The sequence below is a fragment of the Drosophila bipectinata genome, chromosome 3R (genome assembly GCF_030179905.1).
Source record: "Drosophila bipectinata strain 14024-0381.07 chromosome 3R, DbipHiC1v2, whole genome shotgun sequence".
NCBI lineage: Eukaryota > Metazoa > Arthropoda > Insecta > Diptera > Drosophilidae > Drosophila > Drosophila bipectinata.
Window position 1 is genome coordinate 24,486,994 of NC_091739.1, and position 66,087 is coordinate 24,553,080.

A 66,087-nucleotide genomic window follows, 5' to 3' on the forward strand; every position below is an offset into this window, starting at 1 on the left:
CGCGTTGATGTTCCTAACACTTCAATTTGGCCCAGAGCCCTGAGCTTCAAGCCGAGATTTATTGTAAATAAGCATGATTATCATAGCATCACGTATACGCCATGTTGAACGCGGTGGCAGAAAACCAACGGCAAGGCCAGTATTTCAACCCTAATTATCAACCTCAGAAAAAGGCTATGAACTTGGCCATGTCTTTTGTTCATATTTGTTTAAGGACTATCATCAGAATGTGGTCTTCTATACAAAGTGCAATAGGGTTTTCTTCGCGGAACTTCACTTGGTAATAGTGAAAAAAGATCTTAGTTTTTTGCTCTGCTTAGAATTGAAACACATATATGCACGTATGATTTTGCAGCAGCCGTAGGTAAGTCCCTTACAAGGGCCATCACGTCTCGGGCTTGGCTTGAATCCGAGACTTTTGTCCCTTGCCTCATGTAATCTAAATGTGTTTTGCTAACCCATCAGATTCACTGGCAGTGGCAGCAGAAGTGACAACCCTGCAGTATGTCCTTGGCATCCTGCGCCCTATTTCTGAGCGGCCACCCTCTCCCCTGCCCTTCCGCAGTCCCTTAAATGATGGCTTTAGACGCATTACTGTGGTGCCTAAAAGGCTAAAATGTTTTTGACTTTGAGAGGCAACGTCTACAGCCACCAAATCGCCTAATGAAAGCGACTCTGCAAATGAAATAATTTTGCGGGTTGTTTTTTTCTATTTGGGGCCGTTGTGTGTGTTGGTGGTGTACCATTTTAATTGAGCCAGCTTCTTTAATTAAACATTGAAATTTCAAAATTATAAAGTCAAACATTTAAAACGTTGGCGTAGGAAAAAGTAGCGGAAAGGTGTCTGTCTGAGGCCTTGGGTTTCTGTTAAATTGGCTTCCACGTTCCTGCAAATAGATTAAAGAGAGTTTTAGAAATTTGAGACTTTGAGGAAAGTAACAAGCAAGGAATTAAAAATACGGCAGCTATAAAAGGCCTATAAATGAAGGCCAATGAAAACTAAATCTACTTTGTCTTCACTTTAAAATTTTCTTTAGTTCCAACTTCCGTTTATATGTATGTATCCTAGCCACAAATAAATAATTTTATAGGCTGGGCCACATTTATTTCACTGGGATTTTGTTTGGAGGCCTTGGAATATGAGGAATTCTGTGAATGTTGCGCGAAGGCCCATCATACGCAAATTACGCGCATTATAAGGCTCATCGGCCACCAAATGACCTAGACAAGACCCCAAACTGCTCGTTAGATGACCTGCCCCACGAGGACCGCAGCCCCTTGACCCACTCCACCGCCACAGTGAACTTTGAGGACGAGAATATGGAACGGAAAACTAAAACGAGCTTCCCTCAAACTTGACCCAGTCCGTGGCCGAGTTTTAAAGTCCAGTCCAGGCAGAGTTACCTGTTGCCAGATGAGAACTTTAAGACATTTGCATTTCGCTCCACTCGGCTTTGGTTTTTCTTACTTTTTAGGTTTCCTTTTCCCTCTCATCTCGGCAAACGACATTCATAATTTTTATTTACTCTCCTTTTTTCATTTTCGTTTCGCCTTCGGTCCTTCCCTTTGCATTTTTATACCTCCGACGACACTGCGCGTACCACATTTCGTATACTTAATGAGATTTTTCGCAGACATATTTGCCATTTGCTACGACGACAACGACGCCGCTGTTGGCCAGCGTGTAAAAGTTGAAACCGCAAAATATCCTTGGGGGGGGACGAGTGGAAAAAAAGGCGTGGTCGAGCCCCAAAGACGGAATCTCATTCTCAGTCTCAGTCGCCGACTCAGTCGCCGTCTCAGCGCGGTTCAATTTGAAAGTTTCCCTTCAGTTAAACCCAACAGCAACAAAAACTAATTACAATCTCAAGTTGTTTTTTCAACACTCATCCACCCCCCTGTACACCCAACTTAAATGGTTTCGCTGAGAAAGTGGGGTGCTGCGGAGGGGCTTGAAAAAATCATATTAAAAAGTGCAGCAGAGCAGAGTCGGGACGCAAGTTTAATTTTAGTTTTTGCAACTATTTTTCGTTCCCAGCTCGTTTCTTATTCTTATTTTCATTCTTACTGCCAACGTCGTTTTGTCTTTATTTTGTACTTGGCACTTTGTGCGCGAATTTATTATTGTTGTTGGCAATTCTCTCAGCTCAGGGCTCAGAGCTCAGGGCTCCTTGCAAATTGCACCTCTGTGATTATGGCTACTTGGCTTCGTATTCAGGAGCTTTGTTACTCCATTTAGCTATTTAAGTGATTCGGGGGAGATGAAGTTTTTGCTTTTTGGGTCACTTGGCTGCGTCTAATGACAGCCCTTCTCCCTGGGAAATGCACTTGACAACACCTTGACATTGTTCATTAGTGCTGTGCTCGCTTGTTGTGCACGTTCCCAAGACTGTGTCGGCCAACTCGCAATTGGCTGAGGAAAGGACAGCACCGGGCGGTAACAGTCAGGAGCTGGCTTTGGGCAAAACTCTGGACAGATGCTACGAAAAGCTGGGCGGAACATTCTTCAAAATTTGCAGCTAATCTCTACCAGCGGGCTGGCAAATATTTCCCGCTGGGCCGGCCGAATTGAAAGCTCCCCTGCTGGTGGCCTCTAACACTGGGATTTAAACCTTACACTAAAAGAATAGTTTTTAGTTAGTTTGTCTTAACTATTACGAATTCCTATAAAAGAAATATATAAAATCTGGTTACATTTTACTATATAAGTCTTTACTTTTGTCATTTGTTTAATGAACCATTTCTTTCCGTGCAATTCGCATTCAAATTGTGTGGCGTCATTATTCAAAATGTCAATGTCACTTCATTTTTCTCGTGTTCTAGCTTTTCTTTTTTCGGTGACACTGCAGACTCGCTTTTTGTTGGGTAAGGTCTCAACTCACTGCACTGACAGCTGATGATTGTCGAAGGATAATGGAGGGGATGGCCCAATGCCTAGGCGTTTGTCATGCTTAGCTCCTACTGCTGCTGCTACCGCCTCTGCTTTTGAGGCCTTCTGACAGCTTTTTGGTTTAAACTTTTATCGAAAACTTTCCACAATGGGTCACTTGGCAAGTGGGGCGTGTGGGCGTCGGTTTTAAATTGTAGTCCTTAAATCATAAGTCCAATATTAGCTTGGCCAAACATTTTAGTCACTTCTGTCCCTTTTTGTATTTACTTGCTATTTGCCAAGAGGTCCGCAATGGCCATCAATTTATTTAACAAATGACAAACGTTTTGCAAATCAAACAACAATAACTAATAGACAGTTTGTTTGCCGTTCGCTCGTTGGTTCTTTGTTATTTCAGTTATTTAGTACAAATGGCCTTTCGGGCGCTTATCTTCGAGTCCAGGCCCAAACAAAAGCGGTGTGTGTGGGATTGGGGTTTATCTGTTGGACAGCAGACGGCCGCAGTAATGCACCATCAAAAATATGCGATATAGATACAAGTATATAATATGTATGCATTATAGCTAATAACCGATTTGCGTGCCCAGCGCACATAACCAAAGCCGGAGGTCACCATGGGCGTTGTTATCGTCAGGGCTTTGTGCCTGTGTGGGCCGCAATGCAAAGTATGATTATCGTTTATTAAATTTTTAGGCTTCAAAGTTATTTCTGTGAACCTTGCAGTGAAAGCTTATATGAAACGAAAATAGTGCATCTATGTATTATAATATTGTAAGTATACGGATAGTATTATAATTTTGGTCAAAAGAAAGAAAATACTTTGGTCAAAAGAAAGAAAAATGAAGAAAATATCTTTGACCCTACTTTTAAGAGCGCCTAGCCGTGAAATAGTAATGAAGAGTAAAAAGTTACCGTTTTTTTGCGTATGATAAAAATTTAGAACATGCTTTAATTTGAGAACTATTTATCAAAATAAAAAAAAAAAATAAAAAATTAAACATAGTGCCCTCCTCCTCGATTCTCATAGGTTGCACTTAATCTGGCCCGAAAAATGGGAAAAATAATTATTCATTTTTTGTAAATTTGCATAAATCTAAGCTGCAACGAGGCGTATACGTAATATACGTTTCAAATATCACGATTACTCCTCTATGGGAGGAACTCTGTTACCAAAGAAGAAGAAGAACATTTCAAAAATTGTTATGTAAAATGATAATAAATAAACTTAAATTAAGAGATTGCTTATAATATTTAATGTATTAATCAACAATAATCCACAACATGGAATAAATTATATAATAGCAGAGACAACAACCAAATCAAGCTTCTGAAACTGATCATGGCGTATAGCTCGGACAAAAACCGATCTCCCTCAGCTGTTCCTAGCATTAAAAAGCCGGGAACACTTGCAGCTACAGAAGGTAGACCACTCCACTTACTATTTTGATCTTTTAGACGGCCCGCTTAGACAACTTTAAAGTTGGCTACGTTGCTTCGGCGCAGTCGCAGTCGCTGTCGACGTTAACTTCGGCAGCAATACCAGATGCTATTTTTGAATTGGACGATCTGTCAGCGCCGCCGAGCTGAGCTGAGCTCAGGTGGGCCAAGTCGATCAGTTGAATTCACGTCGTCGGCGAGTTGAGAAGCAAAACGCGGAAACGGTTGAGCGAACTAGCCGAGAACCTGAGCTGAGTTTCAAGATACTTTTGTTTTTGCGCGGGTTTTTTCCGGCGACCATTGACCATAAATCAGAGCAAATAAGATCGTTGCGGTTGTGAATGAGCCAAGCTTAAGTCCGCTGAGATTGCAGTGCAGCAGCTTTCAAATTCATCTCAGTGTGGTAATTTCAGTGCTTCACTTTGTTGGCTAATTGTGCAAGTTATAAAAAAATAAAAATACCAAACAACAACAAGTACGCTTCATATTTCGCATGCGCGACGTTTTAAAGTATCTGTGAGGTGTGTGTGCTAGTGTACTATCTGTGTCCGCTCAATCTTTGCTCAATCGCAGTCTTTGGGCATTGCCAAAACTGGTTAACTTAAAGCAAACGTGTTCTTTACGCTTTTTGTTGACTTTGCCAGCGCAAAGCCAAAAGTTAGTCAGCATATTACAGAAGAAAAACACAGCGGCAGGTAATAACAATCTGTGGCAACAGTTCCTGCACTCAGTTGTTTACAACTAAATCCACTCAACCGCACTATCTGCAACGCCAGCCACTTTCAAGAACTTCAAGGAACACAGGTAATAACCGCAGGCCACTGGCCTCTTCATTATAATTGTAAAGGGCCGAAATGATGCGGCGATTTCGCAATGGGAATTCAATGAATTCAAGGATGCCACTAGCCGCAAAAAGATAATGCAGGCCACTTAATTCCCAACCAAAACGAAAAAAGCAATAACGTATAAAGCAGCTTCGTCAACGACCTGCTCCAATTCGATTTATGCAGCCCAAGGTCAACAGCAACGGCTTTAAAATGCAAACTCAGCCGAAGCTGAATCTCCAAACGTCTCTGATGTTGTCGCGTCTTTTGTTTTGCGTTTCTTGAACTTTTCTGCCCAGCACGACTTTTGTTGAATTTTTTTTTCTTAAAGCGCACAGGTGAACAAAGGTGAACAGAAAGTCTTACGGCTGTAAGTCGTTGCCTTAAGAGAGTCAAGCTAAAGTAATTCTTTGGATATTATTTGCATTTACTATGAAAATAATAAAAACAATTAAATGCTAATGTAATATATGAAGATTAAAAAGTATTAAGCTAAATTATTCAGCCTGAGAACCTAATATGCCAACGCCTATAGTACTATTAATAAAAAAAAAAACCGCAAAACATGCGCCTTACTTATTTTTATTGATTAAATTATAACATGTTATTACTAAAGAATTTTGTTCTTTATTGCTTTATAACTGTCCTCTTGAGGCGGCCCATAGCTTTGGCTCTTTCGCAGTCGCTGGTAATTATTTAATTTGCTGCCTCTAACCGGGTACTTAACCTTTCCAAAATTTACCCACAAACCGCAACAATGAGAGTTGCCACAACAACAATAGCAAATGCAATAACAAAGCGAGCAAAAACAACAATCACCGAGGTGGCCGCATTACTTGGCACAATTAAAACCGCAAAACTCAACTCGTTAGTTAACTTTGACCTGCTCAACAAAAAAAAAAAAAAAAGCGTAAAAAGGTTTCCATACACACATAAAGTTTAGCATTTCCATTTAATGGGCCATAGCAAAAATTATGCCTAGGTCCTAAAAAAGAAGTCATCAACTTCTGTGTAATTTCTGGATTACTGTGTGACTAATTAAAAATTAGGCAATTAATGTTGGTCAAGGCGTATGTTTGGGAGGCGTGGTCAAACACCACTGCCCCTCTCTGTTTGGTTTAATTATTTCACATGAATTGCATAAAACTCAGAGGCAAGAGACTCTGAGACTCACTTAAAAAGGCCTTAACATTATTGCCAATTTTTCTCCGGTCATGAGGTAATTTCTGCATCAATAGGTATTACCCAAAGATCATAAAGTCAATAAAAAATATATGAATGTGTATGTAAATCTGTGCAAAAGTTCTTAAAGATCTTGCAAGTCACAGTGAGTGATACGAATTCGCATTTGGGCTTTATTAAAAAGTAAACTTTGCTCATAACAGCTCAATGGCCCACAATGACTCCTCATTGGCGGTATTCGAGCATGAGTAATAGCATTCCAATTCATCAATGGCAATGCTATCAGCGGGAAATTAAATGAAAGTTTTTCCTTGTTTTTGTTATATTTTTTTTCAGTAAATGGAAATTATTCTGCTTAAATTGCTAATTGTTTCGGCCAAAATTCTAATTAGTGCATCCGCGTTCAATTTGAAGAACTCGTTAGCTGCCAATTGCCAATGGCAATAAATTGCATTTAACATTTTGGCACTTGTTTGGGGCCTTTTAAAGTGCAATTAACGCCACGCTGATGCACAATTATTTATTTTCGAATTGGATATTTATTTTTGTAGCTGACATTTTTTTGTCGCACTTTGACAACACTTCGGGCTGAATGAGGACGAAGGGTGGTTGTATTCATTGAGTTGGTCAAGGTGTTTCGGCGTTTTGGCCATTTGTTACATTTGCATACCATCGAACGGATGCACATGTAATGGCAATTGATTTACAAGCCATGTGAATCGATATGAGCGGGCTAGCAAAAAATTATTTCCTTCTATATGCGTGTATATATAATTATTCAATTAAACGACCGCACATACAGAACAATTTGTAGCGAACCAAAGGTAACCACCAATAAAAATATTCATACAAATACAAATAAATGTATGTATTTTCCTTTTCATTTATACATATCTGCTTTTTTTTACATTTTCCGGCATGAGACATGAAGCCACGAACGCAATCAAAGTAGGACTTTATGGAGCAGGAAAAAAAATTAAACACGACCGCCAAAAGTCCGTGGCAAATTTAATTTATTTGTTTGATTTCATTTGCAAAAAGTGTCAGCTTTATGAAAGCGCCATAATAAATGAGCGGCACGTGAGGAGCCAACAGAATACTCTTCTTAAAAGAAGAGGTTATTAAATATTGGACAAGGGACCAATTAAATTTTACGAAATTCAACACTTCTATTGATTGATTAATGAAATTATATTATTAATATAACGAGAGGCCTTGGTCCTAATAGGAAAATGTACTAATTACTTTTTATACCCTATTTCCCATCATCTTGACTCGTTAATAAATATCAATATAATCAATTTACACTTTTTCGAGCCACAAATCAGTCAACTCTAATTATTGTAAATAGCATTTGAGCAAGCGCTGCATACTGAGAAAGTTAAATCAATTATGCAAATACTCCTAACAAAGTTATGAAATATGTCGAAAACGGCCAAATAAAATTGAGTTTGATGCGAAATCAATGGAGCTGGCCATAAACATAAACAATCAGCAGAGGCGAAAATAGATTTTCCAACTCATCGCATTTTTATGCCGCCGAAAATGTTGATGAGAATATGCAAAGTTTCTTTTCTGTTCATATTTGCATCGTTTATCCGACTTCCTGACAACTGACAACCACTAACCGTAATAAGCCACTTGTAAGGCGGCCATAATGTAGATCTATGGGCCAGATATATGCCCCTGCTCTGGTGAAGATGCTCTGTTTTCGTATCTTACGTTTGACACATTTGCATAATCTCGAGCAAATCTTTGGTAACAAGTAATCGAAAATAAATTTGCATAACAAATGCCAGCTAAGCGGACCAGCGTCAGTAGGAAAAAAATGAGCAATAATCTGGAAGCGAAGAGTGGGACGACTCAGCAGTGACGACTCTACAACAATCAATAAAATATATAGATATAAATACACATTGAATATATCCTTGATGGTTTTTTTCATCGAAGCGCACGGAAATTTAATCACAATTTAAATTGAAATTCCCCAAAAGGAAAAGGAGACGAAAGGTCGCTTCCATTTGGGCACATATACTATATATGAAACTGAACAAATTTTTGCATACTTATTTGTATATCAGCAAATAGAACAAACAGCAGGCCCTCAGGCTCAGTGGCCGTAAAAAATAAAAGAAACAAAGTTACTGTTCTGGTGTATGGTTCCCCATACCATACTCCATATTCGGCTCCCGGTTCCGAGTAATTGCCAAATGTTTACGCACATATGTACAAGTAATATTTGCATATAAACAGGCATATGTAGCCGCTTTTCATTCCGACATTGCAACGATTTTTTTATGGCTCCCCCATTTGCATTTCATTTCAAAGCCTGTTTTTCAGAAATCTGTGTTTTTTTCTTTTTTATTCAGAAGAATCCTAGGGGCATTCAGAATATGAAGTGCCAAACGATGTGCTGTGATTTCATTTGGTAAGCTGAATTCGTTGATGATGGGATTTTTAAATGGCCCGGCAGGTTGGCAAGACACAAAGTGACATGATTTTCCATGGACAAACAAAAATAGGATACAAAAAAAAAATAGATTGCAAACATCGAGAGGACTCTTTATGGATTGGATTGGATTGCAACACTTCAATTAATTTGGTCCCTTTGCCCGCTGTTTAATTGAAAAACGTTCGTACCGTTCATCATCGTTCTGGGTGACTCCTTAAGACACTGTCGACAGATTATTCCGGGTTAATGACTCTTTCCAGTGACACTTGAACGCGTCGCCCCAAGTCAGCAGATGGCTTTGCTATGAGCTTCTGCCACTCTGCCATTCGGCCAAAAGCCGCTTACAGTCCCAGCCAGAGTCTGGCCTTTTTGGTTATGGTGGTTTTCCCAGCAAAAACAATAAAAACAAAAAAGATGGCGAAAACGAAGCGGACCAACTAAAGCAGAACTCAGTTTGCGATTACTCACCAAGCCAAGTTGACTAAGCAACTAAGCTGAGCCATCAGCATGATGAGCCGAAAAGGGCGGGGGGGGCAGCTTGAAATTGGATCGCAGTTTTTTCTTTTGGCTTTTTTACTTTTTGGCCATGCTCGTGTTTGTTTTGGACTGAAAGCGCTCAACTGTTAAACGGGATAAAATGCAATGCTAGCGCATTTTTAATTGTTATTGCTATTGTTGTTGGCCGGCGGTGTTGACTAAATTTAGTTGAAAATACAGTTGAAAATTTACTCGACTCGACGCGACTCTGTTGCGAACCTTGAATATCTGTGCATAATTGGTTGGAAAATGTTTGCACAACGCATACATGCCACATCGCACATCAAACCGAAACCTAAACCTAAACCAAACCCCAGAGTGAAGAGCTCGCATGAGGTCGTGTGTTAATTATTTCGGTGCAGCTTTAAACAATAAACAAATAAATAATAATAATAATAAATTAAACGCATGGTGAATTACTGTAAGCAAGGCCAATGAATTACAATCGCTTGTGCAAATATTAAAATCTCGTTTGACCTTCTTCCTTCCATTTTTTTTTGTTGGCCTGGGATTGGGCGCTCTTTGGTTCACACGTTAGTTAAATCATTGCCAAACAATTGCAGGCGACAGTCAATTGTCGACCAACAAACAAATGCCCAAATAAAAGCGAGAAATATTTTGTTCATTGCAGCATCCGAGCGTTTGTCATGCCCTCTGCCGCAGTCTCCAATATCCATTTGTATATGAAATAATATATAATATGGACTGCGAGGGGGTGTACATAAAAATGCAATCAAATAAATTTGAATTTTCATTTTTATTGGACAACAAAATGGCTTTTGACTTGTGCATTTCATGTGCATTTGACGCTCGCTTGGCTATCCTTTATTTGCTCTTTTATTTTCCAGCTTGTGCCAGGACCCCGGAGACCCTTTGTCTGAGCCGTGTTTTGTGTACATATATTTATTTTAGCCAATTAATTGCCGTTCCGATTGAGCAACTCCTTGTCGGTGTCCTTTGTCCTCAGGGAACATGCGAAAGTCTTTAAATGTTAAAGGTCTCGTAATTTGCCGAGTGTCTGCATGTTCCATTCCGGAATATGAATGAAATTTTTCGGCCCGCCAGGAGAAAAAGCAATAAAAGCCTTTAAATATTTACATACTCAGCCAGAAAAGAGCAAACAAGCGGGAATCTCTCAGCGACGTGCGCAATCTCCTCTTCTCATATGCAAATAAATGCTAAACAGTTGAGGGCCTTGAATCCCATCGTTTTTGTGTGCTTGCCACGCTTTCGACTATCTGACGGAGGGCTTCAACTTTTGCCAGCTTACCACACGGCGTATACTTGATCGATTTACCAAAAGTTCAATGTATGCCAACCGGCGGACGCATTCTTGCTTTGTTTGCTTGTTTATGTGTACTCCAGGGCTGAAAAGTGATTGTCGGTGTCACAGAGATTTGTTCTGGTCCCCCCGGATACGCCCGGATGTGCAAGGATTCCCTCAAACCTTCTTCTCCAAAGCAATGTGCTTCTGCCGGCTGTGTCTTGCGTTTGTCACACAAATAACAGAAACACTTTTGGCCCAGTGTCTATGTCGCTTGTGAGCAGCTGCAGCTGCATCTGCCATGTTATTTGCTGTCTACTGATACCTTACTCGATCCCAGTCCCATTTTCAGTCCCACACACGCCCACCTACAGCCACGCCCACAAAACAAGCCAACCCAGACGCAATGCACTTTATGTCTTGCTGCTGATTGAGGCGCCAGTGTCTGGAGGGCTTGCTGCAAGAACAGCTCTCACACGGAAAAAATTTTAAATTATTTTTAATGTGATCTTCTAAACTTTTAAATAAAAAAGTTCTTTAAAGTCTAATTAGTAGAGAAACTCTGAAATTGAAATATTTAAAGAACATATCAGCCCAAAAATATGTTTTAGCTTCATTTCCAACGCAATGGCATGTCAGAAAAAATGGTAATTGATATTCTGTTTAATGCCTTTATGTGTGGAAACATTTCCATGAAAATCAAACATCATTAGTAAATAATATTAGTTTTATCGGGAGTGAGTGTGCGTGGTAATTACAGCATATGTTTTAGCTCTCTCTTTGCTTATGTTTATTTTGTAATAGTTAGGAGGTATGGAATTTCATCTAATTAGTGGTTTTAAATATTGGAAATACTCGAAAATTTAATTTTATCTTTGTTTTATTGAATTTTTTCTTGCCAGTGTAAGTAGGCTCTGGCCCGCTCCTCCCTGATTGTCGTTAAAGCATCACACCGACCAGAGAACTGCAACGAGTATAAAATTTTTGTTCATACTCGAGTACTGATTCAGTACTCTGTTTGATTTATTCCGTTTGCTTCGGGTATAAGTATTGAACTTTTCGTTTCCAGTCAATGTCAACGAACAAGTTCCAAACACGAGTAATGAGCCCGAATATGATTTTTTCTATGACAGTACCCAATACCCGAAATTTAATCATAGTCAAAAATGTTTGAATAACATTTAACAACTTTCAATTTAATGGATTGGTGGAAAACTAACAAAAGGACATTTCCAAGGCTGTATACAGTTGCAATGAACTTACACTCCATACCAGCCAGTAGTGCAGCAGCCGAGAGGTCTTTTTCATTAGCTGGAAATGTTATAACAGAGAAGCGTAATAGACTTGCACCTGGCTCTGTAGACAGTATTATATTTTTAAATTCCTTTTTTAAAAATGAAAATAAATTGGAAAATTTATAAGCTACAATAAATATATACATTTAAAAAATAATCAAAATGTAAATAAATTTTATAATATATTATACTTTTGCTTTATTCTATCTTAAAAAAATGATTACAGGCAGACAGCGCACATACTTTGGATGTGCATTGAACACATCAAACATTTCTATCACACGTATCATAACAGAATCACTAAAGTAAACAACAGATGATTGAAATCAAACAATTATACTCGAGTAAAAATGCCTTGAATTCTGACTTAATAACAGTTCAACGAAATGAATCGTTAGCAGCAATCGCATCAAACGATTTGATCGAAGCCTACTTCGCCCATACCTTGTTCTTGATTGTGATTGCCGAGAGAAAATAGGTTCATGTAAAATCAAATCACCTGACGTTGGAAGTATTTGAGTTGAATCGAACTCGTTGTGTCAATTGCTTTGAATTGATTTGATTGCCCTTAGGGTATGAGTATTCGATCATACTTAATCATACTCGTTGCAGTTCTCTGACACCGACATCGTCATCATCATTTCCAGCGTCATCCCCGACGGAGCGCCCCTCCCCGGCGCTAATCCTTGTCATGCTCCAACGTCCTAGCGACTGCTTCGCTTGTTCCTCCCAAGTCACATTGTCAAGTGCAAATGTGTTGGTGAAATATGCAAAGACATAAATATTTCAACGTGTTAGTGTGCCGGGCGGGGTGAGAAAAACTGTTCGGAATGTGTGAAAATCAACGAGTGTGGGCTGAAATCACAATGCAAGCCGAGCAGTCATTTTCTCCCAAAAGCGAGGATGGAATCCTTTCGGCATTGAGCATTGTGTTATGCAATGGTAACTGACCTTAGCCAATTTCCCGGGCATTGTGCACAGAAGATTCAATTGAACGAATGTGGAAAGATTTATCAACTAGCTGGCCAGGTAGCCGGGACGACAGCTCGTGTGCTCATAAATAGGAATCGGCTTCGCATGTCGAAGCTTCTCGATTACCCCCGTAATATATTGGTGTTTATATTTAATTTAATGTCTGTATATAAATTGCATACACTTTGGGTTAATTTGCATTTCGTATTAACCGGTATTGCATGCAATACGTATACGTATACCTACGCTGACGTATCTACGGTTGCCAATCGTATTTTCCATTTAGGAAAACAACGGTTGTATTCATTGCCAAGATTGCTATGAGCCGGCTTCAAGTGTCGCGTCATAAGTCAAAGATACGGCAACTTAGCCACACGGGTTTAAGATGGATGGGCACTGAGAAAATTTACATACTAAGTGCTTTCCGATTAAAACAAACGTTAAATATGGAATTTATTAATATGTTTGCGTTACTGTTTTCTAAATAATTGTAATTAATTTAAAGCTTGTTTTCAACATACTAACAGCTTTACTAAATGTGGCGATTTGTTGAAATTGACATAACTGACTTTATAAAAAAACTATTAATAATTATGGAAACTTATAGTGTCTTAAGTAATAGTCTGTATTGTGTTTATTTCTAGCATTTTCACAAATTTGTGCTATTTCTCTCACTCTTTTCTTTTTGTGTATGAACGTTACCTGCTGTTGAACACATTGTTTTGGTATCATAGCAATCAAAGTGCGACCTTAGCTGGCCCTCGTTTATGACATTTCTGTTATAGGCAAGATGATTAACAGCTCCGACGAATTCCGGTTTTTTCGCACTAAACTGTGACTAAGTGAAAAGCGACTGTTGATCTATTGGGTGTCGTCAGCCCCCCGGCTTTCCCCCATTTGTTCTACTAATGCAGGTTCTTTGTTTGCCAATTGAGGATGCACATTCCTTGAATGGCCCGTTCCCCTCCCCTTTCACAACTAATTCTCAGTAAGCGTGTAGGGGTCGTCTAGTGCTGGCACCCTTGAGTCAAGAGCTTAGTGAACAAAGTCTGGCGTTCGGCATTATATAAGCTGATTGCTGGCTCAATCATTGCACACGGCTGGTAATTGTCCGGCAGTTGCTAATTTTCTTCAGCTCAAAGTGCACGAATCGGACACGGGGCATTTCCATAGCGAAAGTTCACGTCGGGGTTGTCGGCAATTAGAAAAGGTAACAATTATTTAATATCGGCCCACTCGGTTGGCTGCAATGTGGACTAAAGGCTCTTAATTAACTGCTCAATTTGCACTCGGTAATTAAGAAGCAATCGGTTCGAGAGAAAAGTATGATTCGAGATTCGAATGTTAATGGAAATCTGAGCCAGACTCACGTGTAAAGGTTACCAAGCGGATCACATTGAAAATTAATCCGTCTAATAAAGTTTATTGGCTTAATTACTGTGTGATTAAAGTCACACATAAGGTTCCAGTGGCATTCAAGTAGTAATACTGCTTCTACACACGTATGTTTCATATTTTCTCAAATTCTGGTTTAAATTCATGGGGAACAATTTTTATACCCTTGCAGAGGGTATTATAATTTTGTCCAAAAGTGTGCAACGCAGTGAAGGAGACATCTCCGACCCTATAAAGTATATATATTCTTGATCAGGATCACCTCCTGAGTTGATATGAGCATGTCCGTCTGTCCGTCTGTCCGTCTGTCTGTCCGTTTCTACGCGAACTAGTCTCTCAGTTTTAAAGCTATCGACTTGAAACTTTGCACACACCCTTCTTTCCTTTGCACGCAGTATATAAGTCGGAACGACCGGGATCGGTCGACTATATCCTATAGCTGCCATATAACTGATTGATCGGAAATGGTATAACTTTGGTGTTTTTAAAGTTAGAAAGTTCTAATTTAACATGAGAGCTATTTTTGGCAAAACAATACGACGTGCCAAATTTCATAAGGATCGGCCGACTATATCCTATAGCTGTCATATAACTGAACGATCGGAAATGACCCAACTTTCGTGTTTTTGAAGATAGAATGCTGGAATTCCATACAGATTCTATTTTTGGTCAGTTGATCCAACCTACCAAATTTCATAAGGATCGGCCGACTATATCTTATAGCTGCCATATAACTGAACGATCAGAAATGGTATTTGGTGTTTAGTAAAAATAACAACTTTGTTTTTTTTTTGACGATAGAAGCTTGGGACTTTTTTTTAGATTTTGTAATTTAATTAATTGGTTTTATTATAATGTAATCATAAGGATCGGCCAACTAAATCCGAAGTTTGCGATATATATCCGGTTTTAACTGCAAGGGTATATCAACTTCGGCTCCGCCCGAAGTTAGCTTTCCTTTCTTGTTTTAATTAAAGCCACCAAACCATACTGCTACCGCATTTCAGTTGCATCGATTCGCTTGCCTGATCAGTTATTTGTCAAAGAGGATTCCGATGCGGTTGCCATTGATTTGGCACCCCATTCCGATACCGAAACACAGAATCGCATCGCATTGCAGTGCTCTAAGCTATTGCCCAGGCAACTGTAAACTAGAATTTTGAATTCACAAATTTCAATTAACAACGCTGGCAAATGCGCTGACTCAGGGCCTGGCCAACATCCTAGCCAGAAGGAAGGAAATTGCAAATGCTTCGCTCCCACATAGAAGCTGAAAAATACGACTGGCAAATCGTTCATGACTGGGCGGGTTATGAAATGGCAGCTACATTGTGACAGTTTAATTGGGCTTGGCATGGGTGAGTGTGCAAGAATTCGCTGCAATGCACTGCACACTGTGTTACACGGAAACCGCACAGAAGTATGCTATTTGAAATCGGATAGACTTAACCTACATATGCAGTTCCACACGACCATCAAGTTTCTGAATTTGCAAATTAAGCCTTAGTTACTCAACAATTAGGGAATAATTTAAAGTAAATCCTATGCAAATAACTGCCAATTAGGCTCAATACAAATAATACTTATTTCGAAATGAATATTATATCCAAAAACATCAGATGGCCATAAGTAATGGATTAGCATCCTTCGTTGCTACCATTTGGTGCAGTATTGTCTATAAACCTTTCTTCATGCACTAGAACAGAACACCCCTCCTGGGCAAACTGGCAACTAATGACTCGTAATAATTGCGGTTCATGTTCGGTAAGAAAAATAGGCTTCATTAAATACAAATGCGCTTAGCAGGAGGCCAAAAGCCTACAACGAATGCGGCCCACAGCCAAGACCCGGGCCGCCATCAGGCAACAACATCGCAAAACCGAACCAACGAGCATAACAAACGATCTATGAACATTTGCCTCCATCTCCATGTGTAGTGGTGGCCATTTGTGGAGCTACCCATGGCTTAAACATTTTGCGGTTACACCCAGGAAATTGTTTGTTGGATTTCTGAATTATATTTTGCTGCCTGATACAAAATGTAAACCTGCAAACACATATTCCAGCATGTGTGCCAGTCAGTCTGGAGTGAGTGTGTGTGTACACACATGCTTCTGATTAAGTTGTGCTGGAGCTTTTCAATTTTTAGGAGCTTGAATATTATGTGAAAATGGAATTTAAACGCAAACAATTTGTTATTAGACGTTAAAGCCTGTTTGCCTATGCAATTTCCCTCGTCTGCGGCTGAGTACACGAGGCGTATACACAATGTGGCCAAGAGAAATTATGTTAAACGGTTGACGGCTTACAACCGAGCAGCATCGAAGACTGGTTTACAAGAATCCGCCTTTGACTTTTGCCAAATTATTTTCCCATTTGCAGCTAACCGAATAATGTGTGAAATAATTTGTTAACTATTACAGAAGCTGTTGTGCTATTCTGAAAAAGTGTTGTTACTTCATATATACATATATGTACATTCAGGGAATCCTTTTTCTGCCATTACTAACACATGAGCGCATTTTTTGGCGCTGACCGGCGAAATTTTTGTGGTGCAAATTTATTGAGCGTGAAATTTTATAAAAATTTGTATGTTTTTTTTGTGCCTGATGTGTGTAGAGCCTTGGCAAAACTAAAAATAAATATAAATATTTATTAGTCTGTCAAGAGCTGTCCCTTAGGCTGTTAAATATATGTAAATGGATATACTTTGATAGCTATAGCTTGATATGGGGACTGTCATTGACCCGTTTCTTGATGGCCCTCAAACTTTTAACAATCAAATCATGTAATCAGGGAAAAAAAGGCTTCTCGTAAATAAGTTCAAGAACCAATATATGCCTTTTTATCTTATGTTCATATCTGAAAAACTTTAACACCTCGTTCAATTAAAAAGATTTCTATCTTTAAGGTTAAATATTTAAATACCCATGAGGGAAGTGCAGCCTTTTTTGTAAAAGATTATTGTAAACATGTTATTTTTTCTCATTACCGACCCGAGATCAGATCTAAAATGCTTAGTTAACTCTTATCGGGCCGGAAACACACCTACTAAATGCTACAAAGAACGGACCGTACATTTTTGCGGCACACATTGTACGCACAAATAAAAACGCAGTAAAGCAAATGCCCGGGGAAGATGTGACTCGAATTCCGTGGGGGTTAAACAATTCGGTTATTTACCTGCCTAAAAACAAATCCCCGTATAAAGATACGTGTATCTATGGCTAGACAAGTGTCAGGCACCAGATAATCATTTCAGTTTACAACTTTTTTTTGGCTGCCTTGTTCCTATTTGTGTTGTTGTATTTGTTTGTTTGGCAAAAAAGTTTCGGCATCCCCCTCGACTCATTGTCGCGCCTGCTTTATGGGCGTAGCTATTGCCATTGAAGTTGTTCCTTTTTATTGCGGCGTTTATATTTGTTGGCAGGAAATAGCTTTCGTGTGCTCACATTCGATAGATACAATCGCAACACGCAACAATTTGCACTTCTTTATGTTGTTGAACTTCAAACTTTGTTTGGGGTCTCCTTTCCGAATTCAGTCCTTTATTTATATAAACATATTTTACTTTTCATGCATGTGCGCACCTGTCCCCTCTCCCCCCAGTCCTTCCTGGCGGCTTATCCCTCCATGTGTGCTATGTGTGATTTTATTTATTTCCGACTGCCTGCCAAGTCGGCACCTGTGCCATCCCCTCTCTCTATCTCGGAGGTACATACAACTCTTACAAAAGCCCATAAAGATTTCCCGAATGCGGATACAAATCTGTGCAGCCGCCAGGACTACACGTATCTCACAGATACGCCCCGGGCTGAGGCAAGTTTAAAGGTTTCCCAGTTTCCCTTTCAATCGGATCCGCATTGGGTTTCTGCGCTTTTTATTACATTAAAGGATATTCGTGTCGGCATGAAAAATTATTGCACAAAACTTTTATTGTTTACTCCAGACACAGTCGGCATTTATTCAAATTGTAGAGGAAATGGAAGGTAGTTTGTTGTGGTCTTTGCTTTAAAGTTGTTTGATTAAATTTACGGAAGAACGGGGCAAAAGTTTTAATTAGAGCCTGAGACTAGTTCAAAGTCCCTTGGTCATTGGTCGTGTGCCGTGCATATTAATTGGATTAAAATCAAGTTAATTAACATTGAAATCTGAGGGCGGTTGACCGATCCACAGACTGTTTGGGCAATGAGTCTTGTGGTTTTCGATGGGAATCAGTTGCAGTTATAATCAGCTTAGCACAAAAGTTGCTCTGACCCAGTTGGCTACCTACATGTTTAAACAATAATTCTTAATTGAAATGCTGCAGGGCAGACCTAGCCCAAAAAGGCAGCCAACATTAGTAGTGACAGCATTTGCCACAGCCAAGACATAGCTCATGAGTCGGTTGCCGTTGCCACAAAACAGCAACCCGTACCAGGGAATTGTCTGGCTCTTCCTCCGCATCTGCCACGGCCCTCTTCCTTTTCCCTTTTTTGGCTGCAAGCGAACTGAGCAGAAATTAATTACATTGAAGTCATTTATCAAGAAAGTTTATTTCTTGCAGCCCCGGCAGAGTAGCCGAAAAAGCCAAACTAAAACCAACTCAAGCCCAGACCCCGGCCAAAACCGAACCGAACTGAACCGGGGGGAAAATACAAAATACAGAATAGAATCGAAAGCCAGGCCAACTCAACCACATCCCGTCAGTTGCTGTTTCCGTAACTCGGCTGTTGTTATGCTTATTTTTATTTATTTGCCTGAGCCCTGGCCCATTGTTAGTGCGAAGTAAATCAATAAATGGCATTGGGCTTTGGACTTTGTTTCATTTTCTTTCGAATTTTTATTTTTTCAACCTTTTATTTTGTGTTTCTATTTTTGTTTTTTTTATTTCGGTGAACTGTGCAAAATAATTGCAAAAGTTTTACCCAAGCTGGCAAATTGTTTGCTGCATTTTCGATTAGCAAAATGTCAATTTCAAATGAAAATAAAAAGCAACTACCAAAGCACTTGGCCAAATTGTCGTTAACTGGCAAATGCCACTACACTACACACAGGGGCAAGCGGTTCTTGGTCGGAGGGTTGGATGGCAAATACAGGATGCAGGGCATTGGTCTAGCCCGTCCTCTATCTCTGTCGATTTCTTCCCTATCTCACTCCACATCCTTTTCACTCACGCTCCCTGTCTCTATCGGCAAGCGAAGCCATTTTCAAAATTTGATTTCGTTCGAGCCAAAAATTGGCAATAGCCAGCGACCAGAAAAGCGGGCAAGGGGTCAGGATCGCATCTACATGACAGCAATATCCATCACGAGGCTAAAGCTTCTGCCATGCTCTGCTCGGGCTTGACGATATACAAAAATTGGTTTAATCAACTGTGAAACAACTGCAGCAACGGCACCACCGACACTAGCTAAAATATCCAGAAACAGCAGCAGGAGCAGTAACAAGGCAAGCGATAAATGTTACAACTTGACCGGTCCAAAGTCCAAGGGTTATGGTGGCCATAAGCGACTGCAGAATCTATAAACAAGCATAAAGACAGCATGGTCAAAGAAAAAAGTTACACACTGAAAGAGCTTATAAAAATATTTAAAGTTTAAGAAACGCTCCAAACTTTCTTAGAAACTGAAAATACTTTTAAAATAGTGTACTAAAAAAAAGAACCTATTCAGCGCAACTGCGTCGTTTTCCAGGGGTAATCACTATCGATATTCACTTTCCTTGTCAATGCACAATAACAACTTCAGCAAGGAAGTCTGTGCCAATTTTAGTTTTGTGCCAGTGTTGTATATATACGTATACTAGTTTGTGTGTGTGCTGAAACTAATATCGATTTACGGTCTATTTGCAGGCTGACGCAAAATGGACGCCGCTGCCGACGGAGTACCGCCAACGGCGCCAGCAGCAACAGCGACGACGGCCAACAGTGATCTGGATTTGGCGGCCCGCCGTCGGCTCTTTACTTCACAGCCCTCGACGTTGGCAACACGACGCCAGCAGGCCGTTTGCGTCCGACGGGCCCACAAAATGTATGGCAGCAGCAAGAATCCCAACGTAGTCCTCGACGGCCTGAACATGACAGTGCCCAAGGGTTCCATGTGAGTACATTTCCATAGACAATCCTAAGCGCATCTAGGCTATACCTTAATAAATCTCGTAACAACCTGATTCCTCACAAACAAAGCTAAAGCCTAAATAGGTTAAGGTTTTACACAATCGTAAGGAGTATCTAAGAGATACTATCTACCAATTGGTTTATATATTTCCATTGAAAAGTTGTGAAGCTTTTCTTCAAAATTTTCATAAACTAGTTTCATTGATAAAATTATAACATACTGGATAGGGACTGTAATTAATATAACTAATTTAAAAGACGATTTTTCTTATTTGGGAGGACTTCTTATTTGAGAAGATACCTTTGTATGCATCTATAAACAAAACAAATAATAACACTGTGATGTGATTTCAAGTCACATATGCAAAAATAAACTACAACTTAAATAACACCTTATTATTATTAACACTAGCCAATTATTTTGTAGAAAAGAATTTCTATGGAATCTGGTTACTTATTTAACGTGGTGTTGAAATTGTGCATACCAAACGAGGAGATGCATTTCAAAATTTATTTTCAACGAAAGCGAATTAATATTACTGTTTTCGTTTAATATTTTCTCTAATATTTTATTTCATTTTACAAAAAATATTTGTTGAAAATTATTCCCAGTGGGCATTACTGATAACTACGGTTGCATAGGCATTCCAAAAATATGATAAGGTCATCATGTTTCAATTTGAAACAGTCTACGTGCCATCGGACAGTATTGTTTTAAATCTCCATTTTGCCCAATAAACTGATTCGATTTTCTGATTAAATGCAAAGAATTCCTCCAATTTCTATAATACCAGCATATGTTAATTTGGTTTTCGCTTTTCCAAACTAAGCTCTTTAAACTCTGCCCAAATTTCGAAACCATCGAGTGGGTGCATACAAAAACAAAAGGAAAACAAAATCAAATGCATCCCCCACGAATACTCAAACACTCATGTGCGGTGACCAAAATCCAAAATCGAATATGCAAATTTCAGTGCATCTGTAGGGAGTGAAATATTGAAATTGTTGGGGGTTAGGCGGTTAGGGTAGGGCAGGGGGAAGACACTAACGAAATGCAAATGCAGTTTCCGAGATGGATTGAACGGAATGTGGTTGTTGCTGACGATTGTCTGAGTACTGTGTGAATGGCCGCGAAATGTTAGTGACCGCAATTAGCACTCAACACTTGATGACCGAATAGCAACAAACAAGTTGCCAAGCGGCAAATGAGGCAGCAAAGCGCCCGAAGACGACAGACAGAAACTGGGTCAATGTCAGCGCTTGAAAAACTGCCAAATTAACAGGTAGCAACAACAAAAGACGGCGGCCTAAAGCCCCAGCATCCATTGAAATGAAAACCAGTTTTTTTTAGCCAAGTTCGAAACCAGTTAGGGGATCCCCAGAGTTGCCAGATAAGTTGGTATATTTGGGTTTTTGATTTAAGATCTATAAATATGAATTATTTTAAAGGGCTTTTAACAATTTCAGGAATTTGTTTACTATTTTCAATATTTTCTGTAAACTATCTCTAGTTAAGAACCTTCCAAGGAAAAATATTATTTAATTGTAAAAGCCTTAAAGTTCTAAGAAATATTAAAGATGTCAATACGAACAGTAATAACCTTTAAGAATTGTGATGTTATTTTCGCCAACCACCTTGAAAATACATTCTAACTAAGCGAATTATTCACATTTTTGCCAAGAAATATATACACTTGGCCTATTCAAATTTGTATTGACAAATATCTTCTACCCAACCCAGGTAAGAAAAAATAACATTTCCATCACTACAACCACAAAATCGGAGGGGCAATAGTCTGACCGTGATATAACAACTTGCCTTGATGTGGGTGTTTGTTTTGGCCATTTAGCGAGATATTTCACACTGCCTGAGCGACTGACTGACTGACAGACTGACTGTCACACTTGAAAAAAACAAAAACAACCACAGGCAGAGACCCGTCTAACAAGAGGCGCAGCAGTGCCATCAAAACAAAAAAAGATACAGAAGCACAAAAATGAAGAAAGAAAAACTGTCAGCAACGCGTTAGTGTGAACAAGAAGATTTAGCACAAAATATGTCGCCCGGACTCCGACCGAAATACCGAATACGGAGTCTGGAGTAGGGAATACGGCGTGTTGGATGCGGCCTCAGGACTCCGGACTGCGGATCTGTTTCCACTTCCATATTCCCACCCGATTCTCAGAGCTTTTGGGGTGTTCTGGCTGTCAGTCACCACACCCAAAAATCAGGCACGAAAAAAATTTGAGAAGATTTGTGTTTTTGTTGTCGCCCAAAACTTTGAGCCGCTTTTGTAGGCCCAGCCCAGACACTTCCCCTTGGTCCACCGCTCCACCTACCCTTGCAGACTGACATTTGTTTTGTTGCTCAGTTTCTTTGTTTGCCGAGCGGAAATGGGTGGCGCTATGGATGGAGGATGGTGGGTGCCCGTGGACATCGAGAGGATGTCTGTCTGCTCCGTGATAAATAATTGTGTTTTTCTTGCTTTATTTGCAGTGAATTATAGTTATTTTTTTACCCCACCCGAAGCCACACATATAAAACAGAAATCATCCATATGTATATGTATGGACAAATAAGACAAGTGTAGACAACAATGAACACTTGAAGTGATGTTTGTGGTCTGGGCCAGAGTGTTTGCAAATAAATCACGCCATTGATGCATAAATAAAGCGCAGAAATTACGCGGTCTCTGCAGCGGCTGAATTTATGGCCAACGGAGTGTGTTTGATTTGGTGGATTGAAAGTCGCATGCTGCTCGCCAAAATTGAATTGCGAAAAATGGTTTTTGCAAATGGCAGGCAAACAAAGCCAGAAAGTCAAAATTCAATGGATGGCATCAAATTTGAAGCCATGGAACTGAGGAATTAATTTCCATATTGAGTTATTTTTATTGGGGGCTTTGGAGATTTAAAGTTTGTATGATTTTAGTTGTGTCTGCCAATTTTAGATTAATAATTACTAACCAAAAAGTGTCATATACCAAAGTCAAGCAGCTTCCCAAACAAAAAAAATGAGGATGCATTAAAGTGCCAATAGGCCAGAACCCTGATTAAAAATTGGCCAAGAATCGGAATTATCGGTTTTATGAAATGGCCAATAATAAGGTAAAAGTCAAGACCAAGGATGCCATTCATTTCTTTACTCTATTCATTGGGCTGCGTAATTTCCAAATGGTTCCATAATCCATTTCTTAGCTCATATATTTCCGCGCTCAATTACTTAAAGACAAAGTGGTTTTCTTGGCAAATTGATCAACTAATTGCCGGCCATAACATGCACGCTGTCTCGTGCGTGTAATTAAATGTTTTATTTCTCCGACCCCAAAAGCAAAAGCGTCCCTGAACAACAAATAAAACCACAAATTTTCTTTGAAGTCTCGACATCTTCTTCACTTGTTGCTTTTAGCCGTGAGACGATTCGGCTAAACTTAAAGGTCATGGTATCATACGATTTGAGAAACCAAATCATAAAGTAATTGGACTTTGTTGAAAATTATTCATAAGCTTGTAGGAAAAACTACGTCATTAAATAGGACTGTTTTTAAAGTCGAAGCATTCAGTTTTACTGCCAAACAAGGGCAAATCCGAATTGACGGCTTTCTGGGACTGCAGCCGCCGTTGGGGCATTAGGTGATGATTATGCCGCCAGCCATGGCCAGGTACAATGCCAGGCACAAAAATAACAACAAAAGCAACAACTGCAACAGCCGCAGAAGCCAGAACAGGAGCGGCAGCAACAACAGCAAAGATATAACAATGACTGCCCGCTGCCACCATTATTTTGACATACGAGAGCCAGTGAGCCAGCGAGCCAGCAAGCCCGCTGGCCTGCTAGCCTGGACGGGAAAAACGGAGAACAATGGCGAACACGGCAATGTTTGGGCGGGGTCCCTGCTCCCAGGACCAAAGGCATTACAATGCTAAAGGCTCGGGGAATCAGGGGATTCGTGGCGCTTCGAGGGGTTGCAGGAAACATGGGCAACATGAAGAAACATAATGGCTGCTTACAATTTGTGAACGAGCATAATGCGAACATTACATCCGCGCCATTGTTCTTGGCCAGCAGCAGCAGCAGCCACCGCCCCACCCATGGGAGAAGGTAGTGGGGGTCGGGGTCAGACGCGTCCTAAAAAGGGGGTAGGCTGGGTGGCTCAAATTAAATTAAAGCTGTTTAGTTGTAATTGGTCGTTGAGAGGGGTCGAGACAGTTAGAGGGTTTTGTGCCCGGCTGCCTGGAAGTGACCCTTTTTCTGGGTCCTTGATGGTGTCGACTTTTGGTTGTGCTTCGTATCGTTTACTCGCTTCTGTTCTGCTGATTTTTGTTGTATTTTGGGTTTTTTTTGTACTTTATTGCACCTACCATGAAAATGGTGAATTAATGGACCATGAGTAACGCTAAATTGAGTTCGGACATGGCCGCACAAAGTCTCATTCACTCGCACGTAATAAACTTGACCAATGTCAGAGATTTTTAATCTTTGCCAGCCATTTTAATTGATTGTAAATTGTTATTGAATTATTCAAGAGTCAGGGCCAAGGGTAAGGCTAAATATCTGACTTTTGGAGAAGCATTTAAAAAAAAAACCCATCATTCATTGTTAAAGCTTATTGACAAAATTTGTGTACATTCAATTGAAGTTTAATTAAATGGCTGCTTACCTAAGGCTTTAATGAAGGATCTTTGTGAACAAATTGTAATTTATCCTGCATTTAAAATCAAGAACAATTACATGTACTCAACTTAATGGGCTGTGACAAGAGCTCGTTCACCTCCAATTAAGCCTCCAGAAACGTTTGTATTAATATGCCTTATTGATTGCGCTATATATATATACATACTCCCATGTGATATCATAAACTTTACACTGGAATAGCCTTTACATGCTCAGTGCTTTTAGTATTTATATCTCAACTAGAGTCGGTAGTTATTTGAGGTCAATAGCAAACTCATTAGCCTATAATTACTGGTCAATTTATGCATAAACAAACCCACATCTAATTCAACGACTTTATAGTATTGACCATCATGGCATGCGGTCATTAAGCTGAACACAAAACCTGCCAATCAATAGTTTGTTTTGCCTCATGGTTGACATCGGCGGAACGCCTTTAGAATCGGATCCATGTTTGCGTAAGAAATTGCTTACTTTGAAATAATTAGGCTAGTATCTGTCGACCGAATGTGGTTCTAGCTCAATTGCATTATTATTATTTTAAGGTCGACCCACTGATTTGTTTTCCCTTTCCGAAACCGACGGTCGACTGAATCATTTCCGCCCCTATCGGTGTGGGACATTAGTAAATTATTGAATGGCTTTCAATGGCAGCTCATACACCATATAGACCAATCAATCGATGACCAATCTGAGACAGTCAGTGATTTGCGTGTGGCTATGATTTAGACAAGGTAAACATAAACTGCACTAGGAAAATAAGTTATTTTAAATATTAAGTCATTATTATTATAAATTTATAAATTTTATATGCATACAGAAAACATACAGCTAAAATCACAATATCACTTTGCTTTCAACAAACATTATAATAGTTATCGTTTTACTTTTCTAAAACTTATTTTGTTCAGTGTGAACCTATTTCGAAGTCAAATCATTTAGCCTAACCTCCACCAATTGATAGACATATCACTTTGGTAATTTGTGCCTTGCCACTGGTGTCGTTGACGGGTTGTCCTTGGCTTGTTTGTCAAGTAAAATGAGTCTAATGAATGAAAATCACTTGGCACGTGGAGTGGCGTTTGGGAAACTTCACAATTAAAATTATTAAACCCTTTTCCAGGGAAAACTTAATCTTGACTGACAGCTCTTTGCTTGCAAACCAATTACTGCTATGCCTAATTCCTGAAAAATATTCAAAAGGCAAACAAAAACCCCAAAGAATGAAGCGAGGATTAGTCCCATCAGCCCAAACCACAACGTAGACGTCTTGCCTATTAAAAAGCGGAAATTAAAATCTTTATGGCAAATGATTAACCAATAGGGAGAACCAACAAAAAAGGGCAAGGCGAAAGGAAATCAGAGTCTAAAAGAAATGTGATGCACTCAAGAAAATAATCCTTGCATACATAAATAAGTATTTAAGAAAATGGAAGTAAGGGTACAACGATTTTAGGACTCAAGTAACTTAAAATTGCCATCTTTGTTTAAAGACTATAGTAATTGGACCATACGTTTTTTCTTTGATATTTTTGAGATTTAATGAACAAATATTCCCCGGAATTTCCTGAAAGCAATCATTGCCTTTAAGAATGTTTAAAATTTGTTTGCGTGTGAAGGACTTGGGTTAAAGAAAAATGCCCAACAGCCGCTTCAACGCCGCTGAACTGTTTTGGCATATAATTACCGAAAGTGGCCGAAGGCTTAGCCATCCCAGCCACATCCCTCCGTCGCGCCGGAAGTTCAACAGCCGTTGCAATGGCCAGCTTATTAGTCAAATTAGGCAACCAAGTGCGTGAGGTTCGAGGCCGAGGGGAAGATACTTCCTCATCCTCATCCCCATTCTCGTCGTCGTCGAGAGTTTGTTTGCCCATTTAGACGAGGCCAATTGAGGCGTCAAGTGAGTGCCGGAAAACGGTAAGAAGGGAAATGCAAACGGGGCGAGCTCCAACGAGTCTGTAATGAAAATCGATTAAAAATGGCAGAGAGCTGTGCGGGCCCCTGGCCAAGACTCTGCCGTAATGGCAAATTAATTGTAAAGTATGCGTCCATTTCGCTTTGGTTTTTGCCTTCGCCCTAGGACAGGGAGTTCCTTTTCTTGCTTCGTGTTTTTTCCTTTCTCCTGCTTTTGGCTCTTTTGAAGGATTGAAAGCGGCATAAAACAATAATTAATTGATTGAAAGGGCACTGAAGTGCTGGTCGCGCCAGAAGGCATAATAATGTCGAACTCTGATGCCTCCACACTCCCGGTTAAGTGGCATAGAAAATTAGTTCTGCCCAAGGAGGTGAAATGTTAATTTCCCGCATCGTATTTCACTAACTCAAGGCCTTTGAACTATGGGGAGAATATTGTTGTTGATCAGTATTATTAAAATTTGTACAAAAACTTAAAGTGAGTATTCAGATAAAATAATAATTCAGATAAATAATATTGATAAAAATTCTGTGTTACTTTTAAAGCTCATAGAAATATATAATTGGCGTCTTATCAGCTTGGAGGATATCCAATTCTAGGATATCCCGACAGCCGCTTTCCCCGAATTCCTTTCACTGAAAATTCAATTTGCATTGAGGCTGTGACAAGTGCAGGATAGCTGAGAACATTCAGCAGAATTTTAAGGCTGCCCTCCCAGCGTACCGAGAGCCTCCTGGTTCGAATTGAAATTCAAGCAGCAATTATCCAGAAATGAAACGAATTTTGCGGTGGTTGGGGAAAGCTGAAACTGTAGACTGGAGCGTGTCCTGGCCAAGGACATTACGTGGGTGGCTATGGGGAGCGCGGCATTTGAGTGTTGGCCGCAATTAGGAGAATGCGACGAATTCAATTTGCTTAAGCCCAGTGGCTGGTGTTGCCGTTACTGTTGGCAATGTTTAAATAATTGCATAATGTTCTCCAGTTCTCCAGGACCTTGCCGGAGATTTTCTTCTCCTCGGTTCTGTTTGCCCATCCATTTGGCGTCGTCGGGGCTGTGATTTTGCGTTTAATTTGCTTAAGCTGCGCTTCATTCCTGGCCTTATTCCTTTTTTCCCGCACAGTCTGTGGTTGCATTCGGGTTGGTCGGCATCTGTCAATGTTTATCCGTGTTAATGTTTTTCCTCTCTGCGGCCACGCACTTACAATGTCGGCTGTTCCCAGTGCACAGCAATATCAAAATGTCAGGTTTCCTTTCTTCTGCATCATTCAGGCACTCATTCAGACAGCCAGTCTGGCAGCCAGCCAGTCGTTTAGCCTGTCAGTCAGTCAGTGAGTCGTTCTTCATGTAATAGGGTGCACTGTTGAAAATTAACAATTACGCACCGCAAGCCGAGGAGGAGGTAGTGGCTGAAACTACGACAGCAGCCCCGTGTTGCGGGTTATAAAAATAAACTATGCCGCAGGCATTACAGCGGAAACGGAAGTGCGCATTAAAAGTGTGCGAGTGTGTGTGGACCCGCAATTAGCAACTCACACGTGCATACCCAGCTGTGTGTGTGAGTAATTAAAACGGAGTGTGCGCATTTTATAAGTTAAGCGTTCCCTCACCAAACTGGCCCAAACAACAGTTCTTACACAATGAAAAATTCAAATATTAGGTTTTTAGGTTTTAGAAACTAAAAATATTAAGTTGAACAGGACAAAGCACAATTTAATAATATGCCATCAGATAAATAATTAGTTTTTAGAATACAAGTTTAATTTTATTTTATTAGTGCTATTCAGTCGTACTTGACACAAGCTATAACTCAAACAGGACATTCTGAAAGTCTGCAAGCCTCATCCCTTAAAATAGCTAATTTCTTAGGATTCCGCAGCTTTATTTCCAGCCAGATGCCACTTTGCATTAAATCCCGTTTCCTCATATAGCGCATAACTGGAGGCATTCTTTTGGGTTGACCTTCCACCAACGGGGCGTATGCGCAACTTCCGCTAGAAATATTACATAAATGAGAAAACCATAAAGGCATCCACATCCATGTCCATAATGGAAAAATAAGCAATTAAATTACGTTGGCTAGCACCTTTATTTATATGCTGCATCGCCCCGGGGCAGCTGCGAAAACAGCAACGGTGTTAAGTATATAATTTGCATTAAATTGAAATTATGTGCGTCAAAACTGAATTTGCATTATTTAGCGAATGCATTTTATTTCTGCATTGTTATGCACCCCTGCTGAGCTAGATGCTATGACAAAATGCCCTCCGCTGCAATCGCTAAATTGTTAATTACACGGATGGAATCTACGCCGGCAAATTGCATGGGAATTTTCCGATTGCATTCGCATCCGCACGCACAGCTCAATGCGATAAATTTAAATAAATACGTAAAACAACGCAATAGCGGCATCTAACCGTTTAGGTTGTCAATAGAGCAACACCACTGGAAACTGGAAATAAAATCAGGGTTTACGACATCAAAAAAAGCAGTAATTGGCATATGTATAGTATGCATATACGTAGATATATGGCCGATGTTTGAAGCTGCCTCCATGGCTGCGTGTCTGTGGCAATTTGCCTCTCAGCTGATTTTGTTGATTCACGCTACAATGTCATGATTTCATTTAGCCAGTAAACAAATGGCCAAACAAAGTGCTACACTGTGATTTTGTTTTCGATGCCATGCAGAACAGCAAAATATTTGCTCTCTGTCCCCAAAGATAGAAGAACAAAACTCTATTGTAATTAAGTGGGATGAACTGATTAAATTTTGAAAATGCTCGCTCACAAATAACAATAAAGCTTGCCTTAAATACGCTTAGCGTCCTTGTGTACTTCAATGTGTATTTAATTAGATAATAAATTAACTTTTATTCATGTAATGAAAAAAACGGCACTAAAGTGACAGCTATTTGCTACACGTTTTTTATATATTATGTGGCGTGTTTAAAAAAAGTCAATTTAATGAATTATAGGCATTGTTTTTTTTATCATAGTACTTTAACCTATTAAGAGAGGCCCAATTATGCAAAAATATTGGTTAAAGCACTTTGAAGGATTACAGAATTTTAAGTCAAAATTGAAACGGCCAATATGGGGTCGGAATCAAAGCTTAAAAGTGAGCCTTTCAGCAATTTTGATTTGTTTGCTCATGTGCTGAGTTTTCGAGGTGTTTTCGTTTTTCGGATTACTGGTGGTGGCCCATCATCAACTACAAATACAGTTCATGTAATTTATTTGGACTTGGCCCAGAAGTTTGCGTGAAATTAATGTCTGTCCTTGAATTTTTCATAAAGTGCCAATTCAACAAAAAGTTTGCTCACATACATGCCAGGACACGCGCGGAAATGTCTGATACAGGCACATATAGAAAAACAAGGAAACGTCGAAACTTGACGGAAAAGTTCTCCCGCCAAGAGTGGGCAGTGAATTCATTTAAAAAGCATCTTAATCAGCAATAAATTCACATCTAATCAGTGCTCCTATTGTTTGGTATTCTATTCTCTCTCAACTTAAAGTTCCAGATCAAATAATATATTAATAACTCTTCGCATAAGCGAAAGCCGCTCGCCAAAATACATCATAATGACAAGTTGCAAGAGGCGAGGTGAATAACAAGTATTTAATTTGAGTCCAAAAGGCAACACTTGTATGTATTAAATCTTTGCAAATTTAGACCCACTGCGACCATATCTTTCCCAATTTTTATGGAGGTGCAGTTTGGCCCACAACGAAGGCCATATCTTTGCCAATTTTGATCCGATTCTTGCCCGGAATACCTTAACCGATTTGTAAATCAATTCTTCATTAATCTGCATCAAAATCTAAACACAATATATTTTTTAAATTTTTTGTCAAATTTTGTGGGGGATCCCCTTAAAAATTATGAAAAATGCATGGAGGTGCAGTTTGGCCTACAACGAAGACCATATCTTTGCCAATTTTCATCCGATTCTCGCCCGGAATACCTTAAACGATTTGTAAACCAATTCTTTATTAATCTGCATCAAAATCTAAACACAATATATTTTTTAAATTTTTTGTCAAATTTTGTGGGGGATCCCCTTAGAAATTATGAAAAATGTATGGAGGTGCACTTTGGCCCACAACGAAGGCCATATCTTTGCCAATTTTCATCCGATTCTTGCCCGGAATATCTTAAACGATTATTTAATCAATTCTTCATTAATCTGCATGAAAATCTAAACACAAAATATTTTTAAAATTTTTTGTCAAATTTTGTGGGGGACCCCCTAAAAAATTATAAAAAATGTATGGAGGTGCAGTTTGGCCCACAACGAAGGCCATATCTTTACCAATTTTGATCCGATTCTTGCCCGGAATACCTTAAACGATTTGTAAATCAATTCTTCATTAATCTGCATCAAAATCTAAATACAAAATATTTTTTAAATTTTTTGTCAAATTTTGTGGGGGATCCCCTTAAAAATTATGAAAAATGCATGGAGGTGCAGTTTGGCCCACAACGAAGGCCATATCTTTGCCAATTTTCATCCGATTCTTGCCCGGAATACCTTAAACGATTTGTAAACCAATTTTTTATTAATCTGCATCAAAATCTAAACTCAAAATATTTTTTAAATTGTTTGCATGGAAAATGCATAGAAGTACCATTTGAGTCCCATCAAAGGCGTTTAATTTTATAGAGGAATTTTTCAAAATTCAATCTAATTAGTTTTCATCCAAGTTTATGCTATTTGGGACACATTTTTAGGGGTTGGCAATTTTCGAACATCTTTGTCCCTAATTTTATTTTGTTTGTGATAAACTGTTTCGAATTGCTGTTAAAGTTTTCCAATCCTTTTCACTTGACCGCAATTCAATTTGTACTTGTTTTCTAGTCGCCATACCACATAGTCTGATCTAAATATAATTATTTTACAAATTGTATTATCTGCGGCCATAATTGTGTTTGAACCAAAATTAAGTTGCAAATATTTGGAATTTCTTTGAAGCGCAAAGTCGAGATGGTCCGGTGTCTGGGCACTCAGCGCATTGAACTTGCCATACTTTTAATTATGCTGCAAGACAGCCAACGCTGGCCACATGGACACGGACATTGTTTGCGCTGTGCTTGGCTCTTGGCTTAATAAATTGCAATTGTTTGCAAACTAAACTTTGTTCGCCCTCAGCTTTCAGGGGCGCCCCGTTCTGGTGGCCCAGTTCTGTGTGCGGGTTTGTAATTGGTTCGGTCTGCATTTGACAAAAGGAATGAAATAAAAGAGTCCGAAGAGTTGAAAAAACTGGAATCGGGCGCAAGAAAGTTTAGCATTATGGCCAGCGATGGTCGGCAAACAAAGTTTTCGCAAACATTCAGTCGCAGGGAATCTACGCTCTTGTTTTTCGTGTGCGGTTAACGAAGCAAATAGAAAAATGACCACAGAAAAATGTTGCAAGTGCTGTCGGGCGGCCCAAACTGAAGTCAAATATTTGCAGAAACTTCCATAAAGCCAAATAGCCAGACGGCCAAAAGTTAAAACAAACTGTATTTGATTTTAGCATTTAATAAGGGATTGTTGCACCCAAAACAAGAGTCGAGAAAAGTTGATTAAAATGCCAGAAAATAGTCCAGCAGTGCTGGAGAAACTATTTGAATATTCCCACAGATGGGCGTTGTTTGTTGGAAAATTGTCTAAATTATAGGAAAATAACGATATGTTGGTCACTGATATGCAATAGACACGCTGTCAGACAAAGCAAACAAACAAACTGGTGAGCAACAATGCACAACCATGAATAAAGCCGGGCCAGGCGAAAGGTCTCCTCAAAAACAGAAAATCCAAACCCGAAGCAGGATGCAGTACTGAACGAAAGAGCCAGGAGCACATGTTATTGTTTGCATTTATTTTCCCACACCCCTGCATACTTTTACTGCACTAAAAGAATGCTCCGAAATGATGAACTATCAAATTTAGTTCTAAACTGGTTAGAATAAAGTGGAACCTCAAAGTGAACTTGGAACATAATTTGAATTGAAAGGGAATGACTTCTTTCAGTGTACTTTTGTACTTCAATTCACTTCATGACTTCTTTCAATGTACTTCACTTGACCAGCAAAAATATTTGGATAGAAGACCAAAAAGCAAAGCCAAAAAATCTAAAACGAAAGAAAGCCAAACAAATGCTGACTCGGCAACCGCAAGTAATAGGCCATGGCTAAAAGGGAGTCGAGGTAACAAATAATAACTGAGCACTTCCGGACTCCGTTCAGTACTTCCTTTTTTTTCATCCTGAGCGACTGAGCGACTGGACATGGAATTGTTTAAATTATTTACACAAGCTGGAAAATTAAAATGGACAGCTGCTGTTTGGGGGCAGCAGCGGCAGTCATTGTTATGACTGTTGCAACTGCTTGGGTCAAGTGTTGTGTGTTGTGGCACGTACATGACTCGGGATGGTCTGGAGCGGACTGGAGTGGACCAGTGAAGTTCATAACTTTTCATTCTCCTTTCGACCGCCCTCCTTCGACCAATTCTATTCCGTTTCCATGGGGCTTATCCTTTGTGGCAGGCGAGTTTTAATTATTAGCATGCAGCAGAAAGGTCTCGGCCCGAGTCTGAGTTTTATGAGTTTGATTGTTCCTTGCCCCGTCAACATTGAGTATGCGTAAAGCGTGCGTCTGTATCTAATTGAAAAAATCAAGCATACGCACTGTGGTCCTATTGTTTTTGACGAAACACAAGTTGCCTATCCGAAGGCCATAACGCCCAGCTGCTGCTACAAACATCAGACCTTTCAGGCCCGACAAAGAAAAGTGATGATTACAATGATATGAATGGTACATGGAAAAAAATTCTTCTTCATCCCAGAGACATTAGGGCAGACTTCTGTTTTATTTCCAACAAGCAAATTTTTTTTTACACTTTTTATTTTAACAAAAACATTAATTTGGCTGTCAACATTTTAAATCAGATATTAAAGTAGTCGTGAAATTCATGTGGCTTATGAGGAAATGCCTCCTGATAGACTTGCTCAATAACGTGGTATTTTGCGCAAAGACCGCCTCCTGGTGGTAAGTTGGGAATATTGGAAGCCTTTCTTTTCATGGTGCGGACCAAAATTTCGTAGTCAAAGATTTTATACTTGACCATGACTTCCCGAACCATTTGAGCAATATTATTATCCAGCTTCTTGTCAGCAGCCACCGCATCGTCGTCGATTTTTGGTGCTCCGGGCAAAATCACTATCATGAGGGTCATGTTGTCGCGACTTCCCTTGTTTAGGCAAATTTCTAAAACCGAGTTCACAATTTCTGGTAGGTCCCAAGTTATACAAAGCTTGTAATGGATAAAGGCGCAGACTTCGTCACTTGTCATCACATCCCAAATGCCGTCGCAGGCGAGAATAATGAACTCGTCGCTGGCTGAGCGCTGCTGTACCGTGACATCTGGTTCTGGTGTCACCATTTGCTGACAGCTTCCGCGGGTGAGGTCGCCCTTGAAATAAAAGTCTCCTATAGCCCGAGAAACGGCCAGGGAGCCGTTAACCCGCTTTACCATCACGCTGCCCCCTGCCTTTTGAATACGATCCTTTTCAATAGCGGAAGTAGGCTTGTGATCCACGGTGCAAAAAGCTGCTTTTCCCTCCCGGCACAACACAGCACGGGAGTCGCCGCAGTTTGCAAAATAAATTTGTTTTGGAGAGACGAAGCAGCATATTGCCGTGGAACCTCCTGTCTTTTCAACGCCCTTCCTTATCTGCTCATCCAAATGCAGGAAGCCCGTCCATATCCCCATTTTAAATTGCATTTGTGAAAATTCATCGGTTTTGACGATAGTATGCAACATGTTTTCTGCACAATGGAGTGCTACATCTTTTCCTCCATGTCCGTCGAAGACCCCGAAGTAGGACCAATTTGGAAAGGCCTTATGTATCCCAAAAGTCGCAGCGTGTGTGTCCTCCATTTCACATCTCCACCCTTGCATGGAGCTAACACAATACCTAAGACCATTTCCTTCGCCAACTTCGACGTCCTTATCGGTCTGTGGTCTACTCAAAAAGCCACCCATCTGAATTTCTTAGCCCGCACTATAAATTTCTTAGTTGGTTCTTTGTTGGTTCACGATTGTGTCTTCGATAGACGTATCAGAATTACACAACCTTAAAAATGTATAAAAGTTCTAGTAACTAATTTTTGACACAAAATCTAAAGCTAAATTTTCTGTTATTATTAGAACTGGCCGAAGCTAAGTATATCTAAAAGTGACAGAAAGGCATACATGTTTTTGTCAGTGTTAGAAATATTTCGAGCTAAGCATCACTTGTTCCTCTCTGCAAATTATCACCCACCTCTTTTTCTGGCGACTGGGAATTATTCCACTCGCCCATTTCAAGGATCTAAGGCTCTGTTAATCGATGACAATTCAATTAGCATCGAGTCCATAAGCCCACAAAAGATCCTTATTCACTAAAGTCAAAATAGGGGGATGTAAGCTCCATCCACCAAAAAAATTCGGCTATCCTTGGCGGACTAAACAGAACCGAACTATTTGGCAGCTGGGTGGGCTTGGTGTGAGAATTCAATGGCCATAAGAAAAGTTTACCGTTTAATTGGACAGGCAAATAGGCAGCAGGCATGAGGCTGCAGGCAGTAGGAGGCTGGAGCAAAACTCGTTGAGAGTCTAAATGTCAGTTAGTTTCCCGGCTTCTCCGAGTCGCATTCTGCCGAACAATGAGCTAAATTTTCCATGGAAAACTACTAAGTAAGCTTGTTAATTAAATACGCATTACCGCCCCTGTAATTGCCTGTGACGCACTGCTTAGCAACAACTACAACTACTAATGAAATCCAAGGGGCCAAAAGGTGAGGGTAGAGGTAAAACATGGGTGAGATTTTCTGGGGGGAGGACAAGAACTAATTGTTCAAGTCAAGTGCAAAGTTTTGCACACCCTTCCCGCCCAGGCAGTCCTGGCTTATCCTCGTTTAGTTCTCCCGCTGCAGTCATCACTACATCGAGGCGAGAGTAAACAACAAACAAAAAATAATATGATATGGAAGGGAGCCTTAAAAGAAACTTATGCGATCTATTGATTTTCTGTAACAAAATTAAGAACTTTTTTCCTTTTAAATAATACATCATGAAGCAAAAATTAAATGTTGGTAGGGAATCTGCCACTCATGAAGTTATCGGATCACTTAATCATGGGCAGAATATAAAACAAACAATTTATTAAATTACCTTATGACACATTCAACTGGGAGACATATAATAAAATGGTCAGAAAAAAACAGCAAAAAATCAACTACCGACTACTGACTTGATGATGATAGCAATGCAAGCGACGTGCAATTAATTAGCGCATAATTCATTTCCGCCGAAATGCATTCCCCGACCTATTTGCCAACACAAATCATCAATCACAGCCCTCTAGAAATGAGTTGCGGAATCCAATGGAGGCAGACTAAATGCGGGTAGAGCAGAGCAAAAAAAAAAAAGGTTAATGGGCTGAAATATCAACATCAGCCCGGGTCGTCAACGTCGACGTCTGCATCGGTGCTTATTGTTTGCATTGTTTTCCTGTTTTCCGGCGAGCACAGCCCGGAGGTGGACAAAAACCAGGGCTTGCGGCTTACGGCTTCCACCGGCTCTAAAATATGCGCACACCGCAGGTAAACGTTGGTAATTTGTGACTTGGAATGTTTTTCAGCGTCTACTTTAGCGGGTACCGCAAAGTTTTACGGCTCCTGCCATTTCTAACACGACACTCGCCCATTTAACGCTTTATGGCATTGGATTTATGCTATGCGATATGCAAAATGCAATTACATGCAAATGCCGCTTAAAGTAGAGGAATTTACCGCAGGAAACTCAAATAAAAATAGCAAGAAATCCTTATTCAATTCTCAGGCAATTCGAAGGAAATTCTTATTACTAAGGGATACAGGTTCACGTCTTTAAAATCATTTTATCGCAATATTAGATGCTTTCCATTAATATCCGTTTTTTTAACTTTAAGCTCTCAACTCTCTTAATTGTGTAAAAATCGTGTTTAAATGTTAAACCCAATTAAAGTTAACAAATTATTCACTTTGCGTAAGTTTTATCTGAGGGTTACAGTTTCATAGAGAGTTTAATCATATCTGGCCCCATTGTCCTACCTGATGCTGCACTCCGGGCCGCTTCACCACCTCCTCTACCACCTCTGGACAACTCTGGTGTCCTTAAGCTGGACAGAGCAGGGCTGTGCTTTTATTTACCCCTTTGGCTTTTGCTTTGGCTTATACAAGTGCAGCTCATCTCCCTGGCGCGGAAACACACACGAATACCAAGTGCAGTCGCTTCGAACTGCATGTTATTCATGGCTAAACACACACACACACACACGTCCACCTTAACCGACCTCTAACCGCGAACCCGCCCGCTCTGGCCACATCACAGATACACCCACCCCACACCCCTTTAGCTAGAAACTGGCAACTGCCAGACCAACAATTTTCTAAACTCGCGCGTTGCGCACGTTATAAAAAAGGCAGCTCAGGGGAGGTCCTTATTGCACTAAAACACTAAGATAGTTTTTAAGTGAATTGTCCTTAATATGACACTTCTTTAGCTATCATTCTATTTTAACTAAGCCCGGTTAATTACAATTTTAGAAGAAATCTAAAGACATTTTAAGAATTAAATAAACTTAATAAATAGATACAATTTAGAAATAAAATAAATTTTTGCAGTGCCATAGATAGTTGGTTGGAAAGTGGGGCGTTGGGTGGTGGGTTGACTGGCGCGCTAAGCTGTGCTAAACATTCCCTAAATATATTTTGCAACAGCTCCTCCACACATGAGATAAGCGGTGCACATACCACACCAACCTGAACCCGAACATGAAGATACTGCGGGTTGAAAAACAGGTGGAAAAGTGGAAAGGGACTGAGCGGAGGCTGCAATAGCAGGGGCAAAGGTGAAAAGGTGGAACGCCGGGGCTGCCACTGAAGGGGAGAGCTCAGAACACAGAGCGCACAGAGCAATGAAACTTTTTGCGCCAGAATATTTTTGCAAAACTATTCACAGTTGATTTTTCACCTGATGCTTTTCAGCCTTGTGCCTTTGCAAGTGTCCCTGTCGTTGTGTGAGTGCAGTAGTAGTGGTGCGTCGGTGTGAGTGCTTAAAATATTTGTACGCCATCCACACACACCCACACAGCCTCCTCGTCCTTAAAATATCCGCCTCTGACCAGCAGAGCCTGGCCTTCTTGGGCGCCCAACTTAAATACAGCCATCAGCCACAGAGGCTGAATTTTTCCTATAGGTAGGCTTACTCCCCTTGCCCTCAAGGACTTCCTCCACAGTCAGTAGTTAGGGCTAAAGCTCCACTGCATTTAAATATTCACACTAAAGTCTTTAAAGTTCAGAAATATCTTTTATGGTCTAATGGCTGTTAATAGATTTGAAACAACAGTGGCCAAGTGACCTTAGAATAAATAAATAAAACTAACCACTCCGTATAAAAATAACTTTTATTAGATCTTTGAGCTTTAATCCTTATACACGCACATGCTTGAGCACGAATATATTTATATACCCTATTATGAGAATGACTTTATACTCAACTACCCGTGTTCAATTGCAGATATGGTCTCCTGGGCGCCTCTGGATGTGGAAAAACAACGCTTCTCAGCTGCATCGTTGGTCGACGTCGCCTCAATTCGGGCGAGATTTGGGTGCTCGGCGGACGACCTGGATCGCGTGGTTCCGGTGTGCCGGGACCCCGGATTGGTTATATGCCACAGGTGAGTTAACCCGGGCCGCACTGCACCTGCTTGGATGCCTGGCTGCCAGTCTGCCTTGCTGCCTGGCTGACTGGTGCTCTTCACCCAGCAGCTCCTGAATTTTTCATGCTCTTTTTATTGCCCCATGCCTGAGTCGACTAAATTAAATAAACGCAATAAAATGGGGAAAGCACAAAAGAAAACATATACCGTGAAAAGTTTTAAATGCTCGATACACAGAACGCAAAAGTGTCTGAAGAAGATTAAAAAGGAAGGAAAGGATAAAAAAAATAAATGGGAACTAACTTGGAATATAATTTGGAGTTTTTAAAACCTATAAAAATATTTGAAAACTGCAATTTGTTTTATGTTTTACCACTTAAAAATTATAAAGATTCTGCTCCGCAAAGTAGGCATTATTTGTGGGCTTTGGGAAATCTATTGTTGCACTCCTGAAATAATATCCGTGCTACAATTTCGGCTTATTGCAGGAGATAGCCCTTTACGGCGAATTCACAATGCGTGAAACTTTAATCTACTTCGGCATCATTTCGGCCATGGCCCGCAGTGACATCGAGGATCGCACCGAATTCCTGCTCAAATTGCTCAATTTGCCAAATGGCTCGAAATTTGTCAAGAATCTGAGCGGAGGCCAGCAGCGTCGGATGAGTTTGGCAGTGGCCCTGCTACATGAGCCGGAGCTGCTTATTTTGGATGAGCCGACAGTGGGAGTGGATCCAGTTTTGCGACAGAGGTGAGTTTCTACACGAAAATAAACACATTTTAGCCTTACATATGCCTAGAGGTGATGTTGATTAAAGCACATAATTGTGTAGCACAAAAATAATAAAAATAATAAAATATGTAAGATAATAGCTAAAATATATTCCTTTTCATTAGAAATAGTTTTCTCTGTACCCTTGGCTATCATTTGATAGCATCCCCTTGATATATCATCTGATTAACTCTTCATCTTTTTGATTACAGCATCTGGGATCATTTGGTGGACATTGCCAAAAATGGCCACACGACTGTGATAATCACAACACATTACATCGACGAATGTGCCCAGGCACATATGGTAAGTAGTAACATCCTGGCTTGGAGGGGATGGAAACGGGTTCCTGGGTCCAAGGGAGTTCTGCAACCAAGTGTCAATGGCTTTTGGCGCCCACGCATTGTTTGCCAGGGTGATTTATGGCTAGCTGGCACATCTATGTGTAATATGGGGCGTATGAGCAATATAATGCTGCCACTGTCAAGGTGAAAGTTCAGCTATCAGCTCCGCCGAGGGCTGTCAACATGCGGCGCTAAGTGCTTCCGCTTTCCCCGCTCGTTGGACTTGACAAATTTGTATCCTGCGCTCGGGCGGACGGGTCGGACGGAACGGGGAGGCTGCAACAAATCCGTGTCCTGTCAAAAAAGAAAAAGCCAAAAAATAAAAAAAAAAAATGAATGGTGCAAAGAGAAAAGACCAGGACTTGAATATTACTGGTGGCTGTCTCTGTTGACCCATGGCCATTTCAGGATTTACGAGGCATTTCCGAGCGAGACACATTGCAAAATTTACTTCAGATTTATTTATGCCACGGACGGAACAGATGGGAACCGTCCTTTGATCGGGGTAGGGAAATATAACTGCGTTAGTCATTTAATGCGTGCTGCAAACAATGAACTCGGTGGAGGAAACAACAGATATGTGTGTGAAAAAGAAAAATACAGGAATAAATCGTGACAAAGCTCGCAAACAAACGCCCATCACAATGGACATTTGGATAGACAGATAGATACACGGCCGGAGCGACAGGCTGAGATACAGACACTTGGCAACACGCACAGGATATGCACACATAAAACAAACAAAATCCTTACCCAGGGACACACGCAAGCTCAAGTGAAGTGTGAGATGGTTGAATATATCAATGACAACGTTCTGGAAAAGATTGATGTGAAAAGAGGAGAAGAAAGTGCAAGATGAGCCGCAGATCGGCACTTGAGACACTCTACACATCAACTTGAAAGAGTGTTCGCCTACCGTTTAATTTGATTGATTGGATGCCAGAAATTAATCAACAGTATGATTGGTTAAGCGGAATTTTTTCCTATTAAATTTTTTGGCGAATTTAATGTATGGTATGCCACTTATTATTATTAAAATTCAATGCATAGGTTTCTACCAAATTTCAGGACACTCATACTAAACAAAATATTATTGATTAGATTTGAAACCAAAATGGAAATATCTCACATTGAAGATGCCACAAAGTGTGATTGATTGGGTGCCAAAAATTATTTTCTCAGCAAAAATCCATAATCCATACTTTACTGTTTAAATTGAAAATTAATTTATGGCCACTTTAAATGCTCCTTATCCATCCATAATTCATACGAAATCCTTTTGGGTCTGATTCCCACAATACTGAAACAATCAGCCAGGTCGAGCCTGGAGCCCTCCAACCCCACTTGACCCCCTAAGGACCTGAAGCGGGGTCTAAAGGGCTCACATGCTGTGCGGCTGCCAATTGACAACACGTTTCGTACCACCACTCCTTTGGAAATCCTGCACCCCCTCGGACCATGCCCCAAAGGGATTCCGTTGTCACGCCGCCACGCGGCCAAAAGTCATTGCGGTAAAGAGTTATGGCCAATAAACAAAATCACTGCCAGGAATAGAAAACTCGCCTTTGTTTGCGGGCAATCGACATTCAGCACTTGGCACTTGGGAATGAAAACGGGATTGGGTGTCACAGGATTCTGTCTGACAAACAAAACAATCGACTGGCTCTCAGTCCATAAAACCAGGCACGAGGATCGAACCCATGCCAGGAGAATCAAATAGAATCCTGGCTCACTTAATCCGAGCGTCAAGCGTTGAAATGTGAATTTAATGCGAATTGTTAGATAAAATTTATGGTTTATGGGTTTCACTCGAGCCGGGACTATAAAAAGCTAACTTGCGGAAGAAGTTGCCCCTCTTGGTAAATATCCTTGCCCTTCAGCGCCCGTATCCTCGCATGCAAAGCCCTAGGGAGTCCCTGATTGTGGAGCTGTTGTGTGTCTTTAACTTCTGGTGACAGTGTTTAATTGCTCATATGGAACACGTGTTGGCCGGCCAGCGAGGCTAGAGCAGCAGCTAGTCTAAGCTTAGTCAATCCACGCCTCTTATGGACAAGAGTACACACAGAAAAATATTTAAAGTATGAAATACTTTCCACTGCCATCTTACACTAAAGCTGCGTAATTAATTAATGTGTGTCATGTAATTTTAAATTAATTTAATTATCATTTACGAAAAATTATAACTTTTTTTTTCACTGTTAAAGTACTATGCCCGGCAGCAAATTGCTTTTTCAGCTTTGTCACTTTTCCGTGGCATGCTTTCGAGTCAGTCAGCTCAAGTCGAATCCTGGTCAGGGACAAGGATGGACACAGGATAAAGCTTCAGATCGGACCAAGGTAGTTATCTGTACATATTTTTGGGCAATTCCGCACGTCACGAGAAGCTCGCAAGATTTTTTTTCCCCCAAAAGCCAAAATACAGAGACTTTTGGGAAGTCCTCGGGCTTGTGTTTTGGCCACGCTTGTTTCCTTTTTTTTCGATGTGCTGAGTCAACGAAATGGCATGTCGCAGTGGGATTCTGCTGGCCAATCGTCGACAAGGCAGAGCCCCTCTCGACACAGACAGACACATAAATTTTACTGCACTCGCAGCCTGATTGAGTGAGCCACTCCAATTGGCACCTACATGCAACTTGATCTATTCTCCGGCTCTTCTACAACCCGGGCATTAAAAATTATTATTGCACTCTGGCAATTTATAAGCTGAAAATTCATGTGGCAATAAAAATTATACGTAGCATGGAGGCAAAAACTGCCATTAGTTTTTCTGCTTCTGCTGGTGCTTTTGCTCCTGATTCGGATGGGAATGCACTCAAACAAAAGCAGGAGCATTAAACATAATCGTAAAATGCGCATTTACGACTGCCATCGAGTGTGTGTGTGAGAATATGTCTACTGATTCCTGGCAGAGAGTTGTTGAAACTTTGCCGTGCTTAAATTCGGTTATTGTTATTTGTATGGTGCGGCGATTAAAAGTTTTATTTTAATTGAAAAATATTTATGGACTATTTAAAATTTGTGAAGCTTTTGCCGTGTCTGGCAAAAGCACCTTGTCGTCTTGCCAATAACTTGTGAGATTATTACAATTCAATGTGTGAAAAAGAAAGGCTTAAAAGTATATTTATTTTCTTAAATATGTAAAGTATTTGAAAATATTCTGGGATAAATTCAGTGATTTACTCAGTTGTGTGAAAAAAGGCTTTTAAATATTTATAAAATAAATATTACAGAACTTTAAAACTTCCGTAAAATTTGTATGGCAACATTTTGGCTCTTTAAAAATTAAATCCGCCCAAGCAGTGCGACCCACATCACATTTGGCATCGCACTATGACAGGATCAGCGCCTGCACTGGTGTCAGTATTAGAGCAGGACCGCCAGCATCCTGTGCGAGGTCAACCAACTTGGGCTACACAACAGAATCTCAAATGGCTTCCCGTCTCGCTCCTAACAGAGTGCAGCGCTTCACTTTTTTTTGACAGACATTGCTCCCCAAATTTAATGTCAGCGTTGCCTTTGCCTTTGCCTTGGCTCAGGGGAAATTGTTGGTTCACACACAAAATGACAAGAAAAAAGGAAAGTTGTTGAAACAAAAAGAAAAAAACCAGGACAAAAAATGTAAGGAGACAGGGCAGGGATAACACAAAAAAAAACCAAATCGCGTCTATTCCACATGGCCAAAATGTGAAGACAGCGGGGGCGTGACGCGAGGGGACTGTCTCTCAATGTCCCCAGTTGAACATGCAGCACTTTCTGCTCTAATAAATGAAATCAGGGAGCGTAACATTATGTGATGGATATATTGTTACGAGTCCTGTACTTTGCCATTTACTCCATTCCCCTTCGGGGGCGCCTTTAATAGTTAATATTGTTTCGGTTGCATTTCCTTTTACATTGCTTATTTGTTCCTGGTTTTGTTCCTTGCTTTTTGTCGCGTAATTTTCCGCATGTTGCACTTGAGTAGCACAAGCCAAAAAACGAAAATCCGAACAGCATGCAAAACGAACACTTTAATAATTGGTATAGCTGATAGGTGACAACACGATTAACATGCGAATTAAGCTTTCAACAGAAAACCCATTAAACACGGATATAGTACTTAATGAAAAGGCGATGGGGGAACATATAGCTTTTTTAGAATTCTTAAATTCCCATATTATGCAAAATTATTTGAGCGCTCACTTGACTAGCTGGCACTATATATTCCAGAATAAATTTCGGCATAACCTCCGCCGTCGTTCATGGAAAATTCCACCCACAAGCCACGCCATAAATATCATGTGCATTTTTCAATTTTTCAATTTCCCCTGCGTGTCGGGTAGGAGGCAAGCTGAAAATTATTTATGGCATGCAAAATTGCTGGCCATAATAATGCATATCACATAGTTGGCCAATAAAATTACAATTGCCTGGCTGGCCAGGAAGCCCGTAATTTAGTTTGCTATTGCAATCCAATTAAGACGTTAATTGGCCCTGAGAAGTCGAAAGACAGAGCCTTAACTTGACCATATAGAGGGAGCGAATTAGCCAAACACAACAGCTCCAGGCTTTGTTTCGGCCCGAGGAAATGGACGATTTCCTTGCTGGCCCAAAATCAGGAACGAAGCCAAATCAAGCAGCAAAAGTTTGCTAACTAGCTAGCCGGGCTTGTGTGGTTTATTTAGCATAGAGTTTTCCTGTGCAGTCAAGGAAAGGATGTGTGAAAGGGCTGCAGGATCCCACTCATGTGCATGTCTAATGAAGCCATCCATTTCGTTCGGATTGACGAACAAGCCTCGCCAAAGTGGCAGTTCCAAGGCAAAGCGGCGGCAAACTTTCGCACCCAAAAGACACACACAGAGCCCGCCAAAGGACTAAAGGGATGATGATATGATGATGCCTGGTCATGTACGAACACAGAAATCAATTAACTTAATTTCCGCACGTTGCGTGAACAAGAGATTTGGTCAAGGCAACGGCGAAGTCAATAAAACTTCATCGACTTTGGCAACAACAGGATGTGCATAAAGAGCGCAAACTTTGACAAAGATTCGGCGACATGGTCGAGGATAAGGACAAGTGACCACTCGCATCAAAGTCGAAAAGTTTGATTGGCTCAGCGACACTTTCCGAAAGAACACTTCGATTCAATTATCTTTCGGACAAACAGGGGTGACCGAAATCCAAGAATCTATATCAGGGCAGGACATTTTTTGAGTTACAATTCAAGACAATTGACTTCGACATTTATAAAATATTAAATTTACAATTTATATTCTTTTCAGATTGGTTTGTTGCGCGGAGGCAAAATGTTGGCTGAAGAATCGCCCGATTATCTGCGACAGCAATATAATGCCGAGTCTCTAGAAGATGTTTTCCTAAAGCTCTCCGTGATGCAAAATATGGGTAAGCGACGTCGATCCTCGATCGCCCAGGAGATCGTCGAACAGGTGACAGTCCCGGCTATTTCCAATCCTGCTCTGGACATGTCAGATGAGCAGCATGCCGCCGAGATTTCCGGCGAGTTCGGTGACAACATATCGATGTCCTCGGCAGCCCGTGATCCGATCAGCAGTACTGCGGTTGCAGCTCCTCCTCTGCCCCCGGTCCAGGAGACACCCACATCCTTTTGGTACAATCTTCATGTGATGCAGTCGCACCATCTGCACGCCCTTATTTGGAAGAACTTCTTGTGGATGATGCGCAACGTTGGGTAAGTGATTCCTAAAAAAAAACACTATAATCCCATTAAAATTGATGAATCTCAAAAACTAACCTCTGCATAAGTTAAAGGCGATTATTTCCCGATTGCCATTCAGATAAATAAGCTGCTTATTTTGCTCTCGTACTAAGCTTCTCTTGTTTGGCCGTGCAATTATTACGTACTTGTGCTTAACGAACAAATATCGATGCCTTTCCACAGGGTGATGCTGTTCATTGTGGGCCTGCCCGTGGTCCAGATTCTGTTGTTCTGCTACGCAATTGGCCATGATCCGACTGGCATCAAATTGGCTGTGGCGAATCACGAGATGAGCGAGGAAATGATTATGCAACAATTCTGCCCAGTCCACACCGGATGCAATCAGACGATGCTGAGCTGCCGTTATATCGATATGCTGGTCAAGAACAAGAGCATGGTTGTGGTAAGTGCAATGCAAATTACCTACTCGAGTACCCACCCCTCCCTACCTGCCCTTATCATCCTCTAGGGACGAGGTCGAACTGTTGCAGTAGCAGTTGCAACTCTCAGCCCGGGGGTGCAATATCAGCTGTCATTGGCTTTTTGGTTAAATTGTGCAGTGCGAACTTTACAATAACCACTCATGTTGCTTATTCAGGTCCGATCTCAGTACACCGGTCCAGTTAGTCCTGCATGTCCTGCAGCTCCTGTCAGCCACTACTGTAATTTATTTCAATTTGTGTGGACAGCCGAGTGGCTCCCTCTGTTGGTCGCCAGCCGAAGCTGCTGCTGCTGCTGGTCCTGCTACTGCCACTCCTTCTGGGGGAGCTGCCGGGGGTGCTTTCAATCTACAAAGCACACATCATTTTACCCCGCCGCACTCCTAAATCACCACCTCCAACCTACTTGGCTTTGTCTTGGTCCATTTTCCCTAATAGTGATGACCAATATGACCTTTTTGTAGACTAAACTAAGAGGACTTAGTCAATTAATTATTTGGAAAAAATGTAGAATGATATATTTATTCATACTAACTAGAAAAAAAATACTGTAATAAGATTGAAATATTTTTCTTTTTAAGTTTAATATCCGCCATCACTGCTTCTTCGGTCTCCACCCAGAAGTCCTGCTCCTTCGATGGAATATGGACACTGCGTTAGTGGTGCCGTTGCCATTGCCATTGCCGTTGCCCTTGGTGTTGGCGAACACAAATTACAGCTGCTTATCTTTGGCACGGCCAGTCGGTCGAGATCATCAATAAATTTACTGGCCTGCCATGGGATGCGATGGCCAAAAACACTATTGGAGTGGCCGGAGTGGGGCACAAAAACAGCTGAAGGCAGGGCCAAAAGCCGCTTGTGGCAATTTATTGCAAATTACGCTTCAAAAGCAAAGTCGCCTTTGTTGCCTAATTTGAGTTTCGTTTTGGTTCGGGGGCTCGAGTCCTGGCTTATGATTCCATGCATTTTACATTGGTCTCTGTAATAACAGTAAACCAAGCCAGAAGTCCGGGAATTTTTACGATTAGTTTGTACAGCATTAAGCGGAAACTTCATGCAAAATTGAAACTTATTATCAGGTCGGAGGTAAAGCCTGGCATTCAGGGAAATACCGCTCAAGCGTTTCTGCGAATCCGCTCCAGTAATCAATTGTGTGTGGGTTTCGGGGAAAGACAATAATAAAAAAGAATCAGCATTGAGATCTCAATGTCCAATAAAATTATCTCGCCGACGGACCGTGACCTCCTAAACTTGCCTTAATTTTCAAATAACAATATAATAAAGACCGCCGCCCGGCAACATCAGTAATAGGGCCAGCAACCGTCCGCATGCCTCAACTGGCAATTTGTGAAGAAAACTTTTTACCTTTGGAAATTGAAAAGCTTCTCGGGCAACCACTCCGCCACGCCACCCCAACCACCGGCTATCAGACTAAATTTGTATAACTTCGGACAATAATAAAAAAGAACGGCGAAAAAATAATACGCGACGGTGTATCTTTAGTCCGCATCAAAGGCCCCTTCCAACGAAAGGCGATGGGAGATGAGGCCGAGTTAATTTTGGTCAATGAACAGCGTATCAACGTGCCATCAGCACTTGGCCAGGTCCCTGAGACGTCGCCTCACCTTACCCAGTCCTCTTGCCAACGACGCCTTCCGGCGACCCTCGAGGGTGGGTCAAAAAAATTTGAATTTAGGACGGAGTATTGAAAGCAAGTCTTTTCGTTGTTTTCAATAACAATTCTATGTGCCATGTAGTCACAGTTTACTCAGGGTATACTTAACTTTGCGAAGGTTTTGGAAAGGTTTTTAAAAATATTTAAATATTTAGCACGTGGCTAAGAGTAACATTTATATCAAGAGCCTTTTTCAAGGGGCTTATTTAAAAAATCTATCTTTTCTATTAATTTCTTTGAAGAGTATACCCAAACTTATGCATACTTTTAAACTTTCTTGCATATATTTCTGCCTGAAAATTTGTTGGGAAAAAGTCTGGTCCTCGAATTTTTTAGGGTTTTTGCCTTGTGGTTATATGTTTCCCTTTTACTTTTTCCTTCATTCTCGTTCAGATCAAACGCATCTTGGTTACTAGTTACCCTCGTCTTAACGAAAAATTGGCCTTTGTTTTGGGGACAACACTTCGAAACGAAAGGAGACTTCAACCTCAATCTCCTGGAGGCAGCTCCCTGAATGGTTGCATTAATAATTTGCAAAAATTCCCCTCGGCTACCGGTCCGGAAGAGGACTCTTAATTTATGGGTAAATTGAAAAACATATTGTGGTCAGCCGATGTCGTTGACTGTTGTCGTTGCTTCTAATTAAAAGTTCATTAGGCATGACAACGTGGCTCATTAGGGAAAGGGCGTAGTCGAAAGATTTCATGCTTCCTGGGAGACCCCCAGTTTGGACTACGCTCCTGATGGTACTTGATTAGCGAAAAGCTTTAAGTTGAAGTTAGTGCTCGAGTTTTCCAGTGGCTTTTTTCTTTATACCTTTAGCCAGAAGAATTTTATGAGGCAAGTTAAGGCAAAGTCGAAACAAAAATTGCCAAGGTAGCTACTAGCTGGGGAAAGTTTTTCTACCAGCTCCTTTCGAGCTCATTTGCGTTGGGCTTCTGACCAAGTTGACTTCATTTGCGCATAGTTTGTGGCTCAAGTTTGTCATAAACAATGTTGAAGTTGGGGTTAATAGTAGCATAAAAGTTGTTCAAGTCCTGCAGTCTGATTGTCTGTTACCATGGCCGTGGATGAAGGGCTATTTTGCATTATAATTTATTCGAAGTCTCTAGCGTAAACCACTCACCCGAATCTCCGCTTCAGGTGTTCCGCAAAGAACCCCCACCCTAGACCCAAAATGTGGGCAACAAAGTTTCCTCTCCATCTCTACCATCAAATCTAATGAGGCAAATTAAACCACACACACAATCTAGTTCAGGTGTCTGAGCGGCAAATGGGTTCATTTGTATCGGCATTAATGTGGCAATTGCGTAAATTTCACGCCTGTTCGGCCTTATCCCCTTTCGGTTTAAATAACTGCATATCGAAGCCGCAAAATTGCTCCAGCTTAGCCCAAATACAAATGCCAATACACGCTCCCGAGTCCCGAGTTTTTGTGGCTTTGGTTGGCTTTTCCCCTCAGCTCGGATTTTGCGGTTGTTTTTCGTTTTCTGACGCTGTCTGCCTAGTCTGAGGCCTATTGGGCCAACATAAGTGACTGCCGAAAGTTTAGGCAAAGTTTTCCCCTTCGAAGGCAACTTAATAAATGTGTAAGCACTTGCAGAGAACTAGCTAAAGATCCGAGGATGCTCCACATTTCGGGGGCCGGCTTTCACTTCATTATTTATTTTGCTAGGAAATGAAATTGTTAAAGATAACACAAACATATTGTTGACAACAACAAGAACATGGCCCGCAAAAAAGTAGGCAACACGGACCGCGAAACGAAGGCAAACGCCTCTCCTTTGTTGTTGATTTGTTTGCCTCGCTGAATTTATCGCTTGGCGCAAAGTACGCACATTAATTACGGGGAGTTACTTTTATTGTTGTAGCAACCAACTACAGCACATCGTCCCACATGCAGCAAACAATGCGACAGGAAATGAAGCGGGACAAGCGCCACAAAGAGACAGTAGCAGAGCAGCACGAGCTGAGCGCCACCAGCTTACAAAGCTGCCAAGAAAGGAAGTGCCTTCGGGCCGGGATCCTGGCAGCCTGAATATCCTGGCATGCGTTGCTCAATAATTCAGCGGCTCCGATTTTAATTGCGCAACAACAACACCCGTATCGGTGGCAGCACCAAGAGTCGGAGCAGAAAAAGCAGCTACGCCTCCAAGTCCCTCGCCATCTGTCTGGCAGGTGCAATGACTTTTTAAGCTAATTGAATGAGTATTTGATTGACTGTTGCCGTTCACCGTCCCACGTTTGCTGTGTCTGCTTTTTACCAAGAATTATATTGGGACTTCCTATAATTTTGATTGATGGAATCTTTTAAAGAACAAAAGAAATATTATAAATGATAAAAGTTATGCTTTTTAAATACCATTTAATACAAATATTCCTCAATTTTTTTCAGAAATATTTAAACGATGATGAAGCCGCCTATGAGGAGGTCAGGAGAGGAAAAGCCTGGGCCGCCTTGGTGATCCAACCGAATTATACAGAATCCCTCATGGAACTTGTTGAAGAAGGACGCTATACCGAGGATGGAACCATTGAAGCCTCAAACTTTAACGTGCGGATGGACTGGTCAAGTAAGTAGTTGTTATAAAAATTAAAATTTTAAAATTAAAGTTAAAATATCTTGCAGATCAGCAAATCTCGCAGATGCTGTACCGCGATCTCCAGTACACATTCTTTAGCTTCGTGGAAAATATGCTGACGGACTGTGAAATGAACCCGAAGTTGCTTCGAGTGCCTGTGGAGTGGGAGCAGCCCATTTACGGCTACCGGAATCCCAACTTTACGGACTTTGCTGCTCCTGGTGTGATCCTGACCATTATCTTCTTCCTTTCGGTGGCCATTACGTCGGGTGCCATGCTGATCGAGCGGAACGAGGGCATGTTGGAGCGATGCCTGGTGGCGGGAATCACGGGTCCGGAAATCCTCCTCTCACAGGTGGTCACCCAGTTCACGGTCATGCTCAGTCAGACTATCTTCGTGTTGATAGTTAGTTTCTACTTCTTTGAGCTGACATTGGTTGGCGACATTTGGCTGGTGGTGGCCCTTTGTATCCTGAACGGACTGTGTGGAATGAGCTTTGGATTTGTTATTTCCTGTGCGGTAGATACGGAGCGAACGGCCACGTATGTGGCAATGGGCTCATTCCTGCCCATCGTGATGTTGTGTGGCATTATCTGGCCCATCGAGGGCATGTTTCCACTGCTGCAGTTTGCCACCGCCTTCCTGCCACTCACCAAGCCCACGGAGTCCATGCGATCGATCCTGCAACGCGGCTGGGGCATTGACAACCCGGCCGTGTACAATGGCTTCATATCAATTTCATCCTGGGTTCTGGTGTTCCTCATACTCACTATTCTGCTGCTCAAGTTCAAAAAGGGTTAGGTTCTATGCATATTGCACATTACACAGAAAATTGTGATTAAGAATTAGTGGGTATATTTCAACTCAAAGCATTTTACTTGAAACATTTACAAAAATTTTCCCATTCCAATGTCAATTGGTGGAACATGGCCATTAATTAATGTTAACAAAAACTAAATATGAAATTCGAGATGAAACAAAAATTGGACTGGAACAGGTTAAATGGAATTGAACTTTAAAATGTCTAAGAATCAACACGTAAATGAGTCAAAAATATGGATGTTTTCTGTGCACATTGCTTATGATTTTATTAGGTTTTAAGGGTAGTCTTACGCTAGATTAGCCGTGTCCTTAGTCCTTAGATTTAGCCTTCTACCACTGGCAAATTGGTTCCGGATCACCAATACTACCGAGCATGTAAACTTTTGTGCCTTGTAGTTTTAAGCCCTCCTCTTGTCATATCACCATCACGACCATGTCACATTCGCCCACAAAGACATCAGAGCATTCTATATATTTATGTTGTAAGCTTGTGAACAAAATACAAAACTTTGAATAAATTGATACATAGAAAAACTTTCCCGAGACTTACCTCAGAAATTATTGCGTAAAGCTCTGCCATGGGTAATTGAGATTTATTCACCTTGGAGCTGGGGAGCCAGAGCTCCGTGATTGCTCTGATTGCAGCAGGTTGGCAAACTGGCCAAAATTTCGAAGCAAAAGCCAACAACTTTGCCTGCATTGTCCAAGTTGGGGCCAAGAGGTCCTCTGGTCCTTTCAATCAGTCATTGGTTTTGCCAATATTTATTTACCGAGTATCTGCAATCAAAGACCTCAAAAAGAAAAGAGTCCTGAGTTTTGGTCACATCTGCCCCTGCCACGCCCTTGCCACATTATTCCAAGGTAAGCCCGGACGGAGAGCTCGGAATGTCAGAAGGACTCGTTTTCGACACATTTCACATTTTGTGGCAAAATCAATTAAACCGGAAATGCATGTAGACCACGGCTGAGTGAGTGGCACACGTGCAACGGGGGGTGGGCGTTATCCAGCTTCCGCTTAACACGAAAATTCAACATAACAAGCGGACAAAGTGGCAAGGACTCGAGTGGAAAGAGTTCTTTATGCACTTGAATAAAATGAGAACCAGTTATTAAAGAATTTGTCTGAAAAAAATGTTATACCACTTATAGTTTTAATAAAAAAGATTTTATGTTTGACGGTATCTGAAAAATAAAAATCAATATTTACCTTTAAAATTAATACACGGTTTAATTGGTACTTGATAGGTTGTTCACATGTGTATGTATATTTATGAATGTTTTATAATGTATTAATGTTTTTAAAAAGAGCAATAATATTTCATTTAAAGTGAAAGAAAATATTTTATGTATTTAAGAAGAGAAAGATATTGTCTTATCTTAAATAATTTTTTTTTTAGAGTGTGATTGACTGGCTGCCAAAAAAAATGGAAAAAAGAATCGTAACACATACACAGGGGACACCCGACTTATGCTTTTAGGTGTTACATATGCATATGTAGGTCAGCCAGCATGGGGCGTTCCTGGAACAACACTAACTGGATCCACATGTCGTCCGGCTCCGTGACTGTCGCTCTCCGTCGGATTGAATCGATGCCAGAGTCAGAGTCCAAACTCCATTTAGTCACCCAGCCGTTTGGTGGTTCACAATGTCCAGTATGTCCAGATCCTTCATCATCGCCCATGGCAAATCAGTCAGACACTGGTTTCCATTGACTGGCGCTTCCACTCCAGAATGGCACACGAGACGTGTGTATGTATTTACAATTAGATAACCGTCAGGAATCGATAACATTTCAAAGCTCCATCCAGGAGCGAGCATGGAGCCACATCATTTTCCCTTATTTTTTGTTGTTGTTCACATTCCACTTTAGATTGGATTGAGTCGAACATCAAGCAGTCTGGGATATATCTCGCCCATCATTGATTACTCGAGTGTAGCTGACGGCGGCACTCGAGCACATAAATTGGAAAATACAGAAGCCACGGGCTCCAGCCAGGATGGACCGAGGCAAAAATCTCATTTTCATTTTCATTTACCCATCTCCTTCGCGCTCTTCGCTTTCCACATAATTGAAAGTTCAAAGTTTTCGACTTGCCGCTGAATTAATTTTTCAACTTCATAATTTCACGTGCTTCGTAGAGCCTTAATAACCTTCCCGACTCGACGGCCATTTCTCCACTTTGCATTTCCAGCCACCAGCTGTCTTCAATGGCTTTCTTTGTTTGTGGCTGAAGCAATCTGAGCCTTTTCCCGCCATCAAATGAAAGCCCTCCGCCTCCATCTCAGGGCCCACGCCAGGGCCTCCTCTTCGTCTTTGCCCGCCGCCAATGGTGTGTTAATTAATTGCTCAATTAATTTAATGTTCAGTACTCGAGGGCTCCTTCGTCCGGAGCGGCCGTCTCTGGCCCAGCTCTTCGAAAAGTCAATTGTCTGTTGTTTTCAATGGTTTGCATTTTACACAAAATGTCATCTTACCAGATAAGACCCTAATCCTTTTGCTCGCCTCAATTCCCGCTTGTCGGGGTCAACGTAAGCATGTAAATTAATAGCCGCCCATTTGACAAGAGCTTTGGAATGTTTTTGTGTTGAACCTGAAACCAGAAAAAAGTCCAGGTAGCTTCAAGTAGGATGCCATCGTACACTTGAGCCTGTGAAGGACCATCCAGTTGATTCATTGCTTTCGGTTCGTCTTGCGCTTTTTTTGGATTATTGATGTCCAATAATTAATATTCCGGCAGGCTTAAGTGGAAATATTTTTAATTATTCAATCCCAATTAAAACGGAATTACTTAAGGCACTTTTATGTGCAGTGCTCATATGCACTTAGTTATTTTAATGATTGGCATTAATTATTTGCGGTGCATAATATGCATAATGTGTTTGCCGGCGGCAAACAGAGTGGAGAGGCCTTCGAGACAACCCGTCCTATATTATTTTTCCCTCGGATCGGTTCCGTTTGGTTTGCATTGTCTGGCAAATTGTGTAATGAAAATGTCAATCAATTTTCCCATGATTTGCCATTAAAGTGTATGGATATATTTGTGTGAGGCGGCGAGAGTTTTCCGGACAAGTCTACACCTTGGCGCACACACAGGACACACAAAGGCCTGTCGCACTCAATGCCAATTGCAAATTGAGTTCATCTGCTGGCGGCAAATATTGACATGACAGACACATTTTTATTTTATTTTATTTGCATTTTTATTTCACTCTCGCCCATTGGTAACGCCCCAAGCTCTGCCACTTTCATCCGCCTGTTCTGGTTTATTTTTCGCCTTTTTTCAATTTTTTCTACAGCTTCATACTGTTTGCCGTGGAAAACCCCTTAACGTTAGCTCGGCATTTGCTTGGCTTTCCTCTTTGTCGTGCCTTTTCCTCACTTTACGAGTGCGTCCTGGGCCCCTTCCTTCCAAGGTGGCAAAAATGACATATTAATTTCCAAAGGGGAAACGAAATAATATAAATGGAGTTGTCGCTTCCAGCTTAAGCGTGTAAGCCGTCTCCTCAGTGGCTCCCCAGCTACCTGCTTTGCTTTCCCCACTCGGAGAGCACATTCACATGCAAATTGCATGGCAAAATCTAAATAAATATGATCAGAGAAATCAACACTTTGGGCGTGGCTGCCTAGGCAATTGTTTGAGCATAATATTACGCATACGCCGCTTATGCCGGAAAAATTAAACCGCGATGCGTACATATTTCTGCGGTTATTTTGGCGATTTGATGAAGTCGTTGCTTCGCGCAGATAATTCTGTCAGCACGGCATGCCCCTCCATCAATCATACTTCGATTCGAACACCCATTCCCCCCCCCCGAAAAGCACACACACATGAATCAGCATCGCAGGAGGCAGAACCCAAACACACTTTCTTTGGCATAAGAAAGCACACAGGATATGACCGTCATTCTGTCACTCAGTCAGTTAGCCAGTCGACGGCTCTCCTCCCACGGAGCTCAGCGTTCGGCCTTCAGCCTCCAGCCTGTCCATACCTCAATTGAAAAGCACTTTGGAAAAGGATAATAACGATAAATTTTTTATTGTAATGTGTCTTGCAGTGTTTACATGCCGGCTGCGCCTTATGGCAGGCAGCGAGGGTGGTTTTAAGCTTACACATGTTCTATAAGGATTGACAAAATATATGTTTTAGTTCTGGTTACCATTTTATATATTTGTTAAATCAACTTTTGGACACATGTTATAAAACTATTGGCATCTGTAAGCTATTAGACCTCCCTAAAAATTAAAGTAAATTTTTTTAGTAATTTTAAATGTCCAAACAATTTAAGAACTTTTGAATCCCCCCTTTCACACCCATAAGCACTGCCAAAATAGCGTGTTTTGCCATTATTTTCCAAGCAGGGCCTGATAGCTTGGCTGATGCTTTTCCTAGTCCTTCGTTGTCTTGCCCCCTACACCCCACTCTAGCTCCCTACCTACCCTTCGACCTTCCCTTTCTCCTACCAATTTCTTCCATCCTTCCACCTCTTAGAGGCTCCTTGTATGAGGACAATTTGCAGTCACTGCCGAAGTCGACGGCACTGTTTCATGCTGTTGCGCGCGCTTACGGGCAACACTTAATCGGCTTCCGGGGATATTTGGGATTTAGGGCGGAAACCTATTTGTGTCAAGACGCAGCCAGTGTTCTGCTCTGCTTATCCGCCGCTACCCACATCCTTGAGCACCCACCTTCCTCATTCCGTATTTCCCCAGCAGAATTTTTTTCCCCAACCACCCCATCATTTCAATGGGCTTTGTCGCCCGATTTTTCATTTTAGGCATTTCCCTTTGGCGGCATATTTAGTCTTTTGTTTTGCGACAATTTGGCTTGCTTTTTTACTTAGCCATACTTAAAATTTATAACAAAAGAGTCCCATCTTAAAATGAACTACTTAGTTCTCTTTTCTTCGGAGCGACTTAAGGCAAACATTACAACAATGAAGCCAATTCCGTCAACAGCCTGCGGGCTCGGCACATAAATATACTTTCCTTTCGCTGCTGGGATAGTACGTGCTAATGGCTAAAAAGCGAATGACACAACGCCGAGAGTCAGCCACAAGAAAAAGAATTGGCAGGCCTCTCATAAATATGAGTAAAATATTTTTTGTTGTTTTTGTGGGCCCTGGGTCTTGAGTCCTGCCACGCCCTGTATATAGCACTAATAACAGCCGCCAGCTGCTGCACAGGCCATTGAAAAATGCTGACTATCCGATGGCACATACTCGAAGGGATTCCCTGAAGTTGACTGCACATCCTTCGGCTGCCATATGGAAGCCTGTGTCTGCCAATTCCCTGCTAATGGCTCTTTTGTGAGCATTCCCACAACTTGGCACAATGAAATGCCAGCAGCAGAGCTGGTCGCTCATTTTCAGTTATTTCCTTTCAAATATTTATGATTTTCGAAATGCCAGAGTAAACGCTAAAGAATTCAAAGTATTTATATACTTCTACTCCGACAAGAGAAGAGTGTGTGAACATTATAATAAAAATTGTTTCGCAAAGAACAGAAAACATTGAATTTTGCATTGTATTTTTTATAATTTTTATTTATCTGAACGCTTTTATTCTATACAACTTAAAAACACTTTTCCGTCCTGCCTGCTCCTATATTTGGTGACAATTATTCCACTTATTATTCGCTCAGCCATTTTACGCACCATTTTCATCCAAATTCTTGTCCATATTAAACGAAAATATTTCCTTATTAATTTTGCCTAACGCATCTTAGTCTCTATCTGCCGTCTATGGCAATCATCTTTGAGAAAAAATAGCAGCGTCGGCGGCTGAAAATCAATAAATGACACGTGTCTGGAACGAATCACGCATCCGCCATGTGTCACGTTGGCCTGGCCCGAGGCTGGAGGCTCATTTATTAGCCCTGACTCACCCACGGGCGCAGTTACTGGCACGTAACAATAAAATCGAATAAAAATTAAATAAAACGCATTGTGGACGTTTTTAAGTGTGTATTCACCATATTGGTATAATCAAATGTGTGCATTGGACATTATTCAATCGATGCAGCGAAATGTAATAATTTATGCGATAACAGAGACATCACTTGCGGCATCGACCAGAGGCAGACATAAAAAGCGGTAAATATTTAAAGCTGCTTTTTAAAAATATAAACAACAAAGGATACCCCCACGAATGATAAAAAAAACTCACATAAAAAATCCATACAGCTTTTCTGGAAACAAAAAATTATAACAATCTATAAGCTAAGATTTCATTTACCCAATTTATACACTTTCGATTCCAGCAGCTTATCAAACTGCTGCCGTTTCCCATGCATTTTTAATGGTTTTCATGCCATTTTTAAATGCATTTTAATTGCCACCACTTGGCAGAAAGGATGATGATGGGGCTTATCGATGCACATGATGCGCGTGCAAAGCACTTTTAAATTATCAACACAATTTTATTAATAAAAAAAAAATGGAAAGGAAAAACGAGGACACCAAGTGCACCAGCATGGGAAAATTAAAACTCCTGTTGTCGGATGTGAAGGACGTGCCGGCGCGAGGACAGGCACTTACAAAACTTTTGATTATTAAAATGTAATCAAAAATTAACTTAATTAACGGTGCAGAAATGCGTTCAACAATTTTTGTATTGAAAGCCCATTTTGTTGTCCCAACAACGGGCAATAAGATGAGCAATCAAACCAACAAAACCAGCGACAGGAAAGCAAGACAAACTGATAATAAAAATCAAAAATAACGTATACGCAACGTGTGCCAGGAGCATGACAATGTTCTTGACGTTCGTGAGCGTGTCACATGCATAAAAATTACATATTAAAAGATATTAGTGTGAAAATTGATATAAAAATCAATGAAGCAGCATCGACGACAACTTTAAAGGGTGTCGGGGATGGGCACCTCCGGCCATTCTTGTGAGTCTTGTAAAGCGTCATGGCCGTGTACTGTAAGTGTTGACATAATCATTAAATTTTATTGCCGTTTTATAGTTGGTGCTGGCTGTAGCTGTTGTTCTTTTTTTCCGCTTTCCGCCCCACATCTTTTCACATACTTTGCACTTTAGTTTCCATGCTGCGAATTAACGAGCCGGTGGCCCCACCCCCAATATAAATTAGTTGCCCATCCGCCCACACATACCCAAAGCCCGACACACGCATGACATTAAAGTGGCTTTGGCCAGGACATGTCTTGAGGCGCGTCCTGCTGGGCAATAAAACGTATTTTTACGAGTCCTGGCATTCGAGTGGCCCACTTTGCATGCAAGGCAAGCCGCAGAGATGCCCGGCCCAGCCCGTAAAGGGAGTCATATCAGCGACAAATAGTGCCACTAAATGGCCACGGATTATAATGATACAAAGGTTGTCCGGAGCCGGAGTCGGAGCCTGAGCTAGAGCTTGGGCCGGAAAACAGAGAACTGAGAGGCTGAGGCACAACCAGGGCCATTAAAAGTATGCCAAACTAGCCGTGAACTAGGCTCAGTCACAGCCAGAAAGTCATCAGCTATAAATGTTAGATTTTACGAGTCACTGAGGCTGCGAGGGGCATACGTATATACAAACACAGAGAAAAACACAGGAAGTGTCAATATTTTGTCAGCAAACAGACAAATATAATATTTACCCTAATACTTGAAGGATGTGTTCTGTGAGATTAATTAACTTCCTACACTTCCTCGCAAATAAAAAGTTGAAGCATATAGAGGAGACCATCAACAATTTTTCTCAGTGAGCCAAAGAGAAAAGCGGCGCAGATATACAGCGACGAGTCCCTGCTCGGGGCATTGAAATAGTTTTTGGTCTGGCGAACATCAATGTCAATTGATTGCAACCCTTTCCAGGACGAAAAGTCCTGCACCACTAAGTGTTTTGTATGCGGATCGATCCCATTGCTTCGCTTGTGCCCGGCCCGGCCCAGCTATTTGAGAGCAAGTGGAGCATGCCAGTTGGACGCTGATTTCTCCTTCTGATTTCCGTTCTATTTTTTCCATTCAGCGCCACGGGATGCCTAAATAATTGAGCAGTTAATCGCACCAAATTGCTCGAATAGAATTCCCTGCACTCTCTCGAGCTCCACAGTCTGTTCTGTTTTTTCTTCCGGACAGAGCCATGGGCGGCTCTGACCACGTGCATGATTATGTGGCTGGCATTGATTGTATGCTCATTGAATTATGCAAATGTTGCATGACCTTACAGCAAATTGTCAATGCAGATACTGTTGCCGCATTCACTTCGCCTTGAGTACTGGCCAAATTATCCAAAGTGAAAGTAAATTGACTGCTCGTATTCAGCAGAAAATTTCCAGGACTTACGTGAGAGAGTTCTGGGTCAGCGCGCTCAGAAAGTAGCAAAACAAAGTTTCTCACCCAAAAGCCGATTAGCCAACAAATTTATTTCATGCTCGAACTTCTTTAGCCAGATTTCACTCTTGTCTTTAGTTGCCAGACAAGGATTTTCGAGTTGGACTTAGCAGGAGCATGAATCATTGATTGGCATTGAAGGCAGCCATTCCCCTTTTGGAACAGTAGATTTTCGTAGCACATATGCTGGTGCTTCCCGGGTAGCTGCCATTGTTGCACATTTCGTATTGCATGTTGCAACTGTGCCACATACCCAGACACTCATCCACCTGTCGTGCTTTGTTACGCACTCAGCAAAGCCAATCACGTTTTATGTAACAAATCCAAAACTCCCTGCCACACAGAGTTCATCGGCTACAACAATTCAATTGAAGCCAAAAATCCGACGCGCATTTGTTTTTTCAATGATGCCTGATTATTGAAAATCTAAATTCTACGCGCTGATGATGCCGCCAACGATGATGATGAAGAACGCCAGGACAATGCAGCTGTGCAGGGTCCTGGCTGCGCACACTCTCTCCCCGCCTCAAATCCCTCCATCGCTGCCGTTTTTGTTTGTTTTGGTCATAAAGCTGAGCTGAGCTCAGCGTTAAATGCGTGGGGATTTGTCGGGTGGATGGAAAAGCGTCGTAGGTTGATTGGAAAATGGCTGCAGGTGATTGCTTGCCATTTTCATTTATGAGCCAAACAAACGAATTGAATACACAACGCAGTCGTGTTGTTTGTCTTTTATATTCCAGTTATAGTACCAGTTATAGTATGTATTCATTTAATTAATAATTTTAGGCCATTGCCACAAACTATGTCTTAGTCTGGTGAGGTTTTTAACAATAACACTTAGTAATGTGGCTCAAAAGAAAACAAGTTGTTAATTAATCAATGGCTTTAAAAGACAATGCTATGGCCATGGTTTAAGCTACCCTTTCAGTAGCTCCAAATGCAATATGCTGATTAGATTGCTATCTTCATCTGCAGAGCTTTTGTTATCATTCCCCAGCTGACTTATATGCAAATTTCGCCGATGCATAATTCACAATTCCTGTCATTCACGAGAAGCCGCCTCGGGGCATACATACACGACTTTCCAGAAGCCACGAAACTTCGTGCCGCCATAAAACTACTCAGTTAAAATTTATTACCAATTTAAATATAATTCTTAAGCTTATCTCGAGCAGTGTATATCTTCAGACTGGCTCATAAAACAACATAAATGTCACAAGGAATTGTGGAAAGCATCGTCTTAATGTTGTCATCGCTCGTTGCAGCACCAGTTTGGACTGCATCTTCATATTGTGCTTATATGGCCGCCATGATGAACTGTGCAAGACAATGTTGGAATTTTTATTAACCATCAAAAAATCCGCGCTTTCGTTGTCTGCCAGCAGTCCTATGTTCAGTCTATTATGTGGGCTGCCCCAGGATCCAGGATCCTAGGCAAGAACGCTTGGCGTGTGGCACGCACATAGCCAGAGATTATCTCATGCAACGCGCATTCTGAGCGCAAACTACCATAGTAACCACTGAAAACACAGTAAGAATAAATTATAAATCTATGATTTTAAAAATATTTGATTTTTTAAACCTTTAAAGTTTTTAATATTCAGACATATTCGCAGTTTTACTTCTTTAAACTTCACTTCATTTCATAGTTCAGCATCCAGCGCAATATTTTAAAATCTGCCTGAAAGTATGCAACCCATAACGTTCCCTGAAAAGCTTATTGTGATCAATAAGATAAGAAGATAAGATCAATAAGATTTAGATATAAAACTTGAAGTTTTTTTTTTGTTATTTTCTTATTTTATTAAAAACTGATTTTGTCAGTGCAGTCTTTAGACTCCGAGAACGCTCTTTAGCAATCAGCGTGCCCTCCTAGTCATCATAATGGCAGCAAAGCGGTAGCACAGAGATTCTCGGAGTGGGAGTAGAGGACTCGGGTTCGTTGAAAACAGACGGAGGCTGGGTTGGCATCGGAGCGGGAGCACATCATGGTCGTGGTCGGGTTGCAGGCACTTGTGGTCTTAATATAAAAATCACTTTGTGTGTTGTGTTTGCCTCGCGCGCTGCTTTGCATTTCTAAGCAGGCTGAGCGCAGGCAACATTGTTGATGCCACACTGCCGGGAAAATAAGAGATGGAGTTGGGTGAAAAGTGTGCGAAAGGAGCAGCCTGCCTATGCTTTGTTCTGCTCACTTTCAACGGAAGCGGAAGTACAGTAAAGCTATACAGCAAGAACAAAAACAGCAACAGCTCAGAAAACTTGTTCAACATTGGAATGGACCTGCATGTGTTGCACTGGATGCAGTTTAAGTGCTGGTCCTCTTCCGAGAAGACAGGACTAGAAACCGAAAGAGCGAGATGGATGACTACTTGGTCCCCGACAATGCCAAAGGTCAACGAGGCGTATGAGTAATGTCATAAACAGCTGCCGCAATCGCAATCACAGCAGCAACCGAGCAAACCGAGCGACATTTTAAGCTCTCAGTGCAGTCAAGCGAAAATGTCGCCAGGCCACACAGACAATACACCCTCTCTTTCTCCGTTGCCCCGTCTCTTTCTGGACGGCTATCTTGCTCTGATGCTGTCGCTCGCTTGCAAGCGTCTTACCAGTCTTTTTTTCTTACCATTTGTTTTCAGCTGCCTGCCTGCGTTGATGGCTTAAATGGATAAAAGTTAAGTAGCTTTGAAGTTGGCCAGATTAGCGGGCATATCGCGTTCGCTTGAAAAGGAACAGAGAGAAAAAAATAATGAAAGCATAAGGACCAGGGAGATGTCTTAAGTACTTGATGGTCCTCCAGATTGAATACCCTTTCACGTGGGCGCTAATGAAAAAGGGTCTCATACCTAAAAATAAAATGATTAATAAAGATGAAAATAAAGTACATGCTTCAATTTTCTTCCTTAAATGAAAATAACTCTTAGAGCTCAGAATAATCTTCCAAATATTTAACATAAACTTGTTAGTTTATGTTTATAAAATAATATGTATTAACATATGCGTCCAAAGCTGCACAAATATTTTCGAAAGCACATGCTGGATTCCAAAGAAGCTGCAAACAATAAAAGTATGGCCAACTTTTAAGCAACTGACTACTGGCAAATCCTCTGTTCATTCAGTTGGTCGATTTGATCCTTTGTTTCGGGCTGCCACACAACAAGCGAACCAACATTTTTTTTGTTGTTAAATTTTCATGAGCTCAATAAAGTTTTACGTAAGCTGGCGGCAGTCGGTAGCGTCAACAACCAAACAATAAACAATACAAGAGGGCGACTCTCCGATGGGGAAGGCTGTAAAAACTAGCTGAATTTTTAATTATTCGATATTTCCACTTTATGAAACGAACTACTTTGGCAAGTCTGCGAGGCAAGACCCATCAAGTGGAGCATAAAATATTTTGAAAGGTTTTCAATTATTTATAAAAGGCAAAAAGTGATGCCCATCTTCGTGGCGATGTCGCCGTAAAAGGTTTGAAAGTTTTCAGTGAATTTGTACAGGAAAGACAAAATCCGTGTATATAGCCGTAGAATTACCCACCTTAACTACTTGGAAACTTCCTTTAAATCATTCATGAACCCGATAACCATAAATGCCAATTATTAACGACTCTGCTGTTGTGTATGAAATGGGCATTGTTTTCACTGTTGATTTTGTGCCATTGATTTTGCAGAAATTAATAACAATTTATTTATGGGAGCAATTAGTCGATCCGTATAAAATAGCAAACAAAGTGAGGCAAAGCTCTCTGGCGCTCGGCGACAAGATTGGTTGAACAAATACGAGTAATTTGCATATTTATGCACTTGCTGCCACTCGTAATCCCGCCAAACAATTGCTATGACTGTTATGACTTTTTTTGTCTGAGCCTCAATAAACAAACAGAGCTAACGTTATCGTGGCTGCAGTGACTCCATTTATTGTGATATTCCGTTTGATATTTATTTATTTGGCTTCTGTTGCGCTTTCAGTTTCGGCCTACCTGCCTGTCAAAAGATAAACTGTTTAAATGTTTCTGCCAAGAAAACTAATAAGTCAAATTAAATAATTCAAAACCATCTAGTCCCAGAAATTCTAAAACTTTCTTCCCCCAATTAAATTTTTGAGATAATTTTAATAGATATATTGAATGAACTGTTCCAGGAATGCTCGCAAAGTTAAGAGCCTGACAGAAAGCCTTTGCTTATTTATTCCCGGAACTCACACCTCCCAGACACCCAGCCACATCCTTCACTGTCGAGTGTCAGTCATGCTGTGCATAATATCCCTTCAACAATTTGTACAACTGGCAAGCTGCCGTGCCGAAATTAGCAGCTAAATGCTACAATTCATTAAGGTGCCACCGATGCCAGGTAGGGCTTAATGAAGTTGGCCTACAAAACACGAATGGCTCTCGCATTTGTTTGAGTTACGTGTACATTTCGAACAGTTCCCGTCGGTTATTTCAAGCTGCTCCTGTTTGTTCTGTTTTCTGTGTTTGGTTACTCATTTCTGCGTTTTTTTGGTAGTGCTTGCCCGTTTTGGCAGTTTTGTAATTGGACTGAAAAATGCTTGAACACCTGCTGCGAGCGTGTGTGTTCTGGAGGGAGTGCGCGTTATGCCATTAAAAATGCTGAAATCACACGAGCAGGGAAGTAAATATTTTACATTTGCATTTTGACGCTAGTTTTTATAGTTGGCCAACAAAATTTGCATATTTTTTGTGAGTCCCCATCTTTTTTTTGTGATTTCTGTTATTACATTCGCTCCAGTTTTTTTTATTATGTGCGCTTAATGAAGTCAGCAAATCGCTTAAAATAAAATAATACTCTTAACGGAAATAGCCAACAGAGTTCAGCTTACAACCCCAGCACCTTTTTGTTTCTGCCAACTAAATATTTGCTACAAATTATGCTCTTAATTAAGTGACTCCGGGCCAGAGGCTACTCACACAAACGCTGAAGCAAGGACACAGAAATTGGGTCCTGAAAAGGGGAAAAATTGGGGCAGCAGCTACGTGGCAGATGCGTGACAACCGCACAAAGCGCACAGGAAACGGAAATAAAAACTGCAGCCCAGTGGCTTAAGGACACAAGCTGTCTTTGGCAGAGTCCTTCGGACTTTCCGAAACTAGGTGTCAAATAGAGTAATGTAGTGGTTGGTCGGTGGAAAATTATATGTTTCCGGGTATGGAAACTACATTTTTCCATGATTTTTTTTCTGATTTTTTTTAATTACTCTAATAAACAGAGATATATAGAGTTTCTAAAAGTTCCAGATACCCCACTATGTGCCCATCTCGAATGCAGAATCGTTGTCGAATTGGCAGCATTCTTTCTTGTACGTGATGTAATGACTGAACTCCCGTTTTCTGACCAGTAGATGTCTGCTCCGAAGGTAACCTCCAATTAAGCTCATCAGTTTAATGTGCTCTCCGTCGCCGGGCGGCATTAATATATGTCACCCCTGGATCCTCGAACCATGACCCCTGAACCCTGAGCCCTGGAAAGCTAGAGAGCTAGCCTTTGAGCCAACTCAGCCAGCCACGTAACTGGCATGTCGGCGCTTGGCTGTACGTGCCTGTGGAATTGGGCGGGCGTTTGGATAAAATGACTTAAATTTCAGTCGGACTGAGAGTCCAAGTCCAGGATACTATTGACACGTTTTGCTGTAAACTTGGTATTGCTCATAAGCCAGCACATGGAACAAGCATAATCCCACTATATCCCAGGACACACATTTGCTTATGACTCATGCAAACACAAACAGACACCCAGGCACACACAGCAGCACCAGAATCGAAAAATTGTATAATTTTTAAAAGGATTTATGCAGAAAAAGATTAAATTTTTATTTTGTAATATACTTAAATATAAAAGTAATAAAATCGGTTTAATTGAATACTCTTTTTTAGTCTTCAATTGTTAATTTTAAATGAATAGTTTTGTTTAAGCTTGAAACACAAACTTCAATTTCTATTACAAATAAGAAAGTTAAATTTTATAACTAATTAATTATTTATTTATATTATTATTTAATAAATAAAAGTAAAAGTATCCAAACAACCTTTCTCCCTGTGCAGTGTCACTAGAGCAGAGAGAATCGACAGCTTTGAGGGCAGAATCTGGATTACGGGTCGTATGTGTAATGCAGCCGAATGTTCATCTTCTCCTTCTTGTGCAAGTCCTGCCAGGTCCTGCAGTGGATGTTGGTTCTAGGGCTGGTGCTCTTCCTTTCTGGCTGGCTGCCTGTTTATTTGTTGCCATTTTTAGTTGCTTTAAACTTGCAGCTTAATGGCAATTCTCCGCTTGGCCACCACTTGGTCGTCGGCAGGCAACCCTTTTTCCTTTTCGGAGCACTTGACTTGTTTGCCGTTCCGTTTGTCGTTTGCCCGCTTGTCGAGCGGTCAGTTGGCCAACCCAGACGTTCGTAGATATATACATATGTACATATATATATTCATATATATGGAATCACGACGTACATGTTGTTTTATGTGGGCCAGCTCTGGCCACTGGTTCCGCCTGTTGCCTTTGACAGTTGTCCGGCTAATACTGCAGCCCCTGCATCTGCTTGTCGGACTCCCGCATGTGTGTTACTTAAAGTGCAGCAGCAACAACTGAATGTAAAAGGCACTCAGAACATTTTGATTGGCTTCCAGCTGGCTTCTGTCACCCGATGATGAACATTTTACCCAAAAAAAAAAGTGAAAAAAGGGGTAAACAATTTTGTAAGTCCAGGTTATTTGGCACATC

At 40.9% G+C, this 66,087-nt stretch overlaps 2 protein-coding genes across 3 annotated transcripts; one reads left to right on the forward strand and one right to left on the reverse strand.

The window, feature by feature from the left end:
- The first annotated feature begins 4,497 nt into the window (after positions 1-4,497).
- Positions 4,498-51,565, forward strand: osy (ABC transporter oskyddad). Of its 2 annotated transcripts, none has more exons than XM_017236612.3 (9): positions 4,498-5,131; positions 20,082-20,328; positions 38,524-38,683; positions 39,154-39,416; positions 39,650-39,743; positions 45,046-45,473; positions 45,684-45,903; positions 50,011-50,188; positions 50,245-51,565. In XM_017236612.3, exons 2-9 carry the CDS (start codon positions 20,093-20,095, stop codon positions 50,997-50,999), a joined length of 2,334 nt encoding a protein of 777 aa, XP_017092101.2. In that variant the 5' UTR covers positions 4,498-5,131; positions 20,082-20,092; the 3' UTR covers positions 51,000-51,565. The 2 variants fall into 2 exon arrangements, with proteins under 2 accessions (XP_017092101.2, XP_043067772.1); XM_043211837.2 differs by lacking the exon at positions 4,498-5,131 and adding an exon at positions 14,045-14,063.
- Nil (Nilkantha) lies at positions 33,798-35,160 on the reverse strand. Its single transcript, XM_017236613.3, has one exon. It carries the CDS (start codon positions 34,963-34,965, stop codon positions 33,865-33,867), a length of 1,101 nt encoding a protein of 366 aa, XP_017092102.2. The 5' UTR covers positions 34,966-35,160; the 3' UTR covers positions 33,798-33,864.
- Positions 51,566-66,087: the final 14,522 nt, after the last annotated feature.

Excerpts from the sequence above, each read along its gene's own strand:
- osy (XM_017236612.3), top strand. The coding sequence starts at position 20,093 with ATGGACGCCGCTGCCGACGGAGTACCGCCAACGGCGCCAGCAGCAACA. Across the intron at positions 39,417-39,649 it reads GATCCAGTTTTGCGACAGAG|CATCTGGGATCATTTGGTGG; the intron begins GTGAGTTTCTAC and ends TTTTGATTACAG. Across the intron at positions 45,904-50,010 it reads AGAACAAGAGCATGGTTGTG|AAATATTTAAACGATGATGA; the intron begins GTAAGTGCAATG and ends AATTTTTTTCAG.
- Nil (XM_017236613.3), bottom strand. The coding sequence starts at position 34,965 with ATGGGTGGCTTTTTGAGTAGACCACAGACCGATAAGGACGTCGAAGTT.